Source organism: Papaver somniferum, chromosome 2 (assembly GCF_003573695.1).
Source record: "Papaver somniferum cultivar HN1 chromosome 2, ASM357369v1, whole genome shotgun sequence".
NCBI lineage: Eukaryota > Viridiplantae > Streptophyta > Magnoliopsida > Ranunculales > Papaveraceae > Papaver > Papaver somniferum.
The window spans coordinates 6016700-6088788 of record NC_039359.1 but is presented as its reverse complement, the minus strand read 5'-3'; the positions used below and the strand labels follow the sequence as shown (position 1 = coordinate 6088788).

General features: G+C 37.3%; 5 protein-coding genes across 7 annotated transcripts; 4 read left to right on the top strand and 1 right to left on the bottom strand.

Moving 5' to 3' along the window:
* Positions 1–5291: 5291 nt before the first annotated feature.
* Positions 5292–9302, top strand: LOC113346754 (DDB1- and CUL4-associated factor 8-like). 3 transcript variants are annotated; one of them, XM_026590260.1, is made up of 6 exons: positions 5292–5418; positions 6272–6523; positions 6626–6769; positions 7276–8031; positions 8618–8837; positions 8955–9140. In XM_026590260.1, exons 1-6 carry the CDS (start codon positions 5308–5310, stop codon positions 8990–8992), a joined length of 1521 nt encoding a protein of 506 aa, XP_026446045.1. In that variant the 5' UTR covers positions 5292–5307; the 3' UTR covers positions 8993–9140. The 3 variants fall into 3 exon arrangements, with proteins under 3 accessions (XP_026446045.1, XP_026446046.1, XP_026446047.1); XM_026590262.1 differs by lacking the exon at positions 5292–5418 and adding an exon at positions 5624–5953; XM_026590261.1 differs by lacking the exon at positions 8618–8837 and having other exon boundaries at positions 8883–9302.
* A 5929-nt stretch (positions 9303–15231) lies between these two features.
* On the bottom strand, positions 15232–16080 carry LOC113350615. The gene has a single exon (XM_026594753.1). It carries the CDS (start codon positions 16078–16080, stop codon positions 15232–15234), a length of 849 nt encoding a protein of 282 aa, XP_026450538.1.
* An 18098-nt stretch (positions 16081–34178) lies between these two features.
* On the top strand, positions 34179–36308 carry LOC113346753 (24-methylenesterol C-methyltransferase 2-like). Its single transcript, XM_026590259.1, has 2 exons — positions 34179–35406; positions 35844–36308. Exon 1 carries the CDS (start codon positions 34281–34283, stop codon positions 35355–35357), a length of 1077 nt encoding a protein of 358 aa, XP_026446044.1. The 5' UTR covers positions 34179–34280; the 3' UTR covers positions 35358–35406; positions 35844–36308.
* A 1349-nt stretch (positions 36309–37657) lies between these two features.
* On the top strand, positions 37658–38857 carry LOC113346752 (thioredoxin-like protein CDSP32, chloroplastic). The gene has a single exon (XM_026590258.1). It carries the CDS (start codon positions 37797–37799, stop codon positions 38703–38705), a length of 909 nt encoding a protein of 302 aa, XP_026446043.1. The 5' UTR covers positions 37658–37796; the 3' UTR covers positions 38706–38857.
* Positions 38858–47913: 9056 nt separating this feature from the next.
* LOC113350614 (40S ribosomal protein S26-like) lies at positions 47914–48748 on the top strand. Its single transcript, XM_026594752.1, has 5 exons — positions 47914–47976; positions 48094–48169; positions 48292–48376; positions 48492–48622; positions 48698–48748. The coding sequence occupies exons 2-5, from the start codon at positions 48110–48112 to the stop codon at positions 48746–48748; spliced, it is 327 nt and encodes a 108-aa protein (XP_026450537.1). The 5' UTR covers positions 47914–47976; positions 48094–48109.
* The last annotated feature ends 23341 nt before the right edge of the window (positions 48749–72089 follow it).

Below are 72089 nucleotides of genomic sequence, written 5' to 3'. Positions count from 1 at the left end.
TATTTACAGGGCCGACCGATCGGAGGGCCTGAAGGGCCCGTAGGGAGGGAGTCCCTTTTATGACCACTTTTTTTTTATCAAATGAAGCATAACAAAAATTCCCAATCTAATAAAAAGATTGGATTTGGTTTTGGTGGTAGTCTTTGGGAGCTGAAGAACCTAAAACGTCTCTCCTTTTAGTCTAATTATTATATCTCCTTACACATCTCACTTTTTCGGAGGTATAATTGGCAACCAAACTTTAACATAATATATTTAAAAATCCGTGATTTGGAATTTTACAAATTTTGTGTCATTGGAAGGGATTTTAAAAATTTTACAAAACGAGTACAAACAACAATATAAAATTTAGTGTTTTTACGAAAAATCCGATGGTGACTTTTAAAATTTAATGCATAGCCATTATGCAAAGCACCACAAAAAATTATAATACGTCGGGAAATTGATGCAAACCACCACAAAGGATACATACACATGGGGTAAATTGATGCAAACCACCACCAAAGATGCATAAAAAAGGAGAAAATTTATATAAACTACCATGCATATCAATTTTAGCCTTATAACACCATTACGCATAACGATGTTTCGTTTTTCTTCGGTCGGCCCTCCCGACCGTGGCAGCGGTGATCTAGTATTTAAGGTTTATTTACAACATAAATTATTTTTCTGGTTGATTTTTTCCGTGTTGACATTCTTATTGATTTATTAATTGTTGTTCTCCTTTTTATCAATATTCAATTCTACAATAATTTTTTGTTGACATTTTCTTCAATAATACACTGTAATTAGTGAAATTCCTGTGTACTTTGTAACTGTTAGGGAAACTCCTATGGAGTGGAGGTAAAACCATCCACAAGTCATGGAGTGTCTATATATTTGTGGAACTACAAAAATTTGTGGAGTGAAAACCCACTATGGTAAAACTAAAATGATTCTCCATCCAGTCACTTGAACTCCTGATACCCTATCCGACACCACTTATTGACCGGATGATATTACTTTTTCAATTTTGAAAAAATTCATACATTGATATTCTTATTCATTCCATTTTTCATCGAAAAGAATGTTCTTCCTGTCTGAATGCTTCTTATTTCTACCGTTGAACGGTCTATCCCTGTGAGCAAGTGCTCTAGATGGATCATGATGTACAAAATTGGAATAAGTGAAGATGGCATAAGCTAAATCCAATCTCCTTTCTTTTAGGTTTACTGCTACAGTTTTACCCATGCAAGAATCACTGTTTTCGTACATATATCCGAACAGAGATTAAAAGCATATTTTGTTCCTTTCAAAAATTATGCGATTTCATTTCTAACCATTTTGTCCAAAAACATGTTGCAAGTAACATGAAAGACAAGAATTCCTTTGCGAACAAGCAATTTAAAATTATTTGTATTATGTTCTCTTTAATGTAATTGTAGATTCTGATCTCTTTGGAAAACCTTTATTACATATCTCACACACAAATCTGTTTGTTGCTATTAATGCCTTTGGTGATAAAACTATCACTTCTGAATTGTCAAATTTGACGACAAAAACTGTCTTTTTTTTCAAGGATTTTTGAACTCTCATCATGTCCTTAACTAACCGGATTGATAAAGCAGCATAACAATATCTGGTTACTGAATGAACGGACAAGGAAAAAAATAGAAATAAAAATCATCCAGACAGTAAGTGTCCGGAATCCGGTCATCCTATGACCGGATGAACTACTTCAGAACTAACACCTCAAATCTGTGGAGTACCATCTGGACTTCAGAGAGATGTGGACCTAAATGTTCCTCATAGTAGCATTTTTTATCCATAAAATGTGGATCATCACAAAGATATGGATGAAGTTTTACTCCATAGGAGTAATATTGAAGTTAAAACTAGTTGAGTTATTATGTTTGTTGAAGTTTAAACGGGTAGAACGTCTATTTTAATGCAGTTATGTGTTGTCAAAATAGTTGTTCTCATTTTTTAATGATGTTGTTGGTTGCAAAAAAAAAAAAAGTTATATAATTTTTTTGATTGTAAGGTGTATTGATTTTAGCTTGTGTATGCAACAATTACACATGTACATGGCATGTGCAATCGAAAGATACACATGCATATGGAATGTGTACTCAGCAATTACACATCCATATTCAGATATTTTTGGTTGTGTACATAGCAGTTACACATGCATATGTCATGTGTACTAATCAATTACACATCAATATATCATGTGTAATCAGAAGCTACACATGTATAATGCGTACTCAGCAGTTACACATCCATATGGCATCTGTAATCATCAGTTACACATCCATATTTAGATATTTTTCTTATGTATTTTGTTTGTTACGATATAACAAAGAACTTTGAAATTTGTTTTGCAAGATTTTACATGCTTTATTGAATCCCCGTGAGAGCGTAATGACATCATTGACATTATTATGAACTTGTCTGTGATAAGTGACATATTTTTACAGGTTGTAATCAATGGAATTGGAAAAATACGCAAGTCGTATTAGTCTAGTGAAATATTTATCTCAGTTTAGTTGTACACTTCCTAGTCTTCAATAACTTTCCATTAGATATGCTTGTTTTTGCTATTTCAGGCATAATCCAATTACAAAGTTGTCTCTATTTTGAGATAAGTATTTAGTTAAATTTTTATTTTTTTCCCAATAATGAATGTATATTCGTGATATGGTGATAGATCTGCCTGACAAGAGAAAAATTGGAAATATGAAAAGCTTGCAATTATGGATCACAACACGACCACTGCTAACAAATATATTATGCTTGGTTTTATGTGGTTCAGAACTTGGTTTAACAAAAAATAAATAATATATGTGTACATTGGCAACAAATTATAAACTGGATATTTGAATTTTAACATCTCAATCAGTTTCATCCCGAATAAATCCATTAAAAACTATTTTATAATATGTTGCGCCAATTGGCTTTGTTCCCCATTGGAACGTTTCCAATATGCCAGAAACTTATTATGGGAGGCTCAAAGGAATTAGTTTTGGGAGCTCACAAGATGACAAAACTGGATCATCAAATAGTAATCTCCAAAACCTCTTATCCTACTAGTTTTGTTATTGTCTATGATGCCCTCGATTAGTTAGTGCTAATGATTAAATTATCAAATTAAACTAAATAAGGTCAGTGATTATATTAAACTAGTTGTGAACCTAACCGTAAGTGTTATATACGGTTGGAAGTCTTAAATTTTCCCAACCGTAAATAATATTTACAATTAGGAATCAAATCATAATCAAAATATAAGGTTGAGAATTTATATTTTCCAACCGTATAATTGGTTTACGATTGGAAAATCAATATTTTCCCACTATAGAATCGGTTTAAGGTTGGGAAATATTGGTTTCCTAACCGTATGCAGTTCTGAAACTGATTTCAAAATTCATAATTTTGTCAAAGTTAACTTATTGTGCTATAAAAGCCAAAACAAAAGTGGGAGTCTTAAATTTTCCCAACCGTAAATAATATTTACAATTAGGAATCAAACCATAATCAAAATATAAGGTTGAGAATTTATATTTTCCAACCGTATAATTGGTTTACGGTTGGAACATCAATATTTTCCCACCGTAGAATCGGTTTAAGGTTGGGAAATATTAGTTTCCTAACCGTATGCAGTTCTGAAACTGATTTCAAAATTCATAATTTCGTCAAATTTAACTTATTTCTGCTATCAAAAGCAAAAAAGAAGAAGTTGGTTTTCGATTCTTACCTAATTAAAGTACTTACTGGCTGAGAATCGACGATGACTTGTCGTTGAATAAGAAAAAAGAGGAAGAAGATGAGAGGGTGGAGAAGAAGAAAAGATGACGATTTTTGCGGTTTATGTTTGCAACGATTCGTTCCGATTTAGGTTCAGTATTTGGTTTTTAATTAGATTTAGGTTAGTTATTTAAGCCTAATAATATAACAATAAAAATAATCAAAGGGTATTTTTGTATTTTTTTTATAAATTAGGACCCCACATCCATATTTTGGACTCTTCAATTTATAAGAACTCTCAAAACCAAATCATTGGTGCCCCTAAGAACAGTTCATATGGACTCAACAAACTTCAAGTTTGTTGATTTTGCTCCCACTATGGACACAACAAACATGAAAAATGGATGTACAAACCAACAAATTCGTTGGTTTGTTGAGTGAGATGGAACATGTAGCGCGCGCTGATGTAAGACCGGGCGAGCGTGGGAAGACCGGGAGTTGGAAGGAAAATCGCGGGCGTTGGACGAAAAAACGCTGGCGTGTATTCCTCCCTCGCCCAGTACAATTTCAGATTCTCAACAATTACTTTACTACTTTTTTATCCCCTTTATCCTTTTTTATCTTACTTTATCCTATTTTATCTCACCAAATGTATTATTTTATATTTTATCTTTATCCTATAAAATATTTTATATTAAAAAGAAATATTAGTGGGATCCTGGAAAACCAAATCTATTCATTTTGCTCTAGTTCTCCATAGTGGAAAACACAGTTTGTTCATCCACGTGGCTCAACAATTATTTTTTTTGTTCATTGCCATAGGAATTGCCCTAAATAGGAATTTATAAGAGCTTCCGAAACTAAAAAAAGAAGTATAAGACTAATAATACGCAATTTTGCAGGTAACTTCTTAAGAGTGAAAGGAATATGCTTCAATGAGGAGGTGGAAGGAGAATATGGGGTTGAGTATTTTGAATGCAAAGCATTGGAGGTAGCTGTTGACTGGATGGAAGATCTTAGCACAACTATTTAAAGTGGACTGTGAAGCACCGGTGAATTCTATAATTGGGGATGATCTACATATTCATTGGTGCAATCCGAATATTGTTCAATTTCTTAAAAATAGATTTAATAGTAGTAATTTTTGGTTTTGTAAGTTTGCAAATAGACTAAGTAATAATGCTGCTCATTTTATAACAAGAAAAGCTAAAGAGGAAGCTACAAATTTTTATTTTATATAAGATTTTATATCTCTGCTCTAGTAAAGAATGATAATTGTAAAATTTTAGTATCGAAAAAAAAAAAAAAAAATCCTTGTAACTAAATCTTTTAAGCTCCTATGGTAACTAAATTTTAGGTTTCATATGCAAGCGTTTGATGCATTTGCCTTGGGGCCGGCCTGGTCTTGAGTTCAGCTATTCTCAGAACCAAATCCTTAGAGCCTCGTATACTACTAGGTTTCATATGAAAGCCCTTGATGGATTTGCCTTGGGGCCGGGCTGGTCTTGAGTTCAGCTTTGCTTAAAAGGGTACTGTTCCTATCGCTATCGCCACAAGTGAAAGCTCGAAATAGAGAAGAGGGAAATGGCGAAAAGGGAAAAGACAACAGCCGGGAAAGGAATCAATGAAATATGGAAACGCGAAGTTGGTGAAGTGCCACCAAGAACCTTTGCTCATCGTCTTGGTGCTTCTCAGGTTTATTGCATTTTTCTTCTCACAACAAATTCACCTTTATTCGTACCCAATTTTGTTATTTATTTACGATTTTGACTGGTTTGATTTTTGAGGTATTTTGATTGATTTGGTTGTATAGAATGATTAATCAGTTTATGGGTTATTGTTTGAAAACCCTCTTTACTTTTTTAAGTAAGTTAACGGATTTGTCTAGAGATCATTAGTTGGTTCTGAGAATGTTCTGTTTAAGGCGAACTATCTTTAAAGGCAATGTTTTTTTATGAATCTTTTGTTGGGTACTTCATTTGCAGTACTGAAAACTGCACATAGATTCTACATTTTCTGGTTTTCTGGTGTAGCAGATGAAATAAGAAATTTCAAGAAAATAAGCAACATGGTGATGAGCTCCATGATGAATACTGTCCATCTCGCAGACTAGCACTTACTCAATCAAGAAAAAATGGGAAAGCGAAGTTTATATGGTAGACTCTGATAACTGCATAAGAAGTGCAGATGTTAGACCATAAGTAGCAGTTTGTTTTGCCTGTACTAAAAGGTGTGTAGATGTTGCTAATATGGATTCTACAGTTGGATCCAGTCATAACTGTTTTGTGAATCACGATAAAAATTTCTTCCACTGATCATCAGTCCTGGATTTTGCATATATTAGCCGCATTTTTTAGCTACATAGTTTTTCAAATGGTTTCGGAATTTTTTCCAATTGGAGTTTCCTTGTCGTTATTTTTACTTGTACTTTTATTCCATGTTGATCAAGATGTGTACCATCATCTATTTGTTCTATCCTCATATCCATCTAGTTGCAAACTAAAAATAAAGAACAGCTCTTATAGCCATCTTTTCTTTTTTTCTTCAGGATCTTGTGCTTCGACTTGCTGTCTACAAGACCTTGGAAAAGCATAGGGGTTGCGTAAATACAGTGAGCTTCAATGCTGAAGGAGACATACTTGTGTCTGGATCCGATGACAGATTTGTTATGTTGTGGGACTGGGAATCTGCCCGTGTGAAGCTATCTTTCCACTCTGGGCATACCAACAATGTTTTTCAAGCAAAGATCATGCCATACACTAATGATCGAAGTATTGTAACATGTGCTGCAGATGGGCAGGTAATACCTCACATTAAAAGTTAGAAAGGATGAAACATAAGTTTTCCAGCTTTCTGAATTCCTAATTGAGCTTTTATATTTTTTCCTTTATGTACATTTTAGGTGAGACATGCTCAAATCCAAGAAGACAGCCAAGTGAATACAAGACAGTTGGGAAAGCATCAAGGACGAGCTCATAAGTTGGCAATTGAGCCAGGAAGCCCTCACATATTTTATACATGCGGTGAAGATGGATCCGTTCGGCATGTGAGTGTTGTAGTAACCCTTTTATAGGATATATATTTGTCTTTGCATGTTGAAATCCGCGACATCTCTCATTTAGACCTCATTAGTGGACATTGTGTCTCATATGCTGGTTGGTGCTTCTGGAGGTCTTTTGTGCTAATTACCAGCTCCTTAATCATTACAACTAAATCTTAAACATGCTAATAACTTCACTTTATGCTTGCTGGTATGTTTAAGCTACCTCACATAATGCGCCATTAATCATAAGCACTTGATTATGGACCTTTATCATACCTTAGTAATATTACCAATCCAGTTAACTTGAGTTAGTCTCTGATTAAATGGAACTGATTATGGTGTGTTTCGGAACCATAAAAAGCTAACATTTTAGGGTTAGCAATAGTATTGTTTTCATGGATTTATCGTTTTTTTTTTCATAATTCCTTGACTGAGCCCAAATGGTATAATAGATTAGGCATTTAGCCATTTATGCAATTACCCAAGCCGTACGAGTTTGCTTTTTGCAGTTTGATTTGCGATCTAGTTCTGCTACAAGGCTCTTCACGTGCAAGGCTTTCTCTTCGGATAGATCAGCATATATGCCAACAGTCCATCTTAATACCATTTCAATAGATCCAAGGAATCCAAATCTCTTCGCAGTTGGTGGGACTGATGAGTTTGCCCGTCTCTACGACATCCGCAAATACAATTGGGATGGATCAAATGATTTTGGTCAACCCACAGACTGTTTCTCCCCACAACATCTGATTGGTGACGAGCAAGTGGGGATTACAGGCCTGGCCTTCTCAAACCAGAGCGAGTTACTTGTCTCCTACAGTGATGAGCATATCTATTTATTCGCAAGAGATATGGGAGTAGGACCAACTCCTGTGCCGCCATCTCCATCATCCGAGGCAAGCAACGCCAGTGGAGATTCTAATCCAACTACACAAGCATCTCCATCAGCCAATGATGCTGATGCTGATACTGCTGAACACCTAGTTTACAAGGGGCATAGAAATTGTGATACTGTGAAGGGTGTTTCATTTTTTGGGCCCAGAGATGAATATGTGGTAAGTGGTTCTGATTGTGGTAGGATCTTCATTTGGAGGAAGAAAGACGGGGAGATACTGCGTGCTATGGAAGCAGACAAGCATATAGTAAACTGCATTGAATCCCATCCCCATGTGACTATGCTTGCTAGTAGTGGCATTGAGCATGACATAAAGATCTGGACTCCAAAGGCTGATGATAGAGCATCACTGCCCGTAAAAGTTGAACAGGTAACCTTCATCTTTGAAAAGTATAGTGGCTTATGGCACATCTTAACATGTTGTGTCTTAAAAATAATAGCAGGTCATTTCTTACCCTCAAAGAAGTGTGATATGCGAAGCAAATTCTCTAACATCTTGGTGCACCTGTGGTTTGCACCATGCGCTGTATAGTGCCATCCTACGGTCTGTCTTGACCGCCGGGAGACAAACTTTCTCCATCTAGTTTTGTCATTAAGCTTAACGTTTTAATGTGCTATGTTGCTAAGCATGTGCTTGCTTAGTCCGTCGAGCTCAATTCTGTTCTACTTGTTCCCGCACCATAAAGTATTAAATAACCAATTAGTATATGTGAAGATTTTGTTTTCTACAGCTAGTTACAAAATGATATGGGGTAGGTTTTGCAATCGTTTTTATTTCTCAACCAAGGTAGAGGCTTAGGATGGTGGTTACTGAATATGTTTCCTGAACATATATGCTTCTCACTGTATTCATGCACGCTAGGACATGCATATTTAGTGAAAAAACTTCCAGATCGTCCTTAGGGCTGTCTGGGCAGCAGAGGAAGTTCTAATTTCTCTGCTGGTACTTATTAAAGGTTGAACCTGGACGCTTTACTTGCCTTGCCCTCGGTTGGGAGTATGACGATGACGATTTTGATTATGAGAATGATGACGATGCCGCCGACTTCTGTGAGCACGAAGACAGTGACGATGAAGACAGTGATAGTGATGATGATGATGATGGTGACGCTAGCGACGATTACGATAATGATGATGCTGATGATAATGATAATATTAATGATGCGGATGATAATGGTGAGAATGATACTGATACTGATTCTTAAATGTATGTGTATCCAGTTGAGTCCAGGGAGAAGTATTGGGCATTACCGCTTATTCACTCCTGAAGATATTTTTCAATTTCTACCGCAGCAGAGGCAGAGATCTACAGCCAGCAACAATATGGATGATACAGCTGCAGGCGTTAACTTGCTAGAGCTTTTTGCTGCCCTTAATCGTGATGTTGATGGTGATAATGACAGTTATGATGGTGCCGACAACGACTCAGATGGTGATGTAGCAGATACATGTAGAGTTAACTAGCATCTGGTGATCAACCCAAGATACAAGATTGTACATAGTTTTCAGTAATAAATTCTATTAGCTGAACTATAAACTTGGGCAATATAGCCTCAAAACTTTTGCGGATTTCTTCCTTTTGTATTACCATTGTGTATATCCCATCTTAGCTTTTTATATTGTCACTTGTGTTTGTTTTCCTTCTCTCCATTTTCTCTTGTTCTGAATCAACTGACTTTTTTGCACATACGTGACTTGATTTAATTGGGAAGCCCAGCATGAAAGAGTGACTGTCGCCAAGGTGTTGTCGGAGCCTCTGATGTAAATTTTTGGCTATAGATGGCAAAAGGTCATGTCGGGGATCATCCCATAACCTCCTAAACTTTCTCTCGATGCCGGTGCATGCTAGGTTGTACCTAGGGGAGTAGGAGTTTCTATTCTCTGCTGAGTGTAGCTTTTGTATTTCTTGCTACTTTAGCGCAACCAGATTTGACTTCGAAGTTGACAACTTCACTGTTACAATAGGAGAAAAGACAGCATACACGAACAATGCAGCCTAAGCAGGATTTCATTCTTTCCTCACGGGATGAAATTCCTTGAGGTTTGTGGAAGCTTCCATGTGTAATGCGGATCTGCATATGCAGCTGAACAAACCGGCTCTGTTACCGTGAGGTTTTTGTATGCCCTTCATCGGAGTTGGCATGGGCATATATCATGCTACTAATTGAAATGGGATCTATTTTCACTGTATATATACTCAGTACTATCACATTTCAATTTTGAAAATCATCCCATTAAAAAACATGCAAATTCTTTCTTCAGATCATTTTGTGCTCGCGAGATTGGGGTATATATAGATTAATTGAGGTATTATCCATTTTATTCCTATCCAAACTACTGTGCTAAGGGGTGTCTAAAAGGTGTTAAAAGATCAAATTGCCCATACTAAAAAACTATACCGACCAAAACATATTAAAAAAAAATTAAAATCTTTCTTCTACAATCCAACTATACATATGAAATAATAAAAAAAAAAAAACGAAGAATCAAAACGAACCAAAAATCGGCAGGGTATTTTTTGTCGACCTTGCCGACTAAAATATAGTCGGCAGGGTATAAGATTGAATACCATGCCGACTTTTCATCTTTGAAATTAGCAGTTACAGGGTCGGCAAGATATCCATCTCTATATAGTTGCCGACTAATCATGCATTTGTGTATGTCAAAAATCCTATAGTCGGTAGGGTATTTTTTTATCGACCTTGCCGACCATAAGTTGTCGGCATGTTCTTCATCCACAGACCTTGCCGGCCGGATATAGTCGGCATGTTCTTCATCCGTGGACCTTGACGAGTTTTCATACTTTCAGAACTGAGAATGTTGATTCCTTCTATAATTTTGAGTATAAAATCGCCCAATAGCTCTACAATCCCATATTTATAAGTGTGTGGGTAGTACGATTTCATTTCCGTTACAAGTAGAATTCTTAAAAGAAAAAAAAATCTCAAAAATCTACCCACATCCATGAGTTCAATCTAAAATTAAACCTAATTTCAAAATTTTAATCAACTAATTAACTAATTAAATTAATTATCCTAATCACATTTATTAGTGTTAATTAATTAAGGATAGATTAGCCATTTTTGTAAATATGTGGATAAGGGACTTTGTGTTTTACTTCAAAATTACCTTATTTTATCTCATTTGGTATACCTCAATTAATTTGGATATACCCCAATCAAGCCAGGCATTTTATCCATTTTGGAACTTTTATAGCAAGTCCGATAGGACTAGTTAAAAATGCACATTTGAGCATTCCGCGGACAGGCAAGCTAATTTCCAACAGCTATGAAACAATTAGCGCCTGTTTGGTACGGTTTTGAAAAATAGTTTTCCACTGTTTTAAAAACATACCCTTTTTTCCTTGTTTTCATTTTCTAAAAATTATTTGGTAAACTGTTTTTGAAAACAAGGAAAACCAACTAAATCAGATCAAATGTAAAGATTCGTCTAAGAGATAGTGATATTAGCCATGACTCACTTGCAGTCATTCCCCCATCTCTTACTTTGTTCTGAAAAGAAGAAAAGAAAAAAGAAAAGAAAAAAAGAGAAAACACATAAAACAATAATTTGTTGTTTTCATTTTTTTGTTTTTAAAAACAGAAAACAGATAGAAAACATTTTCTGAAAATGTCCCTACCAAACACGTTTTCTCCTGTTTTTTGTTTTCTCTGTTTTTAAAAACAGAAAACTGTTTTTGAAAACTATACCAAACAAGCTCTTAGTTTTTTACACCTTTTAAGCAGGGGGGCGGAGCCAGATTTTTTACTAAGAGGGGCAAAAGCATTCTAGGGGTGCAAGTGAGGTGAAATGGACTTGGACACCCAATATTTTTCAAATTTTAGGTTTTAAAGTCAGTTGGGAAGTGCACACCCTTATCATGCACTGGCTTCGCCCCTGCTTTTAAGTACCACCCTTCTTCAAAACATTCATCCAACTCACACTTAAATTCTTTCTCCACAAGAGTTTTTTTTTATGTGGAAGTTCTTTAGCTAAACTAGTTGTTCCTAGTTAATTAATTAAAGAAAGTAATAAGGATAAAATAATGCTAACAGAGTAAGATATATTAACTAGCAAACACAGTACAATAAATTTACAGTTTTATTTTTATCAAAGAAATTGGAGTAAATACTAGATTTATGAACTCTTTGTTGTAATTGTGTGGACATATGTTGCAGACATTTTTCAATGCTTCCTTAGCAATGTAGTCGATTGTTGTATTAAGTTTCCTATTTATATATTTCACCTGGGCTTGGGGTAAATCCCTTAAAATTATCTTGGCTTCCTGCAAATTGTTTTATGCGGTCCAAGGAAATTCGATGCTTGCTTTGTTGATGTTGTCGACCAAAGCTTTGCAGTCTGTGACGATGGATACGTTTGACAGAATGTTTTCTTTTAACCATGTGACTACCTTTGATAAGGCTTTTTTTTCCGCATGATAAGCCGAGAAATCCCACTCCAACACCGCTGATATGTGCATGAAGGTCTCATGGTCCACTGAGTAAAGAATAAAGGCATAACATGGTAGAGTCTTTTTTCTTAAATGAAGCATCGATAAAGATTATCCAATTTGTGTTTATGTCGGACCAATTATACCTAACTAAAATCTGTTTCTGTGGGTTAATTTCCTTTTGGATAATTTTGGTGGGGTTAGATAGCAAATATCTCTTGATTTGATCAATTAGATTTATCGGATCTGGGTTTATTTTCTCGAAAACTACTGAACATTTATGTTTCCAAATGAACCATAATATGGTGGCTATTTTTTCCATAAACTGAGCCATATTTGGGTCTGTTAGCCCCTTCAATCCAAGAATTAATCGAGTCCATATTACTTTTTGAATTAATATTTTTTAGTTAAAATCCAAACCAAACAGCTCTGGCAAAAGGATAAGATCTGAACTCTGAAGAGATGTTGTTCAGTTTCCCGTTCTTGAGAATTACACATCTGACAATGAGGTTTTGTAACTGAGTTGTGGGCTCTGAGTCTTGATGAAGTTGTGAGGGATTTTTGTAATAGTTTCCAAATAAATAATCTTGTTCTTTTAATTGCATGTATTTTCCAAACTTTTTTCTAAGGAAAATCCATTAAGCAATCATTGTCCCAATTTTGCTTTACTAGAAAATTATAGATGTTCTTAGCCGAGAAATACCCTGACTGATGATGTATCCATCTAATTTTATCTTGCTCTTGTTATTTTGGAGTTATTGCTTGAATTTTTCTCTGACCTCTGGAGGGAAGAATTTGTTCAACTTTTCCTGATCCCATTTGTTTTCTTCCGTTGTGTCCTCATTAGGAACCCATCTATCCTCCCAAATTTTTTCGAAGCTCCATTTTTGACTTTCCAGATAAAATTCCCCTTAATTAGGTCTAGACCTTTTTGGATATTCGTCCAAATCCATGATAAATTCGAAGTCCTAGATACTCGTTAAAACCTTGCCCGAAAAAATCCATAGGGACAAAACCAAGAGAAGGAAAAAGAGTACACCATTTTGAACTGCGGGTAGCAGTAGAATCGCGTGTCTCATTTAAACCTTAACAAGGAAAACACAGTAGGGTTTGGCATGTTTTAGGCGCGGAAAAATTAGGGTTTGGCATAATCCGTGGAATTTGGCATTGGGCCAGAAGTTGCAACGCGTTTGGTGGCGAACTTGTACGGTTGAGATTTGCATCTCAGAAGGAGGGGTAGCCGTCGATTGTTGCAACCCTCCGTTTGACAGCTAGCGGCATGGAGGCATGGCATGCGTTTGGCACGGTGGTGCGTCTGGCATGGTTGGCATTCCTTTGGCGCGGAGGTGTGGCTGGCATGGTTGGCATGTCGTTGGCACGGTGGTGCGGCTGGCATGGTTGGCGTGCCTTTGGCGCAGATGTGTGGCTGACATGGTTGGCATGCCGTTGGCACGGTGGTGCGGCTGGCATGCCTTTGGCTCAGAGGTGTGTTTGGCATGACGTTGGCACGGTGGTGTGGATGACATGGTTGGAATGTCGTTTGAACGGTGGTGCCGCTGGCATGGTTGGAATGCCTTTGGCGCGGAGGTATGGCTGGCATGGTTGGCATGCCTTTGGCGCAGAGGCGTGGCTGGCATGAGCGAAGATGATGCCAGCCAATACTAAGGGTTCTGCCGTGGAACGTAGTATGTATGTATAAAAAAAAGGTACCCGGTGAGTCTTGTACTGGCAAGGTGCCGAAATTTATAGTGTATTTGGGACGGTTGTCGCATCCGTGAGTCTGGGTAAATTTCATGTAGACATATTGAATGGTCCAATAAATGTGCTAGTGGAGATGTTGGTGTTTACAGATCCGTTTCCTTACAGAGTGACGTCACGTTAGACTAAGGTTTTACGATTTTAACCCTAAGCTAAAAACCACCATCAACACACGTTCGTCATCATTGGATTGCATAAATTCTTTAAAAACAAAACTCAAATTCAGAAGTCAGAGAAATAACATTTACTTTGCAAAAAAAAATCAACTTGTTACTTCTAGAAAATATTCTCAAATTTTGTTCCAAATTAAAGGGTTCCTCTTTTATCCGGCCAAATTGGAGTATACCCATTTTATTCCCATCCAAACTAGTGTGCTTAGGGGTGTCTAAAAAGTGTTAAAAGACCAAATTACCCCCAAAAAAACATGACGATTAAAATCCATCCAAAAAATTTCAATTTTTTTTTTCAAAATTCTAACAATGAAATCAGAGAAAAATACCAAATTTGGATTATACGGGTTTTGAGATTGGTTATGATTTTGTACCCAATCTCAAACTGAGTATGATTAGGTATGATTTTACATAATCGAGATTGGGTACAAAATCATACCCAATCTCAAATCCCTTACTATTCAATATTTTTACCAAAAGTCGGCAAGATATTTTTTGTCGACCCTGCCGACTAATACGTGATTCCACAATGCCGGTAGGGTATTTTTTGTCGACCTTGCCGACTAATATTAGTCGGTATCTTCCTAGGTTGAATAATGTTCCGACTTTTCATTTCTGAAATTAGCATTTACAGGGTCGGCACGATATTCATCCTTATACCTTGCCGACTATAGTTTAGTCGGCAGGTTATGAAATTAATACCTTGCCTACTAATCATGTATTTGTAATACCTTTCTCTGTATGTCAAAAATCCTATAGTCGGCAGGGTATTTTTTTCGTCGACCTTGCCGACTTTTCATACTTTCAGAACTGAAAATGTTGATTCCTTCTATGATTTTGAGTATAAAGTCACCCAGCAGCTCTACAATCCCATATTTATAAGTGTTTGGTGGGTAGTACGATTTCATTTCCGTTACAAGTAGAATTTTCAACAAAAAAAAAAAACTCAAAAATCTACCCTCATCCATGATTTCAATCTAAAATAAAACCTAATTTAAAAAATTTAATCAACTAATTAACTAACTAAATTAATTACCCTAATCACATTTATTAGTATTAATTAATCAAGGATAGATTAGCCATTTTTGTAAATATGTGGTTAAGGGGCTTTGCGTTTTACTTCAAAATGACCTTATTTTGTCTCATTTGGTATACCCCAATCAAGCCAGTTTTTTTTTTTAAGCAAAGGCCTTCAAAAAGGATAATGACCCTCCTCAACTGTTGGTAGAAGCCAAACAGGAGGGACGGACCAGTACATAATATAATTGTTTTTCTTAGCCCAAATTGCAAGTTCATGAGCCACAGAGTTACAATAACGTGGTTGAAAACTAAAAATACAAGCAACTAACTTAGAAGAGAACAACAGAATATCCTTAAAAATAGCATCCGTACGCGTATTCCCTTCGAAATTCCCAGCTGAAAATTGATCGATGAGGGATTTAACATCACTTTCAATGATGATGTGAGTTAAGTGTTGCTCCAAGGCTTTCTTTAGTATTTCCCAGATGGCTCTAGCTTCAGCTTCTTCAAAATCTAAGGACGCACAAAAGGTTGCTTTTCTTGAGAAATCTCGCATCACATACCCTGCACCATTTGCTCCAGAAATATCATCAAATTCACCATCAGTATTACATTTAATCCGACCAAAATAGGGGGACATCCATTTATCACAAATACTGACAGAAGCAGTAGTGGAAATAGTCAAGCTAGTTTTTCTAGTGAGAAGCATAGCTCTGGCTCTAGCAAGGACAGTAGTATGATTTTCAGCAATATTTTGGAAAATGAAATTGTTTCTGCTAGTCCAAAGAGACCATAAGATAGCAACGAAAACAATTTGAGCTTTATCAGAGAGTTTAGACTGAGGATCGGTTAACCAAAAAATAAGCCAACCAATGAAAGATTTGTCTTGAAAAAAATGGGTGTTAATGTTGAAATCACAGATAAACCAGACTCTACCAGCAAAGGGACAAAGCACCAGAGCATGCATAATAGTTTCATGAGTATCAGTACACCTAGGACAATCCACACTATGCATGGGCATTCTAGTGTGAAGGATAGTTCTGGAAGGTAAAGCATTTCTAGCTGCTCTCCAAATGAAAACTTGAATTCTCTAAGGAACTTTGATTTTCCAAATACGATTCCAAATATTTTTACAAGGGGAGGGCCTAAGACCTCTGAGCCTCATGTAGGCAGATTTAGAAGAAAACTTGCCATTCTTTGAAAGATCCCAAGCCCTCCTACCAGGAGTGCAAAGCTGGCTCAATGGAATAGTGATAATCTTCTAAACAGAAGCATTATAAAAGTGGGTGTTAAGTCCAGACACATCCCAACTTCTGGTTTGTGAGTCGATAAAGTAAGACACTTTTATACTAGGATCAGGGGGGACTAGAGGGTTGGGTGTGGCAGAACCCAATGAGGGTATCCATTTGTCACACCATGGGTCAATAAATTGACCATATCCAACTATCCAAGAAATGAAAGGCTTGATAAGTTCTTTGATGGCATGTAGACACTTCCAAGTCCAAGAACACTTACCAGTGCACTTGGCATTCAAGAAATCAGTTCTAGAAAAGTATTTATCCTTAAGAACAGTGGATTCTCCGGGCATTCCTAGCTAGCATAGCCAAATTATTTAATTCAGCCTTTCTAAAACCCGAACCACCTTCTGCTTTAGGGGAGCATAAGATGTCCCAACCAAGCAGGTGCAACTTCCTATCTTTTGGTCTAAAGTTTCACCCCACCAAAATTTACAAAGGTGAGAGTCCATTTGTTTACAAAAATGCTTAGGAATAAGGAAATCTCCCATTTGAAATAGAGGAATAGCTTGGCCAATATGTTTAATTAGAGTGATCTAGAAGCTTGGGACAAGAGATTATGAAGCCAGACAGAAATTCTGGCATCAACAGCTTGGAGAATACCCGTATGTGTGTGTATTTTAGAAGCTTGAAACACAGTAGGGGTGCCAAGATATTTTTCTCCTAAATGCCTGCTCTGGATTTCTAAAATATTGGCCAAGAGAGCTTTTCTATGCTCAGGAATCTTCTTACTGAATAAAATACCGGATTTTTCAAAATTTATTTCTTGCCCAGTGTTGATGGTGGTTTTTAGTTCAGGGTTAAATTGTAAAACCTCACATTTAATGTGCCGTCACTCTGCAAAGAAACAGAGCCATGTAAAGTGATGAGTGTTCAACCTCTCCACTGGCATATTTATTGAGCAACTCAATATGTTCACATGAAATTTATCCAGACTGGTGCATATAGCAAACAATCCCAGACTAAGCAATTGATCCGCCATGGATTAGTAAGTGCAAAGTCCTACCCAAAATTAGAAAGCAAAGAATAAAGGAGCCGCGGAGTAGGAGCAACAATGAGAGGAAGCGTGGCCATGCCATAGGCCAGCCGGTGCCACTTGGCCACGCCCCATGCTACCCAACCGGCTCTTACTCCTTTGTCGACCAATCAGGTCGCTTTAAACCTTCCACACTCCCATGAGTTGTGGCTGGGCCCATACTTGCCGGCCCTATTCCCCATCGACCAATCAGGTCGCATTAAACCTACCATGCGCACCAGAAGTGTGGCCACACTCGTACTTGACCGACCCCCTCTTTTTATTGGCCAATCAGGTTGCTCTAAACCTGCCATAATATTAAAAAAGGTGGAATTGCGTCAAGTGGTCACCATGCCAAATTGTCTTCCCAAAGATTGTACAAACAACTGGGAAATATTGGAAAACAATTTTAGTATGAGATACATGCCAAAAGTTTCGTATGGATGTCTATCATAACATACTAAAAATTCAAATCAATCGGAGTAACGATCTAAGAGATACAACATAAACGGCGAGCTAGGTCAAGGCTGAAAACTGACAGAATCCCTCCTGAATTCTTCCTGAATTTTACTGTCGGGATGTTTTCACCTCCTAAACGATCTCAAAACCTAAATATTCCCTCGGTAGGAGATAGGAAATTCTTTTCTAATTAAAATGGAGGGCGAACTGTCAAAATCCGAGTTCGTACGAGAATTCTACAATGATTTTAGTGAGGATCCCACATCTGAATTTTTTGATTACGAAATCTCATGAGATACACAAATTTATGTGAATCATCTCAGCCATCCAACTTGGATAGCCAACTTAAATGGTTTATATTAAATTTGGGCCAATCATCTCAGCCATCCACGGCCACATGCCGCATGTCGCATGCCTTATGCGCTAATTAGGGTTTCGACATGCTAAACCCTAATTTAGGCAAAGTTGTTACGCCAACAATGTTCTACAGAACATTGGGATTGATGTGGCCATTGAAACTGATGTTGCCACACCACGTTTGAGTCTAACACCAGCGTGCGGCTGGCATGCGCAAACTATGTCAGCCACCCCACCGTACCACTGGCATGCACGAACCATGTCATCCATGCCATCCATGCCGCAGGCATGCACTAAAGGTGCCATTACGCCATTATTAGGCGCCAACAGAAGGTAGCCATAATCAACGGATACCCTTCCTCATGAGATGCAATCTCCGTCATCCAAGTTTGCCACCGAACTGACAGACTTGTGGCAAATTTTAGGCGACCAGCCGCCTAAATCTAGTGGCCATGGCTACGCCAGGCGCCACTTGCACCACCGTGCCACTGGCATGCACGAGCCATGCCGCATTGCCACTAGCATACACCAAAACGCCACTGTGCCATTATCAGGCGCCAACAGAAGGTAACCATAATCAACGGATACCCTTATTCATGAGATGCAATCTCAGCCATCCAAGTTCGCCACCGAACTGGCAAACTTGTGACAGCTTTTAGGCGACCATCCAAGACGAATCTAATAACATCACATGCTATTCACTTGATTTTAACTTTCCACACGTAGCAAAGTGCTACATGTTTTCCACGCAAACACTCGAGACATCAAACATGTCACAAACTGGGGGATACTCATCAGGGTATTGGTCTGGCGGTTTACAGCGTGCGGCGTGTAATACGCCCGTTACAAGAAAGTGTCATAAAGCGGGGCGGTTAGTAATGGCAAGAAGTAATGGTGTAAACGGATCCACCTCCATTATGGAAGCATAATTCCTGACGTTACACGTTACTCTTCCACCACTCAGTCCTTTCCACTTCCTACGAGACCAGGGTACGTTTTATTACGACTTGTATAAATAGGTTTCACCTATTTACCACCAAACAACAAGTTTTGGTCAGAGAACAACACAGTATCTAGAAATCACCTGATAGCTTTCCATTTTGCTAGGAAGTTCTACTTTCTGATACAAGGTGTAAACAACCACACCTTCAGAATCAACGATTCTGGTCTCAAAAATTTCTTCGCTTCCCTCCCTAAGACCAACCCTTCTCCTTCACTTTGTGACTGAAACAAGCCTGGAACGACCATTTCTTGGTTTAGGCCAGGATTGTACAGATTGATCTCTCGAATCAAAAGTACTCCCATGCAGTGCATTGTTTAGGGTCTAGACTCTTTTCTCATCCACATACACGAATTTACCAAAACCGGCAGAAACAGTTTTCACCCACAAACAATTGGCGACCACGGTGGGAGATTAATCTCTCGTTTGCAATACCAATTTCCAATTTCATTTTTCAATTCCGATCTCAAGATCGTAGAACTTAGGTCCGAATGAGCAGCAAACCCTGAAAACACTAGCGCTGAAATCATCTTCGATGTTAACGTTCCTTCCAGTGACATTAATACGCCACCTGTCAACACCAGCGGCGTGGAAAATGTCCCTTCAGGCGTTACACCTCCGATCACCAGAGCCAGAGCCGCTGTCGCCAACCCCAACGTTTCTTCAAGTATGACAGCTCCAACCGTCACAGAGCCGCTACTACTCCACCATCAGGACGAGAGACTGGAAGATACAGAAGAAGCCAATCTCCTCTTACCACTGTTGATTTGATGGAAGGATAAAAGGTTCTCGTAAGGCTCATACATACATGGCTACAACTCAGAAAGAGATACCTATTTTCCGCAAGGCACTAACGGAGCGGCTACCACAAGAGTCACGTCAACCTCAGATGGAGCTGACAAGGAATACTTTTAACATCCGGCGCAGGCACTTCAGCAGGACGCGCGTTTATAGATGAAGAGGCTCGCGTTGCTCTTGAACGCCCAGTAGAAGGGAATCAACAATCCAATTTCATAACACGTGAAGATCAGGAACGACTTCTCCAAAATTGAGGCAAAGAAAATCAGCAACCCTCTTGAGTTCACAGAGACCCTCTTCCCGTCTGCATGATTTATGGGGAATTCGCCGACAAAATCGTGCAGTCTATGATGAAACATTTATATGAGATTCTGTATTTCTCCAAGGCACAACGTCAAGACATATTTGCAGCCCTCAACCACACTGCATCAAGAAAGCAGCTGTTTCCATCCTGGGAAGCCGTTCCCAAACCCCAACCTCTCCTGGAAAGCACGATTGATAGATGGAACTGGGGACTCCTAACCACTGTTTACTTGAAGGATGTCGAGTTTGACAGCATGCTGATTGACGCGGCGTCCGACTTCAACATTGTAACTGTCAAGGCTCTGAGAGTTGCAAGGGAAAATCAAACAGAAGAAGCGTATTCTTTCCCATGAGGAGAAAAACACGACTTTCCGACCAGCACTATTTGTATCGCCTTCCCATATGCCATATTGTATCAAGACATTTTTTCGAAGTCAAGGGTTAATAGCGCCCTCACTGGAGTTTTCTCCAGGGGCCGCTTCGACGTTTCTCTCCAGGAGTCGCTCCGCTTCAACGCTCTTCAGCAGTGGCTGCGCTTCAACGTTCGCTCCAGCAGCCGCTCCGCTTCATCATTCTCTCCATAAGCTGCTCCAGGATCCGAAGCCGAAGCTTCAGTGTTTTGCTCCATAAGCTTCAGCGTTTTGCTCCAAGAGCCGAAGCCGCTTCAACGCCTCCTTCCTGCCAAAGATCATTCCGTAGCCTCCACACTCCTTCCTTCCAAGGTTCGTGCATGTAGCCACTACACTCCTCCCTGTCAAGGATCGTGATTGCAGCCAACCAAGGTTCATAGTTGTGGCCACCTTTTGTTTCACCCCATCAAAGACCTGTGGACTTTTGTCCGTCTATCAACCCGTCATCATCTTGATGTCATCACTAAAGCCTGATGCTGCTCGCTCATGGGGGAGCCTAAAATACCCAAAGCCCAATCATGCACGAATGACATGCCTAGCGGAGACAGAGCTAAGTAACTATACTTAGACTAAATGTTTTATATCTATTAAGCATATTCAATAAATTTTAAATATCTTAGTGTTGAGACGTGTAAATTCCTCAACACTCACTACTGTGTTTCTAGGCATGCTTTCTCAACACATCCTTCATCTTAGTGTTGAGACGTGCAAATTTCTCAACACTCGCTACTGTGTTGCTAGGCATGCTTCCTAAAAACATCCTTCCTCTTAGTGTTGAGACGTGCAAATTCCTTAACACTCATTACTGTGTTGCTAGGCATGCTTCCTCAACACATCCTTCCTCTTAGTGTTGAGACGTGTAAATTCCTCAACGCTCACTACTGTGTTGCTAGGCATGCTTCCTCAACATATCCTTCTTCTTAGTGTTGAGACGTGTAAATTACTCAACACTCACCATTGTGTTGCCAGGCATGCTGCCTCAACACATCCTTTCTCTCAGTGTTGAGACGTACAAATTCCTCAACACTCACTACTGTGTTGCCAGGCATGCTGCCTCAACACACCCTCCTCTTGGTGTTGAGACGTGAATATTCCTCAACACTTACTACTGTGCTGCCAGGCAAACTGCCTCAACACATTTTTCCTCTTGGTGTTGAGACGCTCAAATTACTCAACACCACTGTGTTGCAAGGCATACTTCCTCAACACATCCATCCTCTTAGTGTTGAGTTGTGTAAAATCCTCAACACTCACTACTCTGTTGTCAGGCATACTGCCTCAACACATCCTTCTTTTAGTGTTGAGACATACAAATTCCTCAACACTCACAACTGTGATGTCATGCATACTGCCTCAATACATTATAGTGCCGATGGATCCACCACCTCAACACTCATCTTTGTATTCAAGTCTCGCTGCACCAACACTACATGACATCAACACCCTGTGGCCAAGCCAGAAGTATGCCAACATAAGGATCATAGACTACTCATGCCTCATGCCAAAGGTTAGTCGAATTTTCCTGACAATCTCTTAATGTCTTCCCTTTCGATTTTTATCCTCATATGTCACCATCTCATGCTTACCCCGCAACAATGGTACTGTTACGTGCTAAACAGGGAACTTAATGTTGATGGTGGTTTTTAATTCGGGGTTAAAATTGTAAAACCTCACATTTAATGTGCCGCCACTCTGCAAAGAAACTGAGCCATGTAAAGTGATGAGTGTTCAACCTCTCCACTGGCATATTTATTGAGCTACTCAATATGTTCACATGAAATTTATCCAGACTGGTGCATGTAGCAAACCATCCCAGACTAAGCAATTGATCCGCCATGGATTAGTAGGTGCAAATTGCTACCCAAAATTAGAAAGCAAAGAATAAAGGAGCCGCGGAGTAGGAGAAACAATAAGAGGAAGCGTGGCCATGCCATAGGCCAGCCGGCGCCACTTGGACATGCCCCATGCTATCCAACCAGCCCTTACTCCTTTGTCGACCAATCAAGTCGCTTTAAACCTGCCACACTCCCATGAATTGTGGTTGGGCCCATACTTGCCGGCCATATTCCCCATCGACCAATCAGGTCGCATTAAACCTACCACGCACACCATAAGTGTGGCCACACTCGTACTTGGCCGGCCCCCTCTTTTTATTGACCAATCAGGTTGCTCTAAACCTGTCACAATATTAAAAAAGGTGGAATTGCGTCAAGTAGTCACCATGCCGATTGTAAAAACAACTGGGAAATATTGGTAAACAATTTTAGTATGATCTACATGCCAAAAGTTTCATATGGATGTCTATAATAGCATACTAAAAATTCAAATCAATCGTAGTAACGAGCTAAGAGATACAACATAAACGGCGAGCTAGGTCATGGCTGAAAACTAATAGAATCCCTCCTGAATTCTTCCTGAGTTTTACTGTCGGGATGTTTTCACCTCCTAAACGAGCTCAAAACCTAAATATTACCGCGGTGGGGGATAGGAAATTCTTTTCTGATCAGAATGGAGGGCGGACCGTCAAAATCCGAGTTCGTACGAGAATTCTACAACGATTTTAGTGAGGGTCCCATTTCTGAATTTTCTGATTACGAAATTTCATGAGTTAACACAAATTTATGTGAATCATCTCAGCCATCCAACTTGGCTAGCCAACTTAAATGGTTTATATTGAATTTGTGCCAATCATCTCAGCCATCCATGGCCACATGCCGCACGTCGCATGCCTTATGCGCTAATTAGGGTTTCGACATGCCAAACCCTAATTTAGGAAAAGTTGCTACGCCAACAATGTTCCACAAAATATTGGGATTGATGTGGCCATTGAAACTGATGTTGCCACACCACGTTTGAGGTCTAACACCAACGTGCCAACAATTTAGTGGCCATGGCTACGCCAGGCGCCACTTGCACCATAGTGCTGCTGGCATGCACAAACTATGTTAGCCACCCCACCGTGCCACTGGCATGCACGAACCATGCCAGCCATGCCACAATGCCGCTGGAATGCACTAAAGGTGCCATTGCGTCATTATTAGGCGCCAACAGAAGGTAGCCATAATCAACGGCTACCCTTCCTCATGAGATGCAATCTCAGCCATCCAAGTTTGCCATCGAACTGATAGACTTTTGGAAACTTTTAGGCGACCAGCCGCCTAAATCTAGTGGCCATGGCTACGCTAGGCGCCACTTGCACCACCGTGCCACTGGCATGCACGAGCCATGCCAGCCATGTCGCATTGCTACTGGCATACACCAAAACGCCATTATGCCATTATCAGGCGCCAACAAAAGGTATCCATAATCAACGGATACCCTTCCTCATGAGATGAAATCTCAGCCATCCAAGTTCGCCACCGAACTGGCAGACTTGTGGCAACTTTTAGGCGACCAGCCAAGACGAACCTAATATCATCACATGCTATCTTCATGCGGAAAGTCTCTTGATTTTAACTTGCCGCATGTAGCAAAGTGCTACATGTTTTCCATGAAAACACTCGAGACATCAAACATGTCACAAACTGGGGATACTCATCAGGGTATTGGTCTGGCGGTTTACAATGTGCGGCGTGCAATACGCCCGTTACAAGAAAGTGTCATAAAGCGGGGCGGTTAGTAATGACAAGAAGTAATGGTGTATACGTATCCACCTCCTTCATTATGGAAGCATAATTCCTGAAGTTACACGTTACTCTTCCACCACTCAATCGTTTCTACTTCCTACGAGACCAGGGTACGTTTTATTACGACTTGTATAAATAGGTTTCACCTATTTACTACCAAACAACAAGTTTTGGTCAGAGAACAACACAGTATCTAGAAATCACCTGATAGCTTTCCATTCTGCTAGCCAGTTCTACTTTCTGATACAAGTCGTAAACAACCACACCTTCAGAATCAACGATTCTGGTCTCAACACTTTCTTCGTTTCCCTCCCTAATACCAACCCTTCTCCTTCACTTTGTGACCGAAGCAAGCCTGAAATGGCCATTTCTTGGATTAGGCCAGGATTGTACAGATTGGTCTCTCAAATCAAAAGTACTCCCGTGCAGTGCATTATTTAGGGTCTAGAATCGTTTCTCATCCACACACACGAATTTACCAAAATCGGCAGAGACAATTTTCACCTACAAACACCCAGAAGCCAGGAAGTACTTTTGAAGATAGTCTTTAATGACTTGAAAATTTTGAGAGGTTGCTTTTGAAAAATGGAGGAAATCATTAGCAAACAGAATATGTGTCATTTTTCAGGAGCATCTTTGCAAATTTTGATACCCTCTAAAATCCCCTTCTTTTGAAGACTATCAATGTAAGAAGACAAAGCTTCAAAGAAAATGATATAAAGATAAGGAGAGAGAGGATCTCCTTGTCTCATCCCTCTTTCAGGTTGGAAAAACCCTGTTGGGCCACCATTAAGAAGAACAAAATAGGCGACAGTAGAAACACACTGGTTTATGAGTTTAACCCAGTGGTTATAGAGACCCATTTTTGTTAAGACCCTTTCTAGAAAATCCCATTCAAGCTTATCATAAGCCTTGGACATATCAAGTTTGATGGCAGCTATGCCTTCAACTTTGTCATTGTGATTGGCATCATATATGGCCTCATTGGCTAGAAGAGTATTATCAGAAATACTCCTCTTAGGAATAAAGACACTTTGATTTTGGGAAATTATATTATTATTAAAGTGTTTGAGTCTATTAGCCAGAGTTTTAGAAAGAATTTTGTAAATAAAGTTACAGAGCCCTATTGGTCTGTACTGAGAAACAAGTTCAGCAAGAGGAACTTTGGGGATAATAGCAATATTAGTATGGTTAAAGACCTTAGCAATATGCCCAGTTCTGAAGCAGGTTTGTGTCATATCAATGACATCATCTCCCACAATATCCCAGTATTTTTGATTAAAAAAAGACCCGTGAAACCATCAGGTCCAGGAGCCTTCTTTCGCCCATTTGGAAGACATCATTCTTAATTTCCTCTGGAGAGAGGGGAATATTGAAGAGAACATTATCCTCAACAGAGAACTTAATAGGGAGATCAACAAGAATTTCATCCTGAAACTGCTGAGGATGGGAAGAGTAAAGTTTTTGAAATAATCTATGAAAGAAATTCCAATACTATCTCTATCAGTTAGAATAGTATTCAACGAATTCTTAATCCAACTAATGGCATTTTTTTTCTCCTAAAGAGAGTAACTCTATGGAAATAGGGTGAATTTCTTTCACCTTCCATGAGCCAAACCTCCCTAGATTTATCTTTCCAATATAACTCTTCTAAGTTATAAAGATACTCAAGTCTAGCTTTGAGTCTAGAAGTATTGCTGGTATCAGTAGGGTTAGAGAGTTGGAGCTCAGCCAAATCTTTCCTGATGGTAGATATATTAGTATGAATATTACCAAAAGAAGATTTATTCCAATCTCTTAGACCTTTCTTAGTACTTAACAATTTAGCTTTAAGATTGTAAGCAAGGGAACCTACCACATTTACATACCAGGAATTAGCAATAATATCTCTGCAAGTAGGATCCTCAATCCACATGGCCATAAAATGAAAAGGTCTAGGCATACAAATATCCTCATAGTTAAAACCTATATGCACGGGGCAATGATCAGAGGAATCTCTGGGGAGATTGTTGACACAAATTTTAGGACAAAGATCTTCAGCTGTTTGTTTATAAGACATCTATCTAATCTTTCAAGAATTAAATCAGGACCTTGTTGCATATTGGACCAAGTGAACCTAACTCCAGAAAAGCCAGTATCATGCAGGTTAAACACAAAGCAGAAGTTTCTAAGGTTTTCAAAATCAGGATCATCAACTTCTAGACCACCATTTTTATCTTCAGTTCCTAATAAAGCATTAAAATCTCCTATAAAAAGAACAGGTTCATCTGAGGGAGCGGTAGATTGCTGGCATTGTTGTTCCCAGAAGGCTTGCCTCAAGCTACTATTGGGTTCACCATACATGAAATGAATATGACAGGTCTTAGAGTGAATGATGTTAGTAGATGTAACATAGATACCCCTCATACCGGATGAGACAATGTTGAGATGAATTTCCTTCTTCCAAGCAAGAGCAAGACCACCACTTCTACCAATGCTAGAGACATTAAAGGTACAAGGGAATCCCATGTTTTTTAATTTTCTAGCAGCCATATCTTTGTTCATTTTTGTTTCAGAGAGAAAAATTATGTCAGGGTTGACATTCCTACATAGTAGACTAAGTTCCTTATTGACATATTTTTTTTTTCCAAATCCTCTAATGTTCCAAGCAATCAGATTAATGTTATTGACAAGAAATTGGTTTATAGTATTGTTGGCAGTATCAATTAAAGATGTTTGGAGAGGTTGATTTACCTGAGTGGTAAAGGCATACCCACCACCAAGAGAAGCACTGGTATCATTACCACTTTGAGAAGTATTTTGGGAAGAATCGAGATTAGAAGTAGCAGCATTGAGATGAGAATTATTGCGGACACCATTGTTGCTTGAGGAATTGTCAGCAGGTATATTGTAGTTTCCATAAGAGCTAACCATTGGTTGGGTATTGAGAGAACATGTAGAAAGATCAATAGAAAGTAAATCCTCCGATTTGGTAATTGGAGGACACAACTGAGCATAGTCAGGTTCAGTGGTATCTTGTTCTTCAGGAATAACCACAATACTTGATAAACTAGAATTAGCTCTTGTACGTTTCCTCAAATCAGCCCTGGGGTTAATCTTACTTTTAAGGTTAACTAAAGCATCATGCTCAGTTGAATTGAGAGTTCCTTTAGTGATAATGGGATTGGTATTTGGGACAACAACAGTCTTGAATCTTCTTGAAGAGTTGGTAGTACGAATCGGTCCACTAGGTGTTGGCTCAGAACCAGAAATAGTTGCTTCAACAGTAACATTTTGAGTAGTAACTTGTTTAAATATAATTGGTAGACCATTATCCAGTTGAGTCGAGTGTTGTTGAACAAGACCAACATCAAAGATCTTCAGGGTAGAGGATCTGTTTACAAAGGGACCCATCTGAAAAGTGTTTGATAAACCTTAATGAGTAGTGTTTTCCATTCCCTGATCCATATCCCTTGCTTTTCCTTTGTCGCACATTGTGATAGCAGGAGAAACAATATGAGTTTCTGGCACGGTTTCAGTTTGTTGCATGATAATATCTGTTGTAGCAGTCGAAGAAGAGCTTACTTGCTTGTTTACCGTTGGTGAAGGCATCATTAACCTTGAGATGGCGGGAAGAACATACTTTCTGCTAGAAGCCTCAATGTCTTCAATTTTTTTCTGCTTCAATTTCCAAGCTGGATAGTTTTGATCTTTATGATCAAGAACACGACAGGAGGCGCAGAAATACCTTGGAACTTTGACATATCTACATTCTACCAGGAATGGTTGAGTTATGCCACTGGTAAAAAGGGTAGTACCCATTGGTAATGCTTTTTTCACTGGGATTCTGATACACACCTTGACATTTTTCTTTAGAGGATGTTTACCAAAGGGATCTTGAGCTTTAATGAGTTCACCCATTTTGAGAGTAAGTTTCTGAAGATCATCAAATTTTATGCATTCATTAGGAATATTGCACAATATAAACCACATTATTTCTTCATCAAAGTGGAGTTGATGATTTGCAGGCCATCCTTCAGTTGGAACCACTTTTAGCACCATTAAGTAACCACAAACAAACCAAGGTTTCTGAGAGTTGATTCTATTGAAATCCTTTTCTGATAAGAAACAAATAAGGACTTTGTTTCGCAATCCATTAAAAGTGGTGACAGTAGGCTGTTGAGCTAAAGGCCAATTATTCCATATGTAGAAACAGATTGATGATGTGGGAACCAATGTTTCACAGCGTAGGTATCCCGCCATACACCATTTCCAATTACTATCAGTTTCAGCTAGAACAACTTTTTTATCTATGAACACTGGTTCAGTGAGGGTGAATGGTAAGGATAATTTCTCATCCATTTGGGTAGACAGGTTTTGAATATCTTGATCTAATTTTTGAGGGTTTTCTGAGGAATTTGAGAGTTCAATCAGGTAAGAGAATTGGGTATATATGAATATAATTTGATTGAGGTCAATATTACAGATAATTAATATAAAATGTAGTTGTAGAGAAAGGATTCTCTTGTTGGTACTATACTGAAATTGATCACAGACAATATGGATGGAGATAAGGCAGTGAGGTTTTGTTTGTTTATAATTTTGAACCTTAAAGAGGGAATGAGAAAGCTGTTGACTAGACTTTAAATTTTTTTCAGGAGAAAATGGTGTAAGGTAGTTGTTAAGATGCTGCAAGGACAGTGTTGGGGAGGGGGTTCATCATACGAGATGTCATTTCCGTATCCATACTTTATGGATACTTTCAGATATGAGACATTCCCGTGAGTTTGATGATAAGAGACCAAGGTAAGGACAAATTCAATAATACTTTGTAGGTAAACCTGGGATGGACGACAATGGTATGTAATCTTGACTTGGTTTTGGATTGGTGGATTACTAATGTGTTTGTCTTTTTTTAGACTGACGTAGGTATGATGGTGCAAACTGCCAAAGATAATAATGGTAGAAAATATATAGTTTGGGAAATAAAGATGGGGATGGAGGGAAAAGTTATGTTGTAGTTGATGGTTTTGAAAAGGTTGGTGTGGCTCAATTGAGGGCTTAGGTTTGGTGGTAGAACTAGAAACCCATCTGGCAGACATGTCCCAGACCGCAATGGTGCCTCTCAACTGATGCTGCATTCTTCTAATCCGCATAAAAAATAAAATTTTAATTAGACCCCAAAAAGAAACATCAAAGTGTGGTAACCTTCCAAGGCCTCCCTTAATGGCAGTTCCAAAAGGAGTAATGGTGATATTAAAGATTAGGTGTTGAAAATAGGTCTTGATAGGGTAATTATGATCATTAGGGGGAAAGGGGTATGCATGGCTTTGAATGAGCGTAGTAAACAAAGCGACATGACGGTTAACCAAGCGCCATAAATGGGATTTAATTGGCACAATTGGGTCTTTAAATGGGTGTTTAGCCGAGAGTTTAATATAGCCAGGGTAATTTTCTTTAGGTTTTTCACAGGAAAGGAAAGAATTAAGAGAGAAAGGGAAAGTTTAAGAAATGGCTGATCAAAATCCTCCCAATGTCGATGATGAAATGCTTCCTATTGAACAACCAAAGTCCCAAGAGTATGCGCAAACAAAGCTTCTTGTTCCTTCTTTAAGCACCGAGGAGTTGCAGAAATTGAGGCTCGATGTTCATGACGAGTTAGATCGTCGAGTTCGAGAACAAATTCGTCAGAGGGAAGAAGAGGAAGTTGCTCGTATGAGAGAGGAAGGAAGAATCGAGGATCTATATGCTGCATGGAAGCCAAAGTACTTTGCAAGGCGTGAACGGAAGGATGAAGAGTGGGCAGAGAAGCATGCCAAAGCACCAAATTATGGTAGTGCAACAGAAAGTGATTCTGAGGCATCTGACGATTTTGAGTATGCTGTAGAGGAAGTAAATACCAGTGACCTTGATTCTGATACTGCAGAGGATAAGCGAAAGATGGAGATATATCATGAGAGAAAGGTGAGCCGATTTGAGTATGAGCTTGCCAATCCCCAAATCTTTGCACGCACCATGAATGAAGGCGAGCCAAGCAGAGAGGATGTGAAGATGCGAATTGCCAAGACCGATGAGGAGGATATTAAAGAAGAGATTGGTGATGATGGCGATGACAGTGACGTTATGAGGAAGAGGGTTGGGATATAAACGAGGAAGATTTTTGGTAATCTCTTCAGAATTACCAGGAAAGGCCAGATTTTCCGGCCGAGCATAAAGCTTGAAGACGATCAACAAGTTTTTAACAAAACAACTTTTCTGGTAATTTTTCTTTGTTCCGTCCTTTTTGAATCTGATGCTGGTGATGGTAAGCTTCTTCTTTGTTTTGTTGATAATTCGGCCGACTTTGTTTTCTGCTTTTTGATGTTGGTGAAGTAAATGTGTAGTGATGTTCAGGGAAGTTTTTTGTTTTATGGATGTATAGTTTGAAGGGATGAAGTTATTTTGGAGAATGTGATGGAAATTTGTAGAGACTGAGGTTTGGAAGTTAGTCTCCTGATGTTTAGAATTAAGTTTGGTAGTTGGTGTTTTGATACTCCAAGGTTTGGAGGGTTAGACAGATTGTAACTTTGAATGAAGCTTTGGAAACTTTTGATGTTGAACTTAATGAAATGTATGCAATCTGTGTCAAGAGAATTTAAGAAGTACTTGCAGTTCTTAATTTTTGAAAAATTTCTGGTTTTCTATCTGAAGTTGTGGTAGGAAGTAACAGAGATTTGTAAATGATATAACTGCTAATGAAAATCACAAAGAAAATGAAAAATTGATGAGTACTAGCAAGATTGAGTCTCAGGGTGAGATAATCAGAGAACATGAAAAAAGAACTAGAATGCATACGCCAGGATGACGTTGCAGAGCTATTTGCAAAAGCTATACCAGAAAAGCAGATTTTTCTTTCAGAAGTCTTGAATTTTATTTTTCTTGAAGTATATCCCTATACTCCGTATGATCTTGGTAAATCCGTTAAAATTGATGACTCTAGAAGCACCTCAATGTCGATAGTAGACCAACAAAAGAACAACTCCAGCGGCTAAAAGCCAAAAACACGGACCACACCAACGGTGAACAACAATACATGTGTCCTTCAAAAACAGATTAAAACTGGACCTTCAATTCCTCAGAAGTCTGGAGTTTGAATAGTCCGCGCAGCTCTTTAGAAAAGTAAAAAGTATCTTTTTGAAAAACCGAAAGACCCGCCTCTATCATGCGACTTTGGCGCTAATCAGTGGGCCCACTTGAGATCAACACTCGACGTCATAACAAAGGTCAATGACACCTCCCAATATGAAACAATCAAAATCATACCGACGTTAAAACTCCGACGAATCACATAGTTGAGTTTACTTCACCCACGTTTCATTATGGACTTTAAAATTATCTCTTTCAATTCGGTCCGCGAGTTATAACCTCATGCATGCACAAAAATTCTACCAAAACAAAATGTTCACAAAAACCCCATTTAACATAGACTGTCTATATTACCCTTCTTTTATTTAAATCATCCCAACAAAAACAAAAATCAACCCAACCTTTGAATTTTATATTATCACCACGAACAACAACCCACCACCAGCAACACCACCACCGCCCGTCGTCGCCGCCGCCGCCGCCACCGACCACCTTCGCCGCCTCCACCGACCACCACCGCGCCACCACCAGAAAAATGATGAAACCAAAAATTGGTTTCACCAAAACAAGATGAAACCAAAAATTGGTTTCACCAAAACAAGATGAAACCAAATTTTGGTTTCATCATAAAAGAAAGGAGAAAGAAGAAGAAGAAAAAATGAAACACAATAAGATGAAACCTTCCACCACCGTCAACTGCACCGCCCCCATCGCCACCACAACCATAATCACCACAACCACCACTACCATTACCTCCTTAACTAAGACTACTTTCAACAAAAAACAATCCACAATAAGATGAAACCAACCACCACCGTCAACTGCACCACCCCCATCGCTGCCACAACCACCAACACCACAACCACCAACACCACAACCACCACTACCATTACCCCCTCAACTACAACTAGTTTCAACGAAAAATAATCCACCTGTATCCCACCATCAAAAATTGGCTTCACAGATATTAATATTCAACAAAATTAAAAAAATACGATGAAACCTAATTAGGTTTCATCAACTTCAGCCAATTCATTACACTTTTAACAATGCAGACATACACCTATTTAATTGTAACCCATACCAGTCCTTTATGCAACACCTGAAGCTCAACTACAACTCTCATTGCATTAGCACCACCCTTACTCAATTAATCAATTCTTTATCACTTCCATAACTTCAGTTAAGGCCACCACTACCAACAAAACTTCTTCTTCAATACCTGGAGTACCAGTACCAGACCCTGCTATACACATTCTCCCAATTCATACACACATATAATCAAAACCACCATTGTACATACAATCGAAACCACATATTGTCATTTCACCAACATAACTTCAATGATGAAACCAAACATGCCGTCTTCCAAGTCAGACCGAATAAACTAGACAAAAATCAGGTGAAACCAAAATTTGGTTTCATCATAAACTTAATTTTCATCACTAAAATCTTTGGTTTCATGACAGAAAATAGGCAAGTTTATGATGAAACAAAATTTGGTTTCATCATTAGTTTACTGTTTTCACCAACCAAAACTGTCAGAATTTGATGAAACCAATTTTGGTTTCATCATAAATCTGTCATTTCCCAATACAATATTGGTTTCGACTTTGAAGATGTATCATCATTTGCTGGTGATGAAAACATCATAAGGTGGTGGTGGTGATTGTAGAGTATTGAACGAGGAGGCGGAGGTGATGTTGGGAGCGGATCTGCAGGTACTGGTGTTGATTGTAGATGAGGTGTTGTTGGTGGCCGATTTAAAGGTATTGGTGGTGGTTTTAGATGATAAAAGGAGGAGGTAGAAGTAGTGTTGGTGGCGGATCTGATGTACTGGTGGGAAAAACAAAAATAAGAGGAGGCGGTGTTGTTGATGGAAAATCGGTAGACGGAGAAGAAGAAGGTGATGATGGTGTTAATGGAGGAGACAGAGGTGATGATGGTGTTAATGGAGGAGACAGAGGTTCTGTTGGTGGCGGATCTGGACACATCGGTTGGTTTGATGGTGGCGGAGCTACTGTTGGTGATAGACCTGAATAGAAATAGAAGAAAAAGAGACGAAGGTTTCGTGGAGGAGACGAAGGTGTTGCTGCTGGTGGTGACGGAGGTGTTGTTGCTGGTGGTGACGGAGGTGTTGCGATGGTGTTCATGGAGAGATATTTGTTGCTGCTGGTGTTAATGGTGGTGGGGAGATGAAGACCGCATAAATAGAAAAAAGAAAGGAGAGAAGAAGAAGAAGACAAGGTAAAAAGGGTATGTTTTACTTTTTTTAAAGTAATAAATACTAAATTTTCACATTATTATTTGACATGGGATTTTTGTGTCACTTTTTAATTAAATGGTTTTCATTTATTAAAAATAATATGGCTGGATTTTTTGTACCACATATTTAGTCATCTTGATTTTATTTAACTAGTTTTGCTTTCAATTCCAAAACAGAAACCGTGTAAAAAACGTAACGCATATAAATGCCGATAAATAAAGAGACAAATCCAAAGATTATAACGTAAATCCTGCTGAAAAATATACAGATCATAGATCACATCGCTATCGGCGTATAATAGCAAATCGAGTCATAAACAAAGAAAAAAAACTAGATCCTTTACTGCACAAATCTCGATGAAGATCCAAAAGAAAACATACGTGTCGTGTAAAGATAAGAAGTTGTAACTTGCTTAAAAGAAACGTCGAGTACGAAATCAAAAAGACATGCTGGTAAAAGGTAACCAAACAGTGGTGTACTTATTTAACAGTCTGCCTATTGTTTCTGTTTCTGTCTCAACAAAGAACTCTGGTTCTTCAGTTCTTCGCTTCATCTTCATCCAGTTTTCTCTTTCATCTTCATAAAAAAATGGATACAGTAACTCTAATCTGTACTGCTGGTTTCATAATCGCTGGAGGATTATACTGGTTCGTTTGTGGTTTTGGATCAGCAGAAGTGAAAGGAAAAAGAGGTATAGATCTATCAGGAGGATCAATATCAAGAGAAAAGGTTGAAGATAAGTATAAACAATACTGGTCATTTTTCTTGCGTCCTAAAGAAATTGAAAAACCTGATAAAGTGCCTGCTTTTGTCGATACTTTTTACAATCTTGTTACTGATATTTATGAATGGGGTTGGGGTCAGTCTTTTCATTTTAGTCCTTCAATTCCTGGGAAATCACATAAAGATGCAACAAGATTACATGAAGAAATGGCTGTAGATCTAATCGATGTTAAATCTGGTGATAAAATATTAGATGTTGGATGTGGTGTTGGTGGTCCTATGAGAGCTATTGCTTCTCATTCTAAAGCTAATGTTGTTGGTATTACTATTAATGAATACCAAGTTAAGAGAGCTAAGGCTCATAATCAGAAAGCTGGGTTAGATTCATTATGTGAAGTTGTTTGTGGTAATTTTCTTAAAATGCCATTTGGAGATAACACTTTTGATGGTGCTTATTCAATTGAAGCTACATGTCATGCTCCTAAACTTGAAGAAGTTTATTCTGAGATTTTTAGGGTTTTAAAACCTGGATCTATGTATGTATCTTATGAATGGGTAACCACTGATAAATATGTTGGGGAAAATTCTGAACATATTGAAATCATTCAAGGAATTGAAAGAGGTGATGCTTTACCTGGGTTAAGAAGTTATGATGAGATTTCTCAAATTGCTAAAAAAGTTGGGTTTGAAATTGTTAAGGAGAAAGACTTAGCTAGACCACCATCAAATCCATGGTGGACAAGGTTGAAAATGGGCAGATTTGCTTATTGGAGGAATCATTTGGTGGTTACTGTGCTTTCTGCTTTGGGGATTGCTCCTAAAGGAACTGTTGATGTTCATGAGATGTTGTTTGTAACTGCTGATTACTTAACCAGAGGTGGTGAAACTGGGATTTTTTCACCAATGCATATGATTCTCTGTAGAAAACCAGTTTCTAATTAGAGAAAGAAGATCATCAAAAGAAACATAGTTCAGCAGTAGGGGAGGAGAGGTATCAAAATTTCTGCTCCTTTTTAGTTTTTTTTTTCTTTCTCTTGTTTGTCTATCTTATTAGTTAATATAATGTCTTCGGATCTAGTTCTTTTGGTGGATGAATTTTATGTGGGTTAGATCCTGGCTTTTGATTAGGGGTGGTAGTGGTGTGGAGGAGGAGAATAGATCTGAATTTTAATTCTAGTTAGTCTTAATTTTAATTTTCTTGGAGTTTAATTACAATTGGTTTGGCTTCTCATTGTTATTATCAGCATCACTGTTAACTTTTCAGACTTTTTCTTTTGTAGAAGAACTAATAGTGTTACATAGCTTTGTTGTGATAATAATGAAAAACAAACAAAATTATCCTTGTAGGCCAGCAAATTACTAATTCAGTCTATTGCTTAGAAATATTTGGTACTTACATTCATAATCTGCTCTGTTTCTAAATTTCAGTTTTGGTATACTTCTTCATGTTATGCATGTAGTGAAGTGAATCAGTTATTATTCTACTGAGGCGTGCGGTTTGTGTAGTATGAAATTATGAACTGAAATGCAATAAAGGAGACTAGGAAATGTTTCCCATTGATTCTCACACTTTTAGCCTCTGCTTGAGATATTGAGATGTGCAGAGGACTTAAAAAGGAGAGCATCCTTGTCTATCAAAGGCTTGTTCTAGATAGGATGGGATTCGGCTCACATGAGTAGCAAACAGGGAAGCAGATATAGGCATATAGGGAAGCAGATACATGAATTCTTTTTGCTCTCATAAGTTTCAAATTATGTATGGCCTTGTAACAACAAATGCTATTTCTTGAACTAGTTAGCAATTTGTGGAAACCAAGTCTTCATGCTATTTCTTGAACCAGTTAGCAATTTGTGGGAACCAAATCTGAAGACATATTACCATTTCTCAACTCATATGAGTGTTTAGATCCACAAGAAAACAAAAACACGATGCTTGAAATCTTGTTCCTGGTTGGTTCTCCAATCTTGTCTAAATCCAGTGGTAGGGACTGGTTTGTTTTACTTGTTGATGTAAAAGAGGGATCTTTTTTACTGCAAGTTTTTGTAGTTTAGTTAAGCAATTTTGGTTTCTTGCATCTGTTTTCTTCTCCATCTAATTACACAAAACCAAATCACAACAGACGCACTTACTTTATCTAAGCATAGGGATAATAACAATCAATTATCACTTTCTTGCTATTTTCTTCTTCTTGGAGTTGCATGTGAAACATCCTAACAAATTTAATAAAGTAAAAAAAGATATTAATAAAGTAAGAGACCCTAGTCCATGACTCCATGGTGATCCTCACCTCACCACCAGTATATGTTTTTAGTGGTGGATGACATGATGTACTAAAATATACAGTAATTCAGATGTTAAAGTGTCTAGGGATTTCTGCAAGTGCATTTGTTTAATCAATTTCCCCAGTAATTCCACATGAAGAAAGAAAAACATTCATAGGAAAGTTTATTGTTCCTTCTTTCATGAATTCACTGTTGGAGAGATGAACCTGGACATCACATGTTGAAACTTTGTGTACAGTACATTGATACTTACCAAGGTCCTCAGAGTTACTACAATGGAGTTATTTCCTCATACTATCTCATGATTACTTCTGGAGAAACCAGGCCATGAACACTTCAGAAATCATAATTTAGTTTAGAACACCTTCATCTAGTAGATCCAAACGGAATAGCTGGAGGAGTAATTGTTGCATGTACTTATCCAACTTGAATCTCCCTGTAAGGACTAGCTTCCATTGGTGCCATTTTACTTGGCCACTGCAGTCCTAGTAGTATGGGATTTTTAACTGGTACTGCTATGGTCATCAAATAGTAATTTCTCATAAGGTAGTGTAATCCTCAGATTGCTCTCCTTCCTAGCACATTTAACTGCAGAATTATTCTCACCCTGAAGCCAATTGTGGTGATAGTCCTCGGTGTCAATAAAGTTCATATGGTTACTTATATTATGTTCGACTTACACTGCTAAATCAGGGGTGCTGCATTCCTGATTTGTGTACTGCAGATTGTCCTTAGTTTTACTGTAAATCGAAGGGTATTAGGGTGTTAGTGTTAGGTTCGTGATTAGAGAATATAGAGAGTCATTAAACCCAATATAAACCTGGTCACAAAGCCCATTGGAAGTAGCACTGTCAAAGCAGAGGAATGATTCTTTCCACTATGTAGGTCCAAAAGGAAAGGCTGTGGATTATTATGAGCCACAGAGCAAATAAGTGGAAGTGCTTTTTGATCATTGAAAAAAATCAAAAGCAAGCAGAATATCCACAGTTTCATCTCTTTCGGCTATATTTGTATAGCTCTCTCTGGTTATCTGAAGCTGCATTATCTGAGAACTCTCTCTTCTACTCAGTTTCTTGAACTCTTCAAACTCTAGATCTCATGGCTGCAACTGCTACAATAAAAAACTTCTTATTAAAAAAACAGTCTTCTACTGTAAAACCAGACCCCTTTTCCTCTCCTTACCGCACTTCAAGCACTCTTTCTCTTTTTCCTACACTACACAAACCATTGCCAACAACAACACTCCAGAGTGGTCACAAGAAGTTCGTCACAAAAGCAACCTCGGCAGCCACTTCCAAGAAGGGAAAAAGTACTGATGAGAGAGTTCAACAAGTTCATAGCATCGAGGAATTCGACATCGCTCTTCAAACAGCGAAAGACAAGCTCGTAGTAGTAGAATTCGCGGCAAGTCATAGTAAAAATAGCCGTAAAATATACCCTTTCATGGTGGATTTGAGTAGAACATGTAACGACGTTGAGTTTGTTCTAGTAATGGGTGATGAAAATGAGAAAACAAAAGCGCTTTGTGAAAGAGAAAAGATTGAGAAAGTTCCACACTTCAGTTTTTACAAAAGCATGGAGAAAATCCATGAAGAAGAAGGAATCGGTCCTGATGAACTCATGGGAGATGTGTTATACTATGGAGACAATCATTCCGCTGTAATTCAATTACACTCAAGAGAAGATGTTGAAAATCTGATTCAAGAACATAAAGCTGATGGCAAGTTGCTTGTTCTTGATGTAGGGTTGAAACATTGTGGACCATGTGTTAAGGTATATCCAACGGTCTTGAAATTATCGCGACAAATGGAAACTGCAGTTTTTGCAAGAATGAATGGAGATGAAAATGATAGTTGTATGCAGTTCTTGAAAGATATGGAAGTTGTTGAAGTTCCAACATTTTTGTTTATCAGAGATGGTGATATATGTGGAAGGTATGTTGGGTCAGGTAAAGGAGAACTTATTGGTGAAATACTTAGATACCAAGGAGTTAGAGTTACATACTGAAAATATTGATGCTTCATTCAAAAGACTGCATACTGATAATACCAAGGAAGCTTAAGTTAAAATCATCATATAAGTATGTAAGAACTAAGAAGTGTATGTAGTATGTACTGAGAATTAATAGTTTAATGGTGTATGGTTTTATTTACTTCTCATGCATTTTGCTAACTCAAATCCGACTCAAATTTCAAATAATTTCATTTTAAGAAATTTCGGAATGTATTGCGAATGTGTCAAAGCTGAAAGACGTGGGACTTGTCTGTCTGCCAGGTTGAACACCCATATAGCTTAACAGCGAATGCAACTTGTTTAGGCAGTTGGTAAGAGTAGAACAACCAGATTAGCTAGCTAGGAGTGGAATGAAAAAGTTTGGGTTGTCATAAGATTTTTTTTAAGCATCATTGACATTCAAATTAGAACTCCTTCTAGCATTTCAAATATTAGGACAGTCAATAATGACCGTACGCGCCTAAATTATTGGCCTTTGGCTTTAGCAAAGAATGCCATATGATTTTTTATGCTACAATAATACAATTAAATTAAAAATTAATTTGATGAAGAATGTCTTAGTATATAAAAATAACTTAATTTTTAATAAAATGATGTTAGATTCTAAACTACCTCATAATACAATATGATGATTAGCTGATTACTGTTACATTCTCCATCAAATTTTTTTGTCAATGCAATCATACGTTTTCATCATGATTAGATTACACGCCATTTTTGTTTCTTTTCTTGATTAAAATACAATGCCATACTGTCCTTTTTAATTCCAACGCTATCGTCTAACAGGATATCGATCTGGTTAATTATAGAATTCTATTATTGGGGCTTAGAAAGTCTTGGTCTTTTGACCATTTTGGGGACTTAAATGTTTTGGGGAGGTAAAAAATGGTTAGGGGGACTCAAGATATATCAAAAGTCAAAAACACCCTTACCTAAATTTCACTATTCATTAAATAAAATAAAAATCCTAAATCTATAATTTTCTTCTTCTCCTTTTTCTCTCATTTACAAATCATGATGATCATGATTTTATCATGATGAAGATCATTAAAAAACAAACTAAATCTAATATTTTCTCCCCATCTTTCTCTTCTTATTCATAAATTGTGATAAAAGATGATGATCATACTTTCATCACGATGAGAGCGATGATCATAAAGAAAACTCAAAACTATTATCATATATTCATAGATATAAAGATGGTGATCATCATAAAAAGAACAAACTAAGAAAACCCACAATTTATTTTTGCTTTTAAATGGTTAAAAAATATGATTCCCTGAATTTCGGGTAAAAAAAATAATTCTGAAGGTGTTTTCGGCTGGGAATCTAAGAACTCACAGCCGAAAGTACATTTTACGGCTTGGTTATCCCAACCGAAATTAGCTTTCTGATTTTTTGGGGTTTCCAGAATCAATTACGGTTGGGAAAACCCAGCCTTAACTGGTTCTAAAAACAAAAAAATCATAAAAATGATTTCGGCTAGGAATTCTTTATTTCCCCTCTGTAAATAAAGAATACGGCTTGGAACACCATCATTTCCCAACCGTTTTTCGTTTCTATGGTTGGGTCGACAAATTATCCTAGCCGTAACCGCACTTTCCGCTAGGTTATGAAAAAGAAAAAGAAATCGAAAAATCTTTCAGTTGGGAAAACCAAGCCGAAATATGGAATTTCGGTTGGGTCAACAAACTATCCCAACCGTAATCTTGATTCACGGTTGGGAATCTAAGAACTCCCAGCCATAAACATCTTCAGAAACTATTTTCTTTTTATCCAAAATTCGAATTGGATTTTTTTAGCCATTTAAAAAAAAATGGTAGGTTTTCTTAGTTTTTTCTTTCTATGATGATCATTATTTTGATCATGATATTTGAATGAGAAAGAGTAGGAGAAGAAAATAGTTTTCGGTTTTCTTTATGATCATCATCCTCATCATGATGAAATTATGCTCATCATCTTCATCAAAAGTCTTGCTTAAATCACTCATTTCCAACAAAAAATCCCCAATTTTTTTTTCCTCTTCTTCTCTTCCCTCTGATTTTTGTTTGTTTTGATTTCATCTAACTTAAAGAGATGAATTAGTATTAATTAATTTGATAATCATGATTAAAAATGTTAATCAAGTTTATTATCTAAAATCATATGGGGTCATATTAGTCTTTATATAAATATATGCTGAGGGGTGTCCCAATTGATATGTGGTGACCCTAGAAAGCCCCCAAAAAATCTTGACTTTCTAAGCCCAACAATAGAGTTCTAATTATATCCATACCATTTTTAATTGTTATACAGACTATGGGTGAACAATGAAAGTTAAAGGATTATAAACAGATTTAGGCCTGTTTTTCAACCCGATAGACAACCATAGGCCTGTGTTTTTCAAAATTGCAAATCTAGGCCTCCATCCATGTTTCCATCCAAATCCGTTACTTTTGTTAATTACTCCGTCAACAAGGTCAATTTCTCATTAGATGCGATGAGTTAATGACGCGGAATTACCCATTTGTCCTCTATACACGTGTAAGCTATTAGGTGTAAAGTAGCCACGTGTAACGTAGCTATTTGCCCTTTAAACACGTGTGAGATATTAGGCACGTGTACTCGAAGACACGTGGTGGTTATCCGAGATGGAGGGAAAAATGGATGGCTAAGATTGTTTCACTTCGTAATTAACGACACCTTCATGAGATCCAAGTCGTTTATCTCAATTTCATTGGATCTCGATGTATTCGGTCGGCTGAGATGAAATCGAATAGCGGCAAAAGGATATAGTAGAGAGAAAAGATCTTTCAGTTTCTCCATTTTCCCTTCATCTCTCCATTTTTTCCCTCTGCAACTTTATTTTCTTTCTCTGCAATTTTCTTTCTTCTTTACAATTTTCACTTGAGTCGCCTGATCTATCACTGGTTTCTGTTACTGTGTATTATGGGTATACCTAATAGATCAAAGAAATTACTAAGTAAGATAGATTCAGAGACTAAAAAGAAGATAGATAAAAGAAAGAAAACAAAGAAACGACGAAGTAGAACACGAACAGAAAGGTAACATCGAGACCCTTATTGTATTTTATTCAATTTATTGTTAGAATAGATTTCAATTTCTATGGTTTATGGGTGTTTCGATTTTTTTTGGATTATGGGTATTTTCAATTTCTAGGGTTTATGGGTATTTTCGTAGGGTTTATGGGTATTTCGATTTCTCTGGGTTGTGGGTATTTATGATTCTAGGGTTTATGTGTTTGATTTTTAGATGATTTTCTATGAATTGACCCTTGATTTTTCTAGGGTTTGTGTTAGATTTCTATGGTTTGTTTGTGTTAAATTTATAGGGTTTATTTCACTCTGTTTTTCACCTTGTTTATCACTCTGTTTTTAGTTATGATGAGGATAGTTTCATGTTAGTTAATATGTTTATGTAATATGATTTATGTTCATATGTTGATATTTTTATATGTTGATAGTTGCTGAGAATAGCTAATATGATTTATGTTGTAGGAATGAATCTGCAAGTGTGGAATGATGTTGACAATTGTTGTTGAATTGTTGTTGTTGAATGATGCTGATAATTTGAATTATGTTTCTTGTAGGAATGATATTGCTGTTGACAGGATGCCTTTCAAAAGCTTTAAGGTAAATGTGATAGGAACTTGCCATAGTTTGGAGTTTAGGGACTGTGCTAGAGAGGATATGGGACCTGATAGGTTGAAGGACATGATCAGGCCAAAGATGAGACTGAAGGGTGATGAGAAGATAGACATATTGTGGTCAGATGATCTTTGTACTCCCATGTCACTGGATAAAGAAGAAGAGTTCAAGTCTTTGTGGGATACTGCTGAGATTGATGAGAATGGTTGGAGTCAGGTTTATATGCAAGTGTTGGATGGTGAGGTTGGTACAATCCTCCACACAAGTACTTTACACCAGTAAAGAAGACACCCCCAAAGAAGCCTGTATCCAAAAGAAATAACACACCAAAGAAAGCAGCAGTATCTGAAGAAACTCAAGAAGAAACTCAAGCACAAACTCAAGAAGAAACTAAAGCAGTATCCAATGATTCTAGTACACCAACAAGTTCAAGAAGAAGCCCAAGTCTAGCAACATTGTTTAAGAAGCAAATAGGAGGAAAAACTAAGAAGAAGTTGTTTGTTGAAATCTCAGATGATGATGAAGTATGTGAAGCAACAGAGTCAAATGTGGTTAATGACATTCCAGAAGTTTATGTTCCTGAATTCTGTGAAGAACCAACACAGGCAAGTGTAGCTGACATTCCAGATGAATTTGATCCTCAAAGCAAAACACAAGCAACTATGGCAGAAGAAGAAGAAGAGTTTAATCATGATTTCTGTGTTGAAGCTACAACACAAGAAAGTGTTCTTAAAGATATTTACAGATTAAGTGGAGAGTATAAGAAAAGTGATGAGTTTGTAGTTCAACTTCCAAATATTGAAGAAGATGAGTGCCATCCTGATGAGGATATCAACAATATCCCTGGATATGAACAAGATCTTAAAGATGATATGGAGTACAAGAAGTTTTTGAAGAAGGTTGAGAATGGTTATTTATCTGACAATGGAAGTGATAGTGAGAGTGAAGGTGAAGGTGATTCTGATAGTGTTGATGGGGATCCAGACTTTGGTGAAGTTGAGGTGGAAAATGACAAAGAAGGTAATGATGTTTCTTTACATTTGTTGTTTGTCATTTTTGTTGATTGTTATATTTGTTGTTTATTGCAAATGGGTACTAATGTTTTTGTTTTCTTACTTTAATTGCAGAAGACCATTATGGGGACTTACTGGATTCTGAGTCTGAAAAGGAACAAGAAGATAATGTTGTTTGTTTACACATAGGATTGACTCCATTGCTTAGAAATATGGTGTAAAATTAGGTATTTATGTGATTTGTTTTCCTTTATCAGATCAAGATGATGCTGTTGGGGTGGAGAAGGCTTCAGTTGAGTGTAGTGGTGTTACACATGACAATTCAGAGTTTGAGAAGGAATATGCAGATCACTTTAAGGAAGAAGATGATCATGATATGTTCCCAGCTGAAGATGACGAGTCATTGGATCCAAATGACCTCATAATTGGAAGTAAGTTTATGAGTAAAAAATCTTTCTACAACCATGTGAATAACTACTGTATCATGAACAAACATCAGACTCATGCTACTAAGAGTTCTACAATTAAGCTGAGGGTCAAGTGCATTCATTGGAGGACTCAAGATTGTCCAATGTTCATTTATGGTATGGTCAAGAAAGGTGAAGGTAAAACTTTTACACTTAGAGGCTTTAATGTCACTCACACCTACAATGGTGACAAAGATGACTTGAACAAGCTTGCAACCCCAAAGTATGTAGATGAATGGTACTATGAGAAGATGAAGACTGAGCTTGGAATTAATGAACCAGTACCATGTCCAGATGACTTAGCAACACAGTTCAACAAAGCCAGGAAAGTTAATATAAGGTATCATACTGCATGAAGAGCAAGGGTGAAGGTATTGGAGAAACTACATGGCAGTTATGAGAAGAGCTACTCACTGGTGCCAGCATTTTGTGAAATGGTCAAGGTATAACATTTTATCTTTAGGTTTTTGTATTTTTGTAATTATATCAATTTCTTTGTTTGACAACACTTTCTTTAAGTTTTTGTAATTATCTCCTTAATTTTGTCTATGTAATTTTAGTATGGAACAATCCCTGAAAATATACATGTCATTATGTTTGTAGATGACAAATCCGGGCAGTATAGCAACTTTTTCTTATGGAACTACAGACAACACTTTCTTGTCTATGACAATTTGCTTCAAATCCATTATTGTTGGATTATTGTCTGGTTATAGAAAGATCATTGGCCTGGATGGATGTCATTTGAATGGGAAGTTTGGTAGCATGATGTTACATGCAACTGGACTGGATGGTCAAAATGAAATAGTTCCATTAGGTATCATGGTATGCAGGAATGAAACAATAGAGAATTGGAAGATATTCTTGGAGGATTTGAAGAAGCTGTTGCGTGATGACCATGAGTTTACCTTCATCTCTGACAAGCAGAGGGGGATTTTATAAGGTGTTGATTATCACTTTCCCTTGTTTGAGCACAGACAATGTGTCAGGTGAGCTCATTTATTTCCATTTATTTTCAGTGTTGTTCCATTTATTTCCATTTAATCATTTGCTTCATTTATTTTGTTTTAATTTTCAGTTGACAATCACACAATTATTATGCCTCACTTTAATGTAATGCCTCACTTTAATGTAATGCTCCACTTTAATTTTCAGCAACACATGGATGCTATGGAAGCTGAGAGTAAAGAGGATGCAAGATTTCTCATGGATGAAAGTCCTGAAACCTGGTCTAGGGCTCATTTTCCACCTACTAGCAAATGTGAGCACATCAACAACAACTTCTCAGAATCCTTCAACAATATGGCCAAAAAGATTAGAGACAAGCCAATCTGCAAGCTAGGTTTGATGTATGGACAACTGGTGATGGGACTTCTCAACAAGAGGAGGAATGAAGCTGCAAAATGGAAGGATGGGGACCTTGTTCCAAAGGCAATGCAGCTGATTAACAAGATGTATGACTTGACCACAAATTTTCAACTAGAGAGTGCTGTTAGGGGGGAAAGTATATGAGGTTACAAGTTGTCATGGAGCCATCTTTGTTGTGGATTTGCCAAAGAGGACTTGTAGCTGCTTGCAATGACAATTGAGGGCTTTTGTCTGCCAGCATGCTGCCTGTGCTCTAAAGCCATTGAGACCTGTTTGGGCTGAGTAAGTATTGTGATATTTCATTGCATTTGTTTTCATTTCTTTGTTCTTTTGTCCTTGTAATATTTCTATACTTTTCATAGTGATAATGTACTTTGGACATTTCTTAATTCTAATTGGTTTGTCCTAAATGATTTCTTTTTTACATGTTGGGTATTCTTGCAGGTATTGTGACAAGTATTATTGGTTTGACATCTATAAGAGAACATATGCTCCATAATTCAATCCATTGTTGGGCCCAGAAGACTATGAAAAGGTACATTATCACTATGAAAAGTCTCTGACCCATTCTTGCTTTTGTCATTATCATTTGTTGTGAAATAAATAAAATATCTATATTTGATTCCTCTAGGGTTTCAGCCTTTCATTTATATATGATACTTTCTTTGTTTCCTTCTTCTTATCCAGACAGCATTGAAAGAGACGATGAAACCTCCAGTGAACATCAGAAAAGCAGGTAGACCAAGGGGGAAGAGAATTAGAGCCTATGATGAACCTCCACCCACGGGAAAGAAGAGTAGAAGATGCAAGAGATGTGGAGAACCAGGTCATTATGAAAAGACCTGTGCTGGAGGAGCAGTTGGTTCTAATCCAAAGGTACCAAAGGCTAGAACCTGTGTTGATGGTGATACTTTCACATCTTATGAATCTGGTCCATCAAAGAGGAACAAGAAAGCTGCAAAAGTTGTTCATGGTTCATCTGCAGGTCAAAGTACCAGTGTAAGGGGGTGCAACTAAGACCAAATCCAATAGCCAGAGCTGTGTTGGTGAATCATCTAAGCAAGATGCTGCAAGATCTGAAAAAGGTGTTAAGGGTAAGGCAACAACAAAAGTTGGATCTTCTCAAACCTCATGTATGAATCATAATTTCAAGAAGATTGGTTCAGTTAGAAACAACGTCACCTTTACAGTGTCAGATCCAAAGAGCAAAAAGAAAACAAAGAAGTATATGAAGATCTGAGTTGGTTATGTTGATTGAGTTTCATTTTGTTTAGAAGATATGTATGCAGTTACTCCTTATATTTTATGTAGTTTAAGTGTGGAACTTTTAATGGATACAGTTTATTTTGAAGAACAAGTTATGAAATGTTCAATTACAACTTCTGATTTCATTACATTCTCAGATTTTTTTTAAATTCATTACATATTTCTAGTACTTCCCTTTCAATGTTTCTTTTGTTTCAATTACAAGTGCATCTGATGCCCATATGAAAGCATCGCAATCTTTCTTCTTGCATACCAGGTAAGCTATATTGAGATTGTGTTGATTCTTGCAAACCTTTAGTTCTAACTTTGAATTGCAGTTCTGTTTGAAGCAAGGTTGATTGTGCAATGGACAGTTGTTGAAAAAAATGGTTTTCTTCTCCACAGGCAATGCAGCAATTTGGACTTGGAAGCTTGATTTGAAGTGCTGTAGTTGGAGAAGAAGCAAGATCAAACCACTCAAAGTAATTGCAGGTGGGATTCAAACATTTGAAAAAGGTCCTTCCATCTGTTTGAACTGTTTTAGATCTCAACAATGCTCTAACTCCATTACAAGGTATATGTTTGCACCTTGAATATACCCATGGACAACTCTTGGTTTCATGGTCTTCTTTGTCACACATATTACACTGCACCTTGATGCTGCTACTGCTACAATTTGATGAAAGATGAACACCACCAACCATTCTTAGATCTGATTGAAAAAAATAGAGAATAAGATATGCTTTTATTGAAGATAATCCTGTCGTTGGGTACTGTCGGGGCCACAATTTTATATGACACGTGGCAGAAATGATGACGTGTGCAACGTATACGTCAGTTACCTGTCAGCACCGAGTTACTAAGCAGACTCAGTGAGTTAATTGGGAACTCGGCGAGTTGAAGGAATTAAAGGGCATATAAGTCTTTCTATACTATCCTAACGGTGCCAAAAAAGGTGGATAACCACCGTTAGCCGTTTTTCAATAAAACGGTCAAAACCGGCCTAGATTTGTAATTTAAAAAAAAACGGGTCTATGAGTGTAACCCTGAAAAAAAAGGCCATCCAAAGGGATGCTAATATTCTTGAGATACTAACCTTAATGTGAAATTTGGTCATGAATCTAACGTGTGAATAAAAATCCAAAGAGCTATGTGTTATAGCATTATCTACTAGTTGTAGAGCTGGAAAACCAAGCCAAAACCCGCGGGTTGGCCCGTCCCGTCCCGTGAAAACCCGCACCCGTCCCGGATGGTAACTAAACAAGACGGGAGCGGGTTGTACAATTAGTGGCTTGTGAAGAAACGGGTTAACCCGGCCCGTACCGTGAAACCCGCGGTCTGGCCCATAACCCGTAATTTCATACCCTGCTGAAACTGAAACACGTAGCTTGTTACGTGTCATCCAAATTTCCATCGTATAAAACGGAAAAACCCTAAGCTTTCCTATCTTTCTTCTTCGGTTCGGAGAGATTTCTCAAGTTGAGCTTCATAGGAAGAAGAAGAAGCGGCTGCAAATCACAACATGGTAAGTCCCTCTTTCAATCAAATGAACCCTAAATCATGTTTCAATCTTCATGATAGATGTTGATTTATACAAGTTTATGATTTTGAATTTCTGGTGATTTTGTTTTGATTTCTGTAGACGTTTAAGCGAAGGAATGGTGGTCGTAACAAACATGGCCGTGGTCATGTTAACTTCATCCGTTGTTCAAACTGTGGTAGCTAATTGATTTCATTTTCACAGATTTGATTTGATTTTTTCTTGGGTTATGATATGAATGGATGTAGATTTTCTGATTCAGTAGTTGTTTTTTGTGGTGGTGGTGGTGATTTGGAATAGGATAAGGCAATCAAGAGATTTTTGGTGAGGAACATCGTTGAACAAGCTGCTGTTAGAGATGTTCAGGAAGCTTGTGTCTATGATGGTATGTGTTTTTTGGAAATGATTTTTTTTGTTTTTTGGATTGATTTTGGGTGTTTACTGTGATTTATTATAGATTGATTTTAATTTTGGGTGGGTGATTGATTCTTTATGTGTAGGATACACTTTGCCTAAATTGTACGCCAAGATGCTTTACTGTGTGTCCTGTGCTATTCATTCTCATGTGGTGAGAGTTCGTTCTAGAGAGAAGATGAGGAACCGTGACCCACCTCAACGTTTCAACCGTCGGGTATGTGCCCTGCACTTTTGTTTCTCATTATGAATGATTGGATGGTTTTGTTTACTTTATTTTTTACCTGTGTAGCTGTACTTTCTTGTGTCGGTAACGAAGAGTTTGTCTCATAGTTTTGCGTGATTTTGTGATTTAACTAGTTAGTAACCAATGTTGTGGACTCTGGTGAATTTTTTTAATGTGTAATGCCGATTTTGGTTTTTGGAATGCGGTATTGGGTTTGTTCTGAAGTAATTGGTAAATGCCAAAGAGGTGCATCTGAGAATCCTTGTAGCTATTCGTTCATGATGTACATTAAACTTAAACTGCTTCCATTGATCATGCATATTATTAGGATCTCTATGCTTTGTGTATTAGTGGTTTAACCAGTTAGTAGCATGTTAAAAGATTTTTTTGGTGGTTGTAGTAATGATGATAAGGGGTATCGTTCAAACTCGAACTTGTGAAGGTAATGGATTTTTAGATTTAAAAATATATATACAAATATTGACAAATTGGTAGAGAGGTACTGGGACTAATGATTCGGCCAATCTTCATAACATAAGGCTTAATGATTTATTCTCAACAATAATAGCTCAAAACATATATGGACTCTTATTTTGCCAAAGTCGATTCTCAAAACATTGGTTGTAAATGTTAAGCATGGAACATCAAATCACCTAAGCTAAGCATGACCCATCTAATCAAATAACACCCAATTTAATCAAATCATATTTCAATTAATTTTTAATGCAAAAGTCTTAAAAAGAATTAATAAAATTACCCATTTATGAAGCTCGGCCTCCTCCGTCGCCCCAGTGTTGGGGTTTAACTCATCATAGTAAAAATGCTCTCAAAATAATTCATTGATGCTCAAAAGTGTTTTACAATGAAGAGAAATACAAGAAATTGATGTAAAACAGAACTATGCGACCCACAGAAGACGTCCAGAATCAACGACAGAGCTGAGTTGCTGTTGCCGTTGAAGAACTACGACCCACAATCGACAGTCGATGTTTCTGTTGATAAACGACTGCTGCTGAGAGTCCGTTCTTCGTGTTCTTCAGGCGTGTTAATGGCAGCAGCAGCAGCAGCAGGTAACTTCTCTGCAACTCCTCCTGCGCCTCTCTGATCGCCTCCAAACCTCCCCAAACTCTCGACCAAACCTTTTCTAACTTCTCTACACCTCTTATATACTTCACAACTCAAAGAAATCCCGATAGAATCTCTTTTTTTTTTCTTCTCTGCCGTTGAAACAATAATCACCTCTGTCAGTGTTTGTACGCGTCTGTTAGCTATAAAATAGCCACCAAACTCTTCCTATGACTTGAACAGGACCAAATACATGATTATCCAGCGTAAAACTCTCCCAAAATCTCCACAAAATCTTTGAAAGTGCACAACAGGACACGTCTCTCTGTTTTAACTTTGATTGCTTCTCCCGGATATTCTAGCCCAATTAAGCCCATGAAATCATCCATACTAGAATTGTATATCCATATCACGTCCATCCCATGAGAATCAGTGATTGAATCTCATTAAAACTCGTCCGAAAATCCAACCCTAAATCTGTCTGGTGAAAGGAAATTTTCCCGCCAAAATTTGTTTTCAAACGGTGAAGGTGACCTCCCCCTTATCCAGTTCTGGTGTCCCTTTAGCACATGTCCGAATTGGGTTACCCCTTATCCATAGTGAGAGTCCGAATAACACTTTCCCCTTGGGTGCAAATAGTAATTTTTCTGGGATATTTTCAACACTTTTTCAGGGTTCCTCCGGGGTATTTCTGGGGTGCTTCTGGTACGTTATCTACGGAGGTTCAAATGCCACATTTTGAGCCAATTTCGCCGCAAAAGCTTATTTCTCCAAAAACACCTACAAAGACATAAAATAACCAAATAAGTACAAAATCGAGCACTAACAATATAAACAATTGGGACAAATTAGACACATAAATGCGTCTATCATAGCCACAGTTGTTGACTATTGTGAATTTTTTTTACGTGAAGTGTCCAATTTGGTTTTTAGCATTATGCAATGTGACAATGGATTTGTTGTGATGGAAATGTAATTCCAACTTTTATAATTGGTTTAGTGTAAGTATTAACTGCCGAAGAGGTATATTACAGGCATTCTTGTAACCATTCCTCTGTTTTGTTCTTTTACGCTGCTTCTGTTTATCATACACATCATAGTGCTCTATAGTTAGGTTCATTTATGGTAGTGTGTACCTTCCCTTCACCCTGTTCTTTTCAATGACTTGCAACTTAAACAACTGTTAATTATCATGAAATTGTATGTGGTTGTAGTTTTCAATGACTTGCAACTTACCAGTATCTCCAAATATTGCATAGAAAAGAGATTGGAGATGTTTTTTTGATAGTTAACACTTTTTTTGATTAACCACACAATATATATTTTGTGCAGGAAGTGGTTATTAATATTGTCGCACTTGGTGATACAAATTAGAAACAATGGTATCTACAGTCTCGGTCTCGGAAGTTTATTTTCATTATTTATCAATTATCATCATGAACTGATGAAGTACTGTGTAACTGTAACTAAAGTACTAAAGTAAACTACTAATGACTAGTATGATAGTATCTGTGTCTGTGTTTCTTTAAATGCAAAATTAGTTTAGTTTTGCAATTTTGAGTTTTTGAATTGATATACCAAATGAATTAGATGAATGTTAGATACTTAGGTTGTAGCTTGTAGGAAAAGAACTTTAGATGGCCTGAATGTGGAAGAAAATAGCCCAGAAATCGATTTCTGGCGAGTTGACTCAACAAAAACCAGGTAACCCGTGAGCACCCGTGAACCCGCGAGCTTTACCCGGGACGGGCACGGGTTGGATAAATGACCACCCGTGAAGAATTTCAACCCGCAAACTTAGGCTTGTATTAACCCGTAACCCGCGGGTTGGTCACAAGCCAGCCCCGTCCCGCCCGTTTGCCAGCTCTAACTAGTTGTTGTGAAGGATTGAAGATAACGGACAAACAAACACCCACTGTGTAGATGCATAAAATAATTTATCTTATTATGAAAAAAAGGGTATTTGCAATATACATAGGCTTAGGGTCGAGCCAATTGGAAAATGGGGAAAATTCATCCAGTACTTGCTCATGTATGCCTCCACTCCAGGATACTCATAGCTCATGCTAGGGCTTGTACCAAGCATATGCAAAAATTATTTCTTGATTAGCCTGAAAAATACGACTTATCATAGCCTTTCAAATTGATGGTTAAATTTGAGTTTATACATCCAAAATGCTTCCCACCTCCCACATTTCTCCCCCAAGCTTTCCCCCGCTCTCACACAACAATTTAAATCGGTCCCCTATTTTGTCCAGGGATGGGGTACAAGTTACGATGGTTGTTGATGCCATCTATTAGGGAAGGAAAGTGGTGGTGTTGGGGGGGTCGAGTAATTCCGTTTATACATAGGGGTGCTTTGGATTTGCCCCTAGATAATTGAAAGAGAGAACCTAGAGTCATCCTTACTTAATCCAACAATATTGGCTTAACTCCTATTTTAAGTTTTAATTCATTGGTCGTTAACTATTGTGTGACACACATAAGTATATAATCATCGAACTATATTTTGACATCACTCAGATAAGTGCATAATTCATATGATTTTAGTGTCCATTCCATACTTGTTTAAGCTATTATTCTTACATATTTTCGTATTATTACTTTTGTTTTCTCATATTGTCTCTGTTAGGTGAATCATCCAAAAAGGAGCTTCAAAGTGCTAAAAAGAGCTAATAAGTAATAAGAGAAGTATCTCAAGTGAAAAGACGAGGGTACCCAAATAAACCACAATCTTTAAATTATCCACATATAAGTCCTCTTACCGAAAGTGATTGTCTATGGACAAAGTCGAGACAATACGACAAATCGGTATTTATACTTTGTGTGAGAGTATATGGATACGAGATCGAGACAATACAACAATCAAAGTGTGATTACTTGATAATAGGTTCGGACTTAACCAAACTCTATAGGATCACTATCAAGTAATACAGAGTTAACGTTTGTGTATTTTACTTTTAATTATAATAAACAATTATAATGGCGGAAATAGAAAAGTAAAAGACATAACAAGATTTTGTTAACGAGGAAACTGCAAATGCAGAAAAACCTCGGGATCAAGTCCAGAATTGAATACTCTCAGAATTTAAGCCGCTATACAAAATGTAAACCAAACTTCGTACAGTTGAGACCAAGCTACTAAACCCAGTTCACTAAGTTTCTTCAGTATCACTGTGCTTCCGACATTCAATAAGTGCACGCACTGGAACAATTCCTTTGGATCGTATTCCAGACAGTAAAGGAACAACAAATCTGTTTGATAACAACTCTATTTATTTTTTCCAGTAAAGATATATCAAGTCATATGCAAAGGCTCTTCCGTTTTAACTAATACACTCATTTGCCTTGTTAGATCAATCTATCCAACAACTACCGAAGTAGCAGAGTTTAGATTTGCAATCAATCAATATAGAATCCAACAAGGAACTATAAATTGATGCCGATCTCATACAACTAATCAATCGAATAAATCCGATTCTAGTTGGAACCCAGCCGATCAAGGTTTGTGCTACATAAAGATATGAGAAACCAATCAGAAATCTTCTTCATCTTCAAATATTCTTTAATCTTTAATTAAACCTGAACAACACCACTTGTATCTCTTGTGATCAATCACGCACAGAACGGAGTCTGTTAATAATGGATTATCACAAGATTTCTTTAGATCTACAAACAGTTCTAAAGATCCCGTCGACACTTCGATCTAGTTTGAGTGAATCTTATATCATAAAAGAAGATTCTCAAGAATAAACAAACTAGGTGCAATCAAAGTTCAACAACCATCAATCAATCAAATCAATCGAAAACTAATAAGCTGCAATTATCTAGTTTCCCACCAAAGGTAATCGTAGAGCTTCTTGATCCCACATAAGTCTTTAAACGAGCGGTTGTAAAAGATTTCGCCTAATTAGGGTATTTTCCTCTCCGGATAGACGGCTCCACCAGAAACAACAAAAATGCGAAGTTTGTCTGGCTCTTAGGATAGTTTGCTAGAAATTCAAACTTAGGTATTTATAGACCAAGGATGTTTGGACACCAAGGAATTTCCAAAACTGAATATTCTCAAGATATGCAATAAATTCCCAAATTGGTTTTCATAATTCCTGGAAATGCTCTGTCCAATATTTTCCGAAATATCTCAATAGAAAATCTCCAATCAATAAATACACATAACTAATTTTTATTCTCTAGAGATATGGATTTAATTGCTGGTAATTAAAGCATATAAAACTAACAACCTTAATTAAAAGATTCTTAATTTATTTCGGACCGGGATCTCCTTGAGTAATTAAGGAATATCTTTGGACAATAAAAGATAAGAGTTATTGTTCGTGTTCAAAGTATGTTGACATCTTTTCTTTGTAAATCCTTTTTCACATTTACAATCTTGGAATCGATTATACCACACTTCCAAACAATTTTAGAATTGATTCATCTGTATTCCAAGACGACTATGTGATTGATCAAATATCAATTACAATTATGGGTTCAATCGGTTCTACCAATCATAAGTATCGGTTCTACCTCAGTATGGATTACTTGTGATCGAACACACAAATTACCAGGACCGGTGACGTCAGTTACCAGGATCGATTACGTTAATTACCAGGACCGGTTACCATATACACATGGTATTGCTTGTGATCGATTACACAAGTCACTAGGATCAGTTACACCAATTACCAGGATCGGTTACACCAATTACTAGGACCGGTTATACCAATCACAAGGATCGATTACACAATTCTTTTGTGATCGGTCACACCAATTACTAGGATCGGTCACACCAATTACAAATATCGATCATACCATCTCAGGTGATTACTTAGGATCGGTTACATTAATTATAAAAATCTGTCGTACCAAATCATAAGTCAGGCACTGTGATTAGTTATGCCAAGATACATAACAAGTTATGATCGGTTCTACTAACTCACACATATTGATAATCCAAATATATGCAATGAATAACAATACCGATAAGCCTAGCGATTTCCCTTTCGATTCATAAAACAAGTTCATAAATGTAATTCTTTTAAACAAATGTAAACATTGTTTCCTAGGATGAAATCTTCACCTTTACCCATATACATAATCACAATAGCATTCATACGATTATGTCGATGTCATATATATACGAAGTTCAAAAGATAAGCGTATAATGTCTCACTACTAGAGTATAATCATTTACAACTTTGTGGTTATGTTTTCAATATAGCACGACTTGAAAGATACGTTAGGAATGAAACAGTTCAAGTCAAATATTACTAACCTCAGTAGGAAGGATGATGTCGTCGTTGTAGCTAGTTACTTCTTCACATTCTTCAGGTCTTCGAGCAATACTTGTATTTCTCATAATCCTAGAATTTCTATTCTAACCTATACGAAGTTGTCTCTAGTACATAATCAAGAGATTCTTAGATGAGTTTTGATCCACTAAAATATGACAACCAAACTTGACATACCAACGCTTGGTGGGTTCAACCGAGCTATGCTCTAATATATTTTCTGACTATGTGAAACATATCGTTGAGGTATTTATGGATGATTTTAGTGTTTATGGCAATTCATTTGATATTTGTTTACAAAATCTTGAACTTGTGCTTAAAAGAAGCATATACACTAACCTTGTTCTTAATTGTTAGAAATGCCATTTTATGGTAAACCATGCTATAGTGCTCGGTTACATTGTGTCCTGTCGAGGGCTCGAAATTTACAAAGCAAAGATAGACTTAATAAGAAACTTACAATACCCCACTTCGGTGAGGGAGGTTCGCTCGTTTCTTGGTCATGCAGGTTTTTACAGGCGGTTTATCAAGGATTTCTCCAAAATGTCAATGCCAATGTGCAAATTGTTGCAAAAAGAGGTTATTTTCGACTCAACAAGGAGTGCAAGAATGCCTTTAATAGATTGAAAGAATTGTTGACAACTGCACCAATTATTAAGTCACCGGGCTGGAGTTTTCCATTTGAATTAATGTGTGATGCTGACTACGCAGTTGGAGCTGTTTTGGGTCAAAGAGTAGACAAGTTGTCTCATGTGATTTATTATGTATCTAGGACCCTAAACGATGCACAAATCAACTATCTACCACTGAGAAAGAATTTTTGGCTATAGTGTTTTCACTAGAAAAATTTAGATCATATTTGGTGGGTTCAAAAGTGATTGTGTATTTTGATCACGCGGCACTTAGGTACCTACTAAAGAAGAAATAAGCTAAGCCAAGACTTATACGGTGGATACTACTATTGCAAGATTTTGATTACGAAATTGAGGATAAAAGAGGTGTTGAAAATACTGTTGCGGATCACCTTAGTAGACTTGTTGTTTCCGAAGAAGAACTTCCCTTACAAGATCGTTTTCCAGACGAACAACTTTTCTCAATCGAAGATTCAACACCTTGGTACGCGGACATGGTGAACTACTTGGTGACAAGACAAGTACCTAGTACAACGTCTAATTTTCAAAAACTTAAGCTTAAGAAAATATCCAAGCAGTATGTGTGGGATGAGCCCTACTTGTGCAAATACGGTTCTGATCAAATCATCGCAAGTGCATACCTAATTCTGAATTTCAATCTATTCTTATTTTTTGTCATACTTATGCATGTGGTGGTCATTTTGGTTCTAAACGTACCGCTTTCAAAGTACTTGAAAGTGGATTTTATTGGCCTACCCTATTTGAGGATGCATATATTTTTTTCAAATCTTGTGATAGATGTCAACGAACTGGTAATCTAGGTGCTCGAAATCAAATGCCACTCAATCCCATTCTCACTGTAGAGATTTTTGATGTGTGGGCATAGCTTTTATGTGTCCTTTTGTCAATTCTAATGGAAAATATTAGGTAGTTCTTGTTGTGGATTATGTTTCGAAATGGGTGGAAGCTAAAGCCACCTACTGATGATTCTCAAGTTGTTTGTGGGTTTGTGAAGGAATAGATTTTCTCTAGACATGGTACACCAAGAGTGGTTATCAGTGATGGAGGCTCACATTTCCAGAAATTCTTCCATGCTCTACTCAAGAAGTACAACATAACACACAAGGTTGGTACGCTGTATCACCCACAAACTAGTGGGCAAGCTGAAATCTCGAACCGCGAGATTAAATCCATTCTTGAGAAAACCGTAAACACTACACGGAAATATTGAAGTTATAGGCTTAATTATGCATTATGGGCATATAGAACGGCGTACAAAACACCGATTGATATGTTTATGTATCGGTTGGTTTATGTCAAAGCTTTTCATTTTCCGGTTGAACTTGAACACAAATCTTATTGGGTGATAAAGATGTGCAACATGGATTATGACAATACGGGAAAATAAAGGAAGTTACAACTTAATGAGCTAGAGGAGATACGTAATGATGCTTACGAGAGTTCTCGTATATAGAAGGAGAAGACGAAACTTTTCCATGACAAGATGATTTCTCGAAAGTATTTCGTTGTGGGCCAAAAAGTTCTTTTATTTAACTCTCGTCTTAAATTATTTTCTGGGAAGCTAAGGTCCAGATGGATTGGACCGTTTGTTGGTACTAATGTTTTCTCTTATGGTGCAGTTGAAATTTCTAGTCTTAGATATGGGACAACTTTAAAAGTGAACGGCCATAGATTGAAACCATATTATGAAAATGTTGTTTATGTGAATATGGATGAAATTGAGTTTCGTGATTTACTCCCGCTGGAGGAGTAGCATAATTGGAATGCCAAGTCGGGTTGAGGACGTTAAACAAAGCGCTACATGGGAGGCAACTCATCGGTTTTGTATCTCTATCCCTTTGTTTTTAATTTTCTTAGTTTTTCATATCATATATTGCATTCCCATCTTAGATTCTACAAAGTCCTATATCTATAATGAAAGTTTTGACGAATTCTCGTCATAAAATTCTGACTGCACACTTGTCACGAAAACAGCTCTCGAGACTTCATACGGAGTCCGATTTGAGTGGTTGACCCCAAATTATAAATAGGACAGACTCACCTTTCTTTTCCAAAAAGAAAATATGAAGTCGGAGTCTGTTAAGTTGGAGCGATTGGCCTGGACATTTGAGTTTTGGTATTTTTCCAGAACCTTTTCAGATTGCATGTCTGTCAGTTTGGAGCCCATAAAAGTCAGACCGTTTATCGAAACACCGTGCCCTTTTGACACCTTATATAAAAGACGTAGGTGAACAACGTTTTTTAGGAATTTTTTCCTAGTTCCCAACCTATTGGTACAGTTTTCGAGTTTTTCAGGGCTATTATGTCAGGAATCAGAATTTTCGGTTTTGAATATTGAGGACAATGTTGAGTTTAAGTGTGGGGGAGAATTTAGTATAATACTATATGCATATACATGTAAAAAAATAATAATCCTTGATTTCTTTCATTTTTGAGACTTCATCTTTTGGAGTTAATTATGAGCTATTTAAGATGACACTCTAAACCGTCTTAGGTTGAAACAGTTCTTACGACTATAGATTGAGTTCCACTTTATCATCCTAAAATCATTAAATATATACATTCATAATTGAATGGGAAACTCAGATGCTATAAATGCCATGGTAGTCGTTTGAAAGATTCATTCTCAATTTATCATTACTGAATAACTTTCTTTTTATTTTTGCAGGTATATGTTTCTCTAAAGTGATTCGGTGGGATCCTGATACAACCACGGATGTTGTAGCAAGGTAATTATTGGTTGAGTTTATATAAAATCCCCATAGACAAACGTCTTAAACTCATAAAGAGTGAGCCAAAAATAAAAGATAAATATATTAGGCTCCTCTTCATATACCGACATTATTAATAATACAAAGATAGGATTCTCCCTGTCTCCGTCACCTAAACAAGCGTGGAATGCAGGATCCATGGGAATTAATCATGTAGTCGATAAAATGAGTGAAACCTATCATCATTATATAACAAGTCAAAAAGACTATTGATGAGGTTCTCGACACTTGGATAGCAGTATGTGTGATACGTTGTCCCTGTCTCCGTCGCATAAACAAGCGCGGAACGCAGGATCCAAGGCAACTATCACATACTTGCTGAAAAGAAACATGCGCTTAGAGTATCTAATCATGTGGTCGATTTAAATGGGTACTTCTCTCAACTATTTCGCTATAAATAAGAATCCTTTGACAACATTCATACAAGTATTGTGGGTGACATCTTTCACTTTAGTCAACATTTGCACACTTCACTTTTCTATTTCCGTTCTCTTATCTATCCATGTGATTTCAGTATGCGAGTGTTGTGGCAAACGTTGCAACAAGTACGATGGCTATCTTAGTAGAGTTTTGCAATCAGGTTGAATGTCTCACGTAAGTAATTGCTCACGTGTGATGATTGGAATGTACGTGGGATGTTTGCAGCTAAAGAACATGTGCAAACTAATTATTTGGCTTTATACTTTGTGTCTATCCTTAGTGGTTCCTCCAAGGCGAGAAATTAGAGTAGGTTTGGTGGGTATACCTCATGTAAACCCTCACGAAACTATAACTCGTCCACTAGGGACACCTAGGGATTCAAAGACATGTTGCATTGGCTAAGTGTAACCGTTTTCTCAACGAAAGGGAGTTGTATTTAGGATTAGTTTTATTTATTTTGATCGAGGACTAGCAAAAGCTAAGTGTTTGGGAATTTGATAAGTGCATAATTCATATGATTTTAGTGTTCATTTCATACTTGTTCAAGCTGTTATTCTTGCATATTTTCGTATTATTACTCTTGTTTTCTCTTATTGTCTCTATTAGGTGAATCATACAAAAAGGAGCTAAAAAGTGCTAAAAAGAGCTAAGAAGAGAAGTATCTCAAGTATCCAAAGGAGCAAAACGCTCAAAAATCAAGAGACGGGCCAAATACCAAGCTTAATTCATTCAAATTCAGGATTTCTCATCACTATCTTTAAGATAATTGAAAGAGGAAAGGAATGCAAAAAAAAAGAGGTCATTCTGAGTTCGGACGAAGAAGTTGTGGGAAAAACAAGCTTTTTATCGAATACCGAAGACAAGCAAGTATGCAAATGGGATTTTCAGTATGCAAACGGGTATGCATACTTATTCCCCTGAATTTTAACTGAAATTATGTATGCAAACGGGTATGCATACTGGTGAAGGCCAAAACTCATGGTTAGGGTCTTTATTTCATATTTTCGGGTCAGGTTCTTGAACCGAACTAGATACTTGAAGGCCAAACAATGTAAACCTATAAAAAGAGGTATTAGGTCATGAATAAAACATCATCAAAGGATCACAAAATTGTACTTCCTGGAGAGAAGAAACTACACACATGGCGAAAGCTAGGGTTTCGGAGCGATTCTTCAATCGTAACGATATCTCTTAACTTTTCTTATATGTATATCATGGATGCTTCTACATCCATGAGTAGATAAACACCTATTTATTGAGGATGAATTCTAAGTTGTAAACAAGATTTGAGTTATTACATTAATCTACTATGAAGTTCTTCATACGATTATCGTTTGTTTACATTATAATGAATACTTATGATTGATTGATAGATTGTTTAGGTGGCCAACTAAATTGATTTGTTGATTTAATCTATTTCTAGTAATTAGTTAGGATACAAGTAGTATCGAATAACCTGTACACAAGTAGAGAACACAAAACCTTACAGAGGGATTTTGTGGAGAGATTGTGTGTATAAACAACACTAGAAAGTGGACCTTAATCTAAGAGTCTAACTACTAGGATCAACCTATAAATGCACGAAAGATAAAGCATTCAACCAAATTACACCTTGAGTGAGCTACTACTAGGTGGTTTAGACGAAAAAATCTGGTATTGGAGAGCTTCCGTACTCGGTGATAAAAGGAATTTAGGGAACAACACTAAGCTAGCTGTTATTCCACGGTTGGTGATAATCTATGATTAAAGACGAGTAGGCAACTATAATAACTCATTGACGGTTTACTGAAAAGAAGGATTCCTCGATCATATCTCTCTATTGATTATAGTTCAACTTTATTTGCTTTGATTATTTATTTTGTTTAAAATCTAAAACAAAACCCCCCCTTTGTGACACTTCGACAACTAAAACTCACTGCTCTTCGTGGGAACGATCCTTTCTTCCATTATATTACCCGTTAATTGTGCGGAAATAAAATTATTAATTTAATTGCACTTACGACAACCATCACACCCCTGGTTATAAATATTCATTAGACTGTGTCTTGATGTAGTTTTTACAAGTGCTAAGTAGAGTATCGTTCGATAAGATTTTGATTTTAGACTTAATGAAAGAAAATACTAAGACTAGCAGAAATATGTAAAAGAAGGTAACAAGACTAAGAGTTACTAGGACTCAGGATTTCACTGTTTCTCATATTCATGTGGTTTAGAAATTAATCCTAGGATAATTATGGCTCAAATAATAAAATTTATTGACTCTTAATGTTTGCCAAGATAGATTTTTGAAAGAAATGACTGTAAATCTAAAGCATGGGACATCAAATCATCTAAGCTAATCATGACCCATCAATTGAAATAACAATCATTCAATAAAAATCATAAAACAATTAATAAACAGTGCAAAAAGTAAATAAAGAATATTCAAGTTACCACATAGATGAAATCCAGCTTCCTCCTTTGTCCCAGTGATGGGGTTTAGCTCCTCATGGTGAAAACACGCTCAAAATTGGTATTCATAGCTCAAAAAGTATTTACAAGAGGTGAAAAATAATAAAGCAGTGAAATTACAACGAGATATGAGTGTTGCAAAGTCACTGTTACAATAAACGATAAATCGAAGTGTAGCAGAATAAACGACTGTCTGTTTGTGTCTGTTCTTCGTGTTCTTGAGAACGACACTTCTCTTCTATCGTCTGCAACTCTTCTTCTTCCTCTTCACCTGCTACTGCTGCAACTCCTCCTGCAGCGTGAATTTATGCCTATGCTCTACCCCAAACTCTCTCCTAGGTCTCGATCCCCTTCTTAGACTCCAAGCACTTGTATTTATACCTCACAGCAACCTCCAAGGCAAGAAATCTTTGAAAATAGTTTTCCTTTCACCCTCAACAAGTCACGATAATAACTACCTGCAAGCTCGTCTACGCGTATGTTGTCTTTCCTTCTTCAACAACAACTTCCTTAGATAGATTCTAAACAAATTAGATAATATATCCTCCAAAATATTCAATCAAAATTCCCGTAAATAATTCTTCTCCTTGTTTGTAAAGAAAGTCCGGTGAACTTCCTTTTTCTTCAATCTCAAACCAACTACCAAACCTGATTTACGTTAACAGGCCAATATCAGTCCATACCCATGATAATCTCCGATTAAATCTCGTTCAAAACTCTCCAAAAAATCCAAGCAGACTCGATATAGTTAATTCCCCTGTCTTAGGAAAGCTATGTGAAGAACCTTTCTCCTTCGAATTAGGGCTCGTTACCAAGCCTGTTTCGATGTAATAAGATGTTCCAGGTAAAACTCTAACAAAAACTCCGACCAAATCTCCTTAAAACCCAATCCAGCAGTTACGCAGACGTGAAGCAAATCTTCCCGCCAAATTTAGATTTTGAATTTGTGAAGAAAGGTGGTCTCCCCCTAACCTCTGATGGGGTGAAAATAGTAGTTGCACTGAGGTGGCCCTTATCAACTGAGTACCAATTATCCATTTGAAGGGTGTAAATAATACATGTCCTGGGGGTGTCTCCAACATACTTCTGGCGTCCCTTCAGTAATTCCTTCCGAGGGTGCAAATACCACTTTTCGAGCCAATTTATGCGCACATGTTTATTTTTCCAAAAAATACCTACAAAGACATAAAATAATCAAATAAATACAAAAATGGGTACTAACAGTATAGAAAATCGAGATGAAAATAGACACATAAATGCGTCTATCAAATACCCCCAAACTTATTATTTGCTAGTCCTCGAGTAAATCAAATCTAGAAAATTAAATCCTAACTCACTGTCGCAGGCAACGTCGGTTGCATTTAGCATATGCAACAAGCCTTTAAACCCCTAGGTGGCCTTAGTGGCCGAGTTATAGTCTCGGGAGGGCTTACAATAGATATACCCACAAAAGCTTTACTCCAGACCCTAGCTGTCTATGCAGAACCTTGGAAGGCACTAAAGAATCACCTTGGTTGGCATACTTATTGACTACAGGAGGAAGTACCCTGATGTGAAATTCCAATTGGTGTACGCGAGTTTGCACTCAAGCATACTAAAATTCATATATAAGTGACAAAGATCTTCTCAGATAGTCGCACTATGGACATCAATATCCGGAGTCAAACAAATCACACGAATAGATTAAGAAGATGGATATAGAGAAAAACGTAGATGGTTTTGATGTTAATTAAGGTGAACGATGTTTCCCATATCTGTCTGAAGGCCACTGCCAAGATGAACCTATCCTAATGGACTGAGATACTGGCATGACTATATCAACACAACTGGCATATACAACGGAACCAATGGTCGATAATCCTAATTCTAGGTCAACACAGCTGGCATATACAAGGGTACCAGTGGTCGACTTTATTGAATTTATTCCGGTTGGTCTAATGATCTGGTCTCAATTTATTTTTTCTTTTTCTCTTTTTTTTGGTATCTCAATCGCTCTATTTCACCTTAGCAGTGGCAACAACTTGAATCATGAGCCCCATCTAATCACTTAGACAAACATATTTTAAAGAAAACAAAATAAAATAGAAGTGAAAAGGACTCAACGAGATATGGCGAAACTACCATGTTATTTCTAACACCTGAGCTCTGTGCTTTTATGAATACACTCTTTAGATGTTTCCATCTAATCAGATTATTTCCTCAACTCCTACAACCAAGATGCTTCCATCCACTTAGATTGGTTATATCCATCCTTAATAAGCATAAATTTCTAGGTTCTGGAGTTCATTAATGCAACTAAAAAGTTTCTCCGATACCCCCAAACTTAAATCTAACATTGTCCTCAATGTTCTAAAGATGAAATTAAAATCATGAACAAGGAGAAACTGTTACCATTTGAAGCAAAAGAGTTAAGGAAAGATATTACCGTGTTGTATGAGACTGGGTTACCTCCCAAGAAGTGATAAGTTTAACGTCTTCATCCAGACATAAGAAAGAATTAATCACCTCGAATCATATAGCAATAACCGAAACAATTGAGGATATTCTGCATCAAAAAGTGTTATCACAGCCAAAAGGAAACTGCAACGAACCAAGAAAGTGAATAAACATAACACACCCTTGCCTAGTTTCCTGTTTAAAACAACTACATCTAGTTGTGGTTCAGGTTCAATAAAGGGGTCTAAATAAAATATTTTTATGGGCTGCACCTCCTCATAAGTAAGATCCGAAATATCAGATTGTAAAGTCTGCTAAAACTCAAATAATAATTTAGAAGCACATAATAATAACCTGAATAATTGAGGATCCTCATAGTCAATCATATTTGACTCAAACAGTTGACCGCAATGAAAGTGGTGGTCATTCTTAAGTAAATGTGTCATTTCTATTTTCCTAAAGTGTTTAGGTTTAGTCTCGGAACTTAATAACTGACACATTTGAAACTTATACGTTCCCACATTTGGAAGAAAAGTTTTAGGTGGGAAAACAAAATTAATCTGGGTATTATAGCCTGGGTAAACCACATCAACCAGAGGATGGGTTTCTATCAACTGAACTTCTTCCTGGACATCATTACGTTATAGAGAGATAGTATGAAGATAATCTGGCACAATGGTTGATGCACATTATCAAGTCCCAAGTGAGCGATCTTTGTAAAAACTAAAGGTAATGCACATGGACAATGATAATCACCCCCAAACTTAGAGCTTGGAGTGTCTCTAGATAGACTGGCTACAATTTCCCTAATTTCTAGATCATCAGAATCCTGAAAATGGTCAATTGCTTCTTGTATGTTATGCTAAGATGATGCATCCTCACACATATTTAAAAGCTCTACGAGTTCATCTTCTTCGTTTAAGACTGTTGTTTCTAAATCTGTAGACTCTAGAATATTATTCTCAGAATAAACTCGTTCCTCTAAACCATTATCGACTTCGTAATCAAAAGGAAATACTACATCGTCTAAACGGGGATATCACTAGTCAAATCCTCGTCCTTTTGAATTGGTGAATAATTATTAAAATTATTTGGATTTGAACTAGAAATAATATTTTCATCATGGAGTTCAATTAGAGTAGTAAATTCTTGATCAATATGCCTAAATATTTCAGATTCTTCATCAGCACTATCCTCACCATCATAATAATATGATGATGGTCGAACCTTATCTAAAGTAGTGTTTCCAATTCTAACCTCGTCATCTTGATTAGGTGAATGATAAATCTCCTTATTTTCAAGGGTGGTATTGGGAAAACTGTATTGAAAATTAATTTTATTTCGAGCAATTCTTTCGTTCTTCTCTAACGGAAACCTATCTGTATTTTCAGCTAGTATCTTGAGAGACTCTTCTAGAGGAAGAATATGACCAGAATGATCAGCTATTATCTTGAGAGACTCTTCTAGAGGAAGAATAAGAACATAAGGATCATAAGAAGGACTAGTTTTTAACTGTTTAATTGAGTCGTCAAAAGACGAGGAACTAGTACTATGATATTCCTTATTTTCTTGCTCGTAAGACCGGTACGCGTGCGGATAGTAATTGGGATCACTATGGTATGGACCATAACCTTGAAAAGGTCGGTGCTCCCAAACACTATCCACATTATGGTCATAAAAGGAACGATGTCCATGTTGAAATTTTGGTCGATAATTATTATGTTGGTCTTTATAATACCAATTCGACATTTTATTTTTGGTGCACATGCAAATGCAGGGTCGACTAAATTGGGTAGGCTCAGGTTACCTACAACAAAATATACCCAAAGGTACGAGGCTGAGGTTTGTGGACTTTCAGCTGGCAACTCCCATAAGGCCCAAGGCACGGGTTCAGCTTACTAATCCATGAGTTTTCCTAAACTCGGTAGTCTGACGATGCAATTGGTGTGTGCAGCATGTTTTTTTTTTTTTGATATAGATAAAATACAATAAAATATTTACAAATAAAAAGAAACCTAATCTAATTATGTACAAATTAAATATATATATATCTAAAAAAATCAGAATATTTCCAAAGATAAATATTTACAAAAAGGAACAAAAATAAGATCTTGGATACTTACCTGTTTGGCTGCTTATTCCACTTTCCATTTTTAATTTGAAAAATCTGCACACCAAAAATACAAGAAAAATACCCAAAGACGTAAAATAAAAAATAAAAAAAATAAAAAAAAATATTAGTGAAAACTAAAAAAATAATAATATAAAACCTAGTCTATATACAGTCCGCGTCGGCGGCGCCAAAAACTGATGTAGTTTTTACAAGTGGTAAGTAGAGTATCGTTCGCTCGGAATTTTTAAAGATTTTGATTTTAGACTTAATGAAAGAAAATACTAAGACTAGCAGAAATATGCAAAAGAAGGTAACAAGAGTAAGAGTTATTGGGGCTCAGGATTTCACTGTTTCTCATATTCATGTGGTTCAGAAATTAATCCTAAGATAATTTTGGATCAAATAATAAAATTTATTGACTCTTAATGTTTGCCAAGATAGATTTTTGAAAGCAATGACTGTAAATCTAAAGCAGGGGACATGAAATCATCTAATCTAAGCATAACCCATTAATTGAAATAACAATCATTCAATAAAAATCATAAAACAATTAATAAACAGTACAAAAAGTAAATAAAGAATTAATTCAAGTTACCACATAGATGAAATCTAGCTTCCTACTTTGTCCCAGTGATGGGGTTTAGCTCCTCATGGTGAAAACACGCTCAAAATTGGTATTCATAGCTCAGAAAGTGTTTACAAGAGGTGAAATATAATGAAGCAGTGAAATTACAACGAGATATGAGTGTTGCGAAGTCACTGTCACAATAAACGATAAATCGAAGGTGTAGCAGAATAAACGACTTTCTGTTTGTGCCTGTTCTTCGTGTTCTTGAGAACGACACTTCTCTTCCATCGTCTGCAACTCTTCTTCTTCCTCTTCACCTGCTGCTGCTGCAACTCCTCCTGCAGCGTGACTTTATGCCTATGCTATACCCCAAACTCTCTCCTAGGTATCGATCCCCTTCTTAGAATCCCAGCACTTGTATTTATACCTCATAGCAACCTCCAAGGCAAGAAATCTTCGAAAATAGTTTTCCTTTCACCCTCCGGCAAGTCACGAAATAACTACCTGCCAGCTTGTCTACGCGTCTGTTGTCTTTCATTCTTCAACAACAACTTCCATAGATAGATTCAAAAAAAATTAGAGAATATATCCTTCCAAATATTCACTCAAAATTCCCGTAAATAATTCTTCTCCCTGTTTGTAAAGAAAGTCCAGTGAACTTCCTTTTTCTTCGATCTCAAACTAACTACCAAACCTGATTTACGTTAACAGGCCAATATCAGTCCATACCCATGATAATCTTCGATTAAATCTCATTCAAAACTCTCCCAAAAACTAATGCAGTTTTACAAGTGGTAAGTAAAGTATCGTTCGCTCGGACTTTTTAAGGATTTCGATTTTAGACTCAATGAAAGAAAATACTAAGAGTAGCAAAAATATGTAAAAGAAGGTAACAAGAGTAAGAGTTACTAGGACTCAGGATTTCACTGTTTCTCATATTCATGTGGTTTAGAAATTAATCCCAGGATAATTATGGCTCAAATAATAAAATTTATTGACTCTTAATAGTTGCCAAGATAGATTTTTTGAAAGCAATGACTGTAAATCTAAAGCATGGGACATCAAATCATCTAATCTAAGCATGACCCATCAATTGAAATAACAATCATTCAATAAAAATCATAAAACAATTAATAAACAGTGCAAAAAGTAAATAAAGAATTATTTCAAGTTACCAAATAGATGAAATCCAGCTTCCTCCTTTGTCCCAGTGATGGGGTTTAACTCCTCATGGTGAAAACACGCTCAAAATTGGTATTCATAGATCAAAAAGTGTTTACAAGAGGAGAAAAATAATAAAGCAGTGAAATTACAACGAGATATGAGTGTTGCAAACATTGTTACAATAAACAATAAATCGAAGGTGTAGCAGAATAAACGACTGTCTGTTTGTGTCTATTCTTCGTGTTCTTGATAACGACACTTCTCTTCTGTCGTCTGCAACTCTTCTTCTTCCTCTTCACCTGCAGCTGTTGTAACTCCTCCTGCAGCGTGACTTTATGCCTATGCTCTACCCCAAACTCTCTCCTAGGTCTCGATCCCCTTCTTAGACTCCCAGAACTTGTATTTATACCTCACAGCAACCTCCAAGGCAAGAAATCTTCGAAAATAGTTTTCCTTTCACCCTCAGCAAGTTACGATAATAACTACCTGCCAGCTCGTCTACGCGTCTGTTGTCTTTCCTTCTTCAACAACAACTTCCTTAGATAGATTCAAAACAAATTAGAGAATATATCCTCCCAAATATTCACTCAAAATTACCGTAAATAATTCTTCTCCATGTTTGTAAAGAAAGCCCGGTGAACTTCCTTTTTCTTCGATCTCAAACCAACTACCAAACCTGATTTACGTTAACAGGACAATATCAGTCCATACCCATGATAATCTCCGATTAAATCTCGTTCAAAACTCTCCCAAAATCCAAGCAGACCCGATATAGTTAACTCCCCTGTCTTAGAAAAGCTACGTGAAAAACCTTTCTCCTCCGAATTAGGGCCCGTTACCAAGCATGTTTCGATGTAATAAGACATTCCAGGTAAAACTCTAACAAAAACTCCGACCAAATCTCCTTAAAACCCAATCCAGCAGTTACGCAGATGTGAAGAAAATCTTCCCGCCAAATTTAGTTTTTGAATTTGTGAAGAAAGGTGGTGTCCCCCTAACCACTGATGGGGTGAAAATAGTAGTTGCCCTGAGGTGGCCCTTATCAACTGGGTACCCCATATCCATTTGAAATGTGTAAATAATACATGTCCCGGGGTGTCTCCAGCATACTTCTGGGGTTCCTTCAGTAATTCCTTCCGAGGGTGCAAATACCACTTTTCGAGCCAATTTCTGCGCACATGTTTATTTCTCCAAAAATACCTACAAAGACAAAAAATAATCAAATAAATACAAAAATGAGTACTAACAATATAGAAAATCGAGATGAAAATAGACATATAAATGCGTCTATCATGTCCCTAGTCTTAGTAATCCTCTCTTTGAGCTCCTTAGGAATCGATCTTTAGTTCCCTTATAGTGAATAACCGGACCCTCACTAATTATAGTGTTTCTTTGAAAAACCATTTAACGGTCAATTCGAGGAAGAAACTGCACATTTCACTTAAAAGATGTATTAGGTTATCCTCCTATTCAGTTGAGTCTAGGTGGGTCAGGTATACTTTTAGTCTTGCCCCTCTCATCGGTTATAACAAGCACTTGTTTGAAACGCTCGTTGGAATTGGTCCGCTACGAGATTGACATTATATGCTGCAGAATCCCCTGAAGTACTAAATGAAATAGGCATTGGTTTGGTAATGGTTGGAATAAAAAACTCAGATCCGGCAAGAGTCTTATTTTTTGGGTAGTACGAAGAGGGAGTTGGCCCTAAAAATAGATAGGGGTTCACTCTATTGTCTAATTCTAATAGACGTGATTGACCCATTTCTGAATCATCCTCTGGAGTCACCGAGTCCAATAACTTTGATAGTACTATCTAGATTTACCACGATCTCCTCCATTGAGTATAGGAGAGCATGAAGATGATAGACGAAAATATGGTCCAAAGAAAGTGAAAAAGCGGGGGTCTAAAAACACCACCCAATATTTCGCTTAACAATCTGTATGGAAAAACTCCAATATAGTTTTTATGAGAATCAACTAGACAGTTAGACTCAATCAATAAAAAGACATATCAAAGAGTTTATATCTCAATCTCTCGATTTAATCTTACTCAAGCAAACTGCGAGTCTCGATTAAAGAGATATAAACTTGGATGGTCCCAAAGACAAATATCCAAGGATCAATCAATATCAATCAACAACCGTTAGGTCGGAATATCCAATTGATTGATCTAACGTAAAACCTGTATTATTTCTATTATATAAACAAATATAATGCGGAAAAGAAATAACACAGACACCAGAAGTTTTGTGAATGATGTGATTTGTAGATAGTGGTAAAAGTGGTTCGATTCTCAGACTTGTGAAGGATATTAATTAGACTTAAATTCTAATATTAAAATAGAAAACTCACTAAAAATTATAGCAAACTCAATCAAAGTTGATATCAATATTAAAAGAACACCGAAGCTAAGATTCCACTATTTTCCAAATTCAAAGTGATTTAATCCAATATTTATATTCATGCAATTTTTTTCGTTCAATTTGATTCTAAACTATTGCAACAAGTAGATTCTCAAAATAACAAGTGTAAATCCGAAGCATAGAACATCAAAAACCTAGGTCCAAGCATGCTCTATCAAAAGAAATAACAATTGCTTAACAAGAATCATTCAAACAATTTTCACTCAAGGCAAAACAATCATAAAAATAATTGCGATAAATAAATAAATAAGAATATAACACTTTTTGTTGGACAAATAGATTCCTCTATCGCCTCAGCAATGGGGTTTAGCTCCTCATATTAATTACTTGCTCAAAATACATGTTTGTTGCTCAAAAGTTGATTAAAAGAGTGAAAGGTGTAAAACAGCTGATTTGCAATAGCGTAAAAGTGTTACAGATCTCTGGTACAAAGAGGAACAATGATTACTGTTGTATATTAACGTTACTTATCTTCTGCTGTTGAACAACGACACTGTTCTGCGACTGTTTCTCGTGCGTCAATGTTCTTCGCGTTCTTAAGCTGTGCAGCAGCAGCAGCAGCAGAAACAGAGTTTGATAAAACTCTGATTTCTTCTTCTCTGGCTCTCCTCAGGTCCCCAAACTCTCGACACCCCTTCTATATGACCCAAACAATCTATTTATATCAAAAATACCGATTAAATCTCTCCCAAATCTTCCAAAATCTCTTCCCTTCTCTTCACGGCAAAGTTGCGGTAATTTCTTGTTTTAGAATTTCTACACGTTTCTGAGCTTTCCTTTTTATTCTAAACTCTTCCTTAGATAGATACAAATCTTTGGGAAGGTTCATAGCACTTTAATCTCTCTAAAATTCCCTAAAACAGGTCACACGTGACTTTCCATATATTTCTGTTGTGATAAAAATCCGTCGATTGAGCCCAGTCTAATCGATTTCAACACCCATATCAGATTCCTAGACCCATAAGGAGTCTATCCTATGAAAATCAGATGTTTAATCGACCTCAAACTCCTCCAAATCAAAAACTGTAAAATCTGTTCGGCTGCCAAGATATTTCCCGCCAAAACTTGGTTTTTGAAATGTTGAAGATGGTTGCCCCTTATCCAGGGTAGAGGTGCGATTAGAAGATGCCCGGAAATGGGATGCCCCTTAGTAATTAGGTTACCCCTTATCCAAAGTGAGGGTCCGAATAGCAAATGTCCTCCCATGAACGCAAAAAACACTTTTCGAGCCAATTTCGCCGCAAAATCTTATTTTTCCAAAAACACCTACAAATACATAAAAAGCCAAAATAAATACAAAATCGAGCACTAACAATATATATAATTGAGATTATATCAGACACAAAAATGTGCCTATCAGTTAACGAGGAAACCGTAAATGCAGAAAAACCCCGGGACCTAGTCCAGATCGAATACACACTGTATTAATCCGCTACAGAAACTAGCCTACTCCAAGCTAACTTTGGACTGGACTGTAGTTGAACCCCAATCGGTCTCCTACTGATCCAAGGTACAGTTGCACCCCTGCGCCTCTGATCCCAGCAGGATACTACGTACTTGATTCCCTTAGCTGATCTCACCCACAACTAAGAGTTGCCACGACCAAAAATCGCAGGCTTTAACAATAAACAAATCTGTCTCCCACAGAAAAGTCTATCAAAGGATAAATATGTCTCCCACAGAAAAACCCTAAAGTTTTTGTTTCCTCTTTTGATATATAGTCAAGGTGAACAGAAACCAATTGATAATCCCGTCTTATATACCCGAAGAACAGCCTAGATTAATCAATCACCTCACAACAATCTTAATCGTACGGTAGCGAAACAAGACGTCGTGGAATGACAAACGATGAGACGAAGATGTTTGTGATTACTTTTATATCTTGCCTATCGGAGAACTCTCACGATCTCAAGCCAATCAATCTGATTGTACTCGTACGATAGAAGATGCAAGATCAGATCACACAACTAGGATAAAAGTAGTATCGGTCTGGCTTCACAATCCCAATGAAGTCTTCAAGTCGTTAACCCGGTTTGAGAAAAGAAAACCAGAGGGTTAAAGGAGAATCGACTCTAGCTTACAAACTAGTATCACACGGACGTG

Bases quoted from the DNA above. Each gene is read 5' to 3' on its own strand.
- LOC113346754 (XM_026590260.1), top strand. From the start codon at position 5,308: ATGGCGAAAAGGGAAAAGACAACAGCCGGGAAAGGAATCAATGAAATA. The intron at 6,770-7,275 runs GTGAGTGTTGTA...TGCTTTTTGCAG, and splicing joins AAGATGGATCCGTTCGGCAT to TTTGATTTGCGATCTAGTTC. The intron at 8,032-8,617 runs GTAACCTTCATC...TACTTATTAAAG, and splicing joins TGCCCGTAAAAGTTGAACAG to GTTGAACCTGGACGCTTTAC.
- LOC113350615 (XM_026594753.1), bottom strand. From the start codon at position 16,080: ATGCCCATGCATAGTGTGGATTGTCCTAGGTGTACTGATACTCATGAA.
- LOC113346753 (XM_026590259.1), top strand. From the start codon at position 34,281: ATGGATACAGTAACTCTAATCTGTACTGCTGGTTTCATAATCGCTGGA.
- LOC113346752 (XM_026590258.1), top strand. From the start codon at position 37,797: ATGGCTGCAACTGCTACAATAAAAAACTTCTTATTAAAAAAACAGTCT.
- LOC113350614 (XM_026594752.1), top strand. From the start codon at position 48,110: ATGGTGGTCGTAACAAACATGGCCGTGGTCATGTTAACTTCATCCGTT. The intron at 48,377-48,491 runs GTATGTGTTTTT...CTTTATGTGTAG, and splicing joins GGAAGCTTGTGTCTATGATG to GATACACTTTGCCTAAATTG. The intron at 48,623-48,697 runs GTATGTGCCCTG...TTACCTGTGTAG, and splicing joins CTCAACGTTTCAACCGTCGG to CTGTACTTTCTTGTGTCGGT.